We start from the raw sequence: 71,417 nt of genomic DNA on the forward strand, positions 1-71,417 counted from the left end.
TCATCATCCGCCCGGGTCGCGTCTATCCCCCACCGACCGCCATGAATCCGCGAGATCTTGATGCAGTGGTTTCTTCTATCTAAAGGACGTCTCCGACCCCGCGAGCGATAAGAAGCTACCGCCTTTCAAGAAGCGCCCCGCCACCGAGCTTCCGTCTTGGACGCATGCCCCCACTTCTCCGACTCGCCACGGTGACCCGCGGCTGTCGGGCGGATCTGCAAGCTCACGGAGGAGGGGCTTACGAGGGAAGGATTTAACCCTTTCCTGGTTCACGAAGCGGATCCGGCCGGCTGCGGCCACGAGGACCGCCTGATGTTTGAATACACAGGGCGCGACGATCCGATGCGCGCCACCAAGGATAATCTCTCCGCCGACGCCATCGACAAGAGGATCCGGGTCCTCATCAAAATCCCACGTGAACTCCACGTTCACGTATGCAACAAAGACATCCACACGGAGGGAACCGGAACTGCGGTACATTGTCTTGACTTTGGTTTATCGTTTTTCTTCAAACTTTTGCTAAGTGTAATTTTGAACTAGCTCGAGGCGCTTGAGGAAAATGAGCTCGGAACTCTCCTCCGAGTCCCATCCACCGGCCACGCGGATCCGGAGGCCACGTCAGAGGCGGAAGCTCCTGAAGCTCCACGTCCCGCGAAGAGGAAGAAACCAGCCCCTTCCAGCCCTTACGCGAAACGCCCCGCGCAGCTCAGCATCGCGGCTACCCGGAAAAGCTGAGGCGGAAAAGAAGCGCCTCGCGCTGATTAATACCAGCAACAAAGGGCAGCCTGCCATCCGGCACTTTTTCAAGCCTTCCGGGTAAGCGTCTTCTTAGAGACCCAAGTTCTGGTTTAACACTTGCTCTTATACTTGTATACTTTTCCTGAAGTTCCGGAAGCCAACCTCCCAAGGCCCCAAGGGTCATCAAGAAGAAAGTCAAACCATCTCCGGCTTCCTTCCCTATCACTCCTGAGGTGGAAGTTCCGCCTAAGGCTTCATCTGCCGACAAGCCAAATCCGAAGGACATCATTGACCTCGATGACCTTAGGAAGACCACGCCCACCATGGCGACTCCGCCCGGAGGACCTCCTCACCCGTGCCTCCACCAGATCAGCAAGTTCCGCTTTCGCGGGACCTACTGATGAGGAGCAAGAGCAAAAGGCCAAGCTCCTCCAAGTTACCAATGCGACCCGCGTCAACCTCGAGCCAACTCCATCCCTCCAAAAACTTACACTCGCAGAGCGTCACGCGGAAGTTTCCGCCATGCCGAACAAGGTATGGGGAAGCCGGAGGAAGAGGTGGGTTATCTCGCTGAATCGGAGGACGGCTTTGAAGGAATTTTTCGTCAAGCACAAGGAAGTGCGGCGGGTAATACTAGCCCCCAAGCATTGGGTGATATAGTTCCGTGTAACATGTATTAGCCGATGCTTCTCAAAATGTCTTGTTAGGCGGAAATTTGAAATCTTCGCCAAGTCTTCGAAATCTTTGCCAGCCCCCAGTTTTAATATCCGACTCTCTCTGCTTGCTTCTCGGTCCACGCGGAAGCGCACGAAGATTTGCGCATTCACGTGTTTGGAGCAAATCAAGGAGATCGAGGGACCGCGCGAACACGCGGAAAAATAGCCGAAAGGCTATCCAGCTGCTTGAGACCCGACTTCAAGGTACGAGATCCGGATCTTCACTTTTTGTTTTGCGGCGACAGCTTGTTCGGGGTGCATAACATGTTCAATTCTGCTTTCGAAGAAAGCGCCAAGCATTCCTCGCTTGATGAACTTTCCGCCAAGGTCAAGGTGCTTGAGGCGGAGAACGAGTCCCTCCAAAACTTCATGAAAGAATCTTCAAGCAAAGAGACTGAGGCGAGGAAGGAGCTCTCCGAGAAGCACGCCCGTGAGAAGGCGGAACCGATCGACAAGCCGGGAGAAAAGCCAAGGCCGCGCGCTCTCACGATTGCCAAGAACAAAGCCTGGAAGCGGAGGCGGAAGCCATTGACAAGCTTATCTTCCGTAAGCATTTTTCCGCGTCGTTGCTCCGACCACCTTGCATGTTTTCTTTTGACGGAACTGAACCTCTTTCTTTCACAGCAAGCCTTGGCTTTGAGTGGACAAAGGACTCAAACCTGACGAGGACGGAGGCGTACGATGAAGCGCGGATCTCAATTGATGCGCTGTTTGGAGCTTGTCGCGGGATTGCCACGGCTCTGCGGCTAAAGAAAGCCAAAACCACAGTTGTCGACACGATGACCAAACTTATGCGACAGTGCCGGAGTTCATGAAGGATGGCGAAGTCTTCAGCGCGCGGAGCCGCCTCCTTAGTCCTGGCCACCTGCAAGGCTTTCTTCCCTTCACTCAACCTGGCGCAAGTTGCACGCGGAGCCCCCGAGAGTTCCGACATGAGCGCCCTCCTCGCGGAAACTGAAGGCTATGAAGAGCTGTTTGTCAGGCGAGTGGATCACTCGTTCTGGTACAACAAGCACGATCTGCCCGAAGGTTTTTCCGATGCAGAGGAGGAAGCAGGCGAGCCAGAGTTTTATGGGGAAGGTTCCGGATCCAAAGCGAGCACTCGGAGAAAACTGGAGAAGACTACGAAGCCGGATTCGGTGGCGCGACGACGGCTCCGGCTACCCGACAAGCGAAGAGGAGGACTCCGAGTAGAGTTCTGTTTGAAACATTGAAACAAGTTGCATCATTTTGGCCGAGTGGGTTTGTAATAAGACTAAATTCTTAAGTAGCTAGGAACGAAACGATAATGCATGGGGCGGAAACACTTATCCTGCTATCCGTTAAATATTATGTGCATGTTTCGTTTTATGTCGGAAAGCAAGTGCTGACTTCGTTATTTTCCGGCTTGCTCGCTTGACCTTCCACGAGCCGGAAAACCTTAACCGGAAACGCTCGCCAGCGGCGACGAAGCCCAATGGCAGTCCGTCCATAACCGCGGAAACAAGCCCCCAGGCATAGGTGCCGGAAATCGCTACTAGGAATCCACGAGTTTGCGACAGATAACAACTTAATCGTAAAACTTAAACTTACGTCCTAAAGGACGATTTTGAAAATCACAACTTTCATACACGCCTAGGCGGAAATATCCAGCTCTGCGGTTTTAGTCGGAAAAAACATACACGATCTAAAATGAACAAGTAAAGGAGGTAAAAAGACTCAAAGAGTGAACCAGAAGCTTTATTTCATTGATCATGTATAACTATTACAGAGTTTATAACTCGGAAAATATATGCTAAGTGTAGAAAGGACGTAGCTGTGCGATATTCCAGGGGCGATCTGTTTCATCGTAGATGTCATCCGGATCCTCACGCTTGCGTTTCCGGTGCCCGATTAAGCGAGTCTATCCCTTAGCTCGCGGAAATCAACAAGGTAGTACGACCCGTTATGAAGCACTTTGCTAACGACGAAGGGTCCTTCCCATGGAGATTGCAGCTTATGGTCTTTCACTGTCGAAGGCGGAGGACCAGGTCTCCCGCCATGAAGGAGCGTTTCCGAACTCGACGATCGTGATAACGTCGGAGCTTTGCGGTAGATGGCGGATCTGCAGTCTCGCTAAGTTCCGAGCTTCCTCGATCAGGTCCACAGATAGTCTCGCCTCGTCATTGTTTCTTCATTGTAGGCGGAAACTTCGCGGTGAATCGTGGATGATGTCGGAGGGAAGCACGGCTTCGGATCCGTATACCAGAAAAAGGGGTAAACCCCGTTGATCTGTTAGGGGTAGTTCGTAAACTCCACAGAACAGCCTCCAACTCATCAGCCCAAGCTCCACTGCTCGTCGCAGCCGGTCCTTCAAGGCGTGGTTTAATTCCCGATAATATTAGGCCGTTAGCCCTTTCAACCTGACCATTGGACCGTGGATGAGCCACGGATGCGAGGTCCGATCGTATCCCCATTGTTTCACAATAATCCCTCAATTCTCCTTGAGCGAAGTTCGTGCCATTATACGTGATTATCTTTGTGAGGGATGCCGAATCTCATCACGAGGCTGCAGACGAATTTTAGTGCCGTAGCACCGTCGGCTTTTCTCACCGGCTTAGCCTCGATCCATTTCTTGAACTTGTCAACGGCGACCAGGAGGTACTCAAAACCGCCGGAGATGATCTTTTTAACTTACCAACCATATCAAGCCCCCGGACCGCAAATGGCCAGGTGATAGGTATGGTCTTCAGCTCTTGGGCTGGAGCGTTTGGTTGAGTAGCGTAATCTTGACAACCTCGGCGGGTCTTGACTATTTTATCAGCGTCTTCTTTAGCTGTAAGCCAATAGAAACCTAACCGAAAAGCTTTTGCAACGAGTGATCTGGGAGCGGCGTGATGCCCGCAGTCCCTGCGTGGATCTCTCGAGGATTTCAATGCCATCTTGATTGGAGACGCATTTAAGAAATACCCCTGCCGCACTTCGTTTGTAGAGCTGTCCATCAACTATTGTGTAGGTTCTTGCTCGTCGACGATACGTCGTGCGAGGACCTCGTCCTACGGCAACTTCGATCGATGAGGTAGTCCAGAAAGGCTGGGTCCAAGCCGGAATGATAGCCATCACTTCCCTAGCCGGAGACACCGCCACCTCTGGGTTTTCCGGGTTAGCGCCCTTAACCGAGGGTATCAGGAGATGCTCCAGGAAAATGCCGGGCGGAATTGGTTTACTGCCGGATCCGAGCTTGGATAGCATATCTGCCGCTGTGTTATCGTCTCTCCTGACGTACTTGACTTCGTATCCGAGGAAACTCTTGGCAATCTCATCAACTTCGTCTCTGTAGGCCGCCATGACGGAATTTCTGGCGTTCCAGGTTCCGGCTACGTGTTGTGCCACCAGGTCGGAATCTCCACGACATATGATGTGCTTGATCCCAATTTCCTTAGCGATGCGCAAACCGTGTAGTAGAGCCTCATATTCCGCCATGTTGTTGGTAGCTTCGAAGTGGATCTGCGTAACATACTGCAGCTTCTTCTCCGGTAGGGGATTTCAGGGTGACTCCGGCTCCCGAGCCTTGATGCTGCTTGGATCCGTCGAAGTGCTTGACCCATGTTTAGGTTCCGGCTCCGGACTTGCATCCGGAGCTTGTCCAATCTGCAACGAAATCTGCGAACACGAGATTTTACCGCAGTCCTTGGCTTGTAAGCGATGTCGAAGGCGGATAATTCGATGCCCCATTTAGCCGTACGTCCGGTTGCGTCGGCGTTGTTGAGAATTGTTGACAGCGGAGCCTTGCTCACGATTATTCTTGGATGCTCTTGGAAATAATGCCTCGGCTTCCGGCTGCCTAAGAACACGCCATAAGCTAGCTTCGAAAGTGAGGATATCTCTGTTTTGATTCCGTCGCACCTCGCTAATGTAGTAGACAGGTCTACGGACGTCATATTCATGACCTTCTTCCTTTCGCTCCACCACGATGACGAGGTGATGACCTTGTTGGTAGCTGCCAGGTAAAGGAGCATTGGCTCGACTCTGCTTGGAGCTGCCAAGATAGGAGGGGAGGTAAGTATTTCCTTCAACCCTCGAAGAGCTGCATCGGCCGCATCATCCCGGACAAACTTGTCTGTTTTCTTCAGCAGCTTGTACTGAGAGGTAGTGCCTTCTCGCCAAGACGGCTAACAAACCTATCGATTGCCGCAACACAACCGGTTAGTCGTTGCACATCTTTGAGACAAGTTGGCCTTTTGATGCACAGGATTGCCTTGATCTTTTCCGGGTTAACCTCAATGCCTACGTGAGAGACTATGAAGCCAAGGAGTTTTCCTACTGGCACGCCAAAGACGCACTTCAGCGGATTCAACATCATCTTGTACTGCGGAGGTTGTCGAAGGTTTCGTGAGATCGTGATCAAGTCGGATCCTTTCCGGGTCATGACCGCGATGTCGTCGACGTAAGCGTGCACGTTCCGGCCAATTTGGTCCTTCAGGCACCGCTGCATCGTACGTTGGTAAGTAGCACCTGCATTTTTCAAACCAAAAGGCATAGTAACATAGACATTGGAGATCCTTGATGGGATGGTTGGGGGTCAGATTGGCTGACTTGGTCTCCGGATCCAGTTTGTCCCAGCGCTGCTACCGTTGCGAGAACCTGCTTGGGCTGGGCGGAGTCGACTTCAGGCTGATCGCCGTATCCGTACTCCCTTATCTTGCGAACGAAGTCATCATATTCCGTGGACGGGGTGTCGCCGGAAATTGGGCTCAGTTTGCCAAAAATCGACTCTTCAACCGGAGCTTCGCTTTCTCCGACAAGCCGAGCACGATCCGGATCTGCGCCGTTTTCCGGTGCCTCTACTGCTCGGGACCAGCTCCGTCTTCTTGAGGGGCGGTTCCGGCGGTATGGGCCAAGAAGTGTACGAAGTGGCACCTACCTTTTTCTAACACGGGAAACCCAGGCGGATTCGCATTGGTCTTCCACCTTTGTTTCTGCTCGGGGGCGGATTGGGTGGGCTTTGAAATTTCCGGATCCGAGGCGGAATCTTCCTTGGGAAGCTCTGCATCTCAGATCGGATCTTCGCGACAGCGTCCAGCTCTGCGGCGGTCGCGTCTGCGTTACTTACCAGTGGGTTTCCGTCGGAATCGACGGTTTCCCCGATGAAGATGTGAATGCCGCCAATTGGGACGATGGAGAGCTTGACGGGGTTTGTCCTAGCCGGAATCCAGCACTCATCCGGAGGGACGATCGGCAGATTCCCGGCGTAAAGGACGCGCCCCACAGCGATGGTGTCGTCGTAGCTTCCCATGGCGGAACCCTCCCGGTTCCGGCCTCCGACGCCACAGCCCCACGGTGGGCGCCAACCGTCGTTGCCTAATCGACGGTACCCAGGAGGAGGGATCCTCACGAGGGGAGAAGAAGTAGGGGCCATAGGGCGGAGTGCTCTCGGGACGGTGGTACGCGATTTACCCAGGCTCGGAACACCCGCACGATGACAGGCCTACCGTCGCTTGTCTGGAATTATCTGGGCGCTTTCGCGTTGTTACAATGAGTTGTGGTTGTGCCCCTAGGGCTCCCGGGATCCGGCTTATAAAGGCGCACGGATCTAGGGTTTACATGGAGAGTCCTAGCCGGATTACAGACAGCCTAGCTACGGAACAATATCTTGCCGTGCACGTCACGGATCCGCCTTCCATACACGTCGTACTGGATCCGGGTTCCTCATGGGCCTCCCTGGATCCGGGTCACTCCTTGGTCGGTACGGATCCGGCCTGCTGATCCTGGGCTGGACTTCTTCCTGCATGATCAACAGCAACTGGGCCGCCCGATGGGCCACATGCCTCATCACCGTCTGTGGGCCACCCGGGCTTGCCGGATCTAGGCACTGTCGATGGTACACCCATGAAGTATACCCACAACACACACCTTTCTCCTCGGCATCTGTCCCATCATGAGAAACACTGCATAGTGCTTTAACCACATCATCCCACATTACTTGAATCCGAACTAGAGTTTTATGGTGTGATCCCCAACGAGTACCACCTGGTCTTGCTAAACTTGTCTCTTGATTTTGGCCTCTTCCCAATGAGATCTCCCCACTCTCTAGCTGTGCTACCAAACGGTCATGATGCAATTGCAACAATGCATCCTTTTTTCTACAAGAGGCACTCACCTACAAAAAATGTGCATGTAGAAATTAGAATTGATACATAGAAATAGATATGGAAGTAAAGATTTCCTACAAGAGGTACTCACATACTGACAATCTTGTTTAAGTAACCAAAGAACTGACCAACTAGAAGAACCCCTTTCACAACCGCCACAACCACCAATTGTAGTTGGTGGGCAAAACAATGCACATAAAAAGCATAAGGGTTGTCGGTCAATACCAATGTTTTTAAACCATGTAGCTCCCCACGCATATTAGAGGCACCATCATATCCTTGACCTCTTAAGCTAGACATGGACAAATCATGTTTCACAAACATAGCATCTAGATATCTTTTCAAAGAAGTCGATGTAGTATCAAGGACATGCTCAACACCAAGCAATCTTTCCATGATCTCTCCTTTTTGGTTCACAAACCTAAAGCAATAACATATGAGAATTGTGAGAGTATGATATTTGAGTTGTGGGAGTATGAGAAAGAATTGTGAGAGTATGATATTTGAGTTGTGGGAGTATGAGAAAGAATTGTGAGAGTATGACTAACCTCACCATCACAGCCATTTGCTCTTTAACTGATACATCACGAGACTCGTCAACAAGTAGAGAGAAACAAGCATTTCCGAGCTCACTCATAATGACATGTGTAATCTCTTTTGCACATGCTTGCACTATATCTTTTTGGATATCACGAGATGTTAATTGACAATTGCCAGGAGCATTCTCATTGACCACATCAGCTACATCCTTGCATCTTGCACCATACCAATCCAACATCTCACGGAAATTGCCCTTGTTCAAGGAAATGCTAGACTCGTCATGCCCACGAAAAGCTAGACCTTGGTCAAGTAGAAATCTGACAACACCCACAACAGCCCTCAAACGAATCTCATATTCAATATGCGATTTTTCTTCATGACAAACAAGAGCATATGCAACACTTTGCTTTTTATTTTTGAAATCTTCGCAATTATTTCTTGCATTGTTGTGAAAGCTCGTTGGTCCACCTACATGACCCCTGAAATTTTCCGATGCTTTCTTCCAATTTGTAAACCCCGACTTTGTGAAAACATCCGATCCAAAGTAGTTACCATTGTTTGAAGATTTGAAAAGAAAACAATGAAAACAAAGTGCAGCATTCTTCTCCACACTATACTCTAACCAATCATACTTGCTATACCATGCATATAGAAATGATCGCCTATCCGAATTTTTGGGATAACTATGACCAACTAAACGATTACGACCTCTCGACAAATGTGCCCATCAAATTTTATCTCTAATTTCAGGGGTACCAAATGACTTAATTGGTCTCCGAATTCCGGGATCGGGAACCACATTTGCTAGATCAAAGATTTCCGGAACATTTGCCTACAACAATGAAAATAAAACAAACTATGGGGAAACAAACTAGACAAATATGTATCAAAACTCAAGAAAAATGGGGGAGTTTGAACCTTTGTGCGTGCTCTCTTGCGTGCTTCTTCTTCTGCTGCCTCAGCGGCCTCCCCTTCTTCAATCAAGGCAGCCAGGTCAGCCTCGTCGCTGGAGTCCATCGAAGGCGGCCGCCCGATCAAGCAGAGATGAGGGAGAGCGCAGCGACGCCCAGTGATGCAGCGCCGTGGTGCCTGGAGAGGGGCGGGGGGTGAGCAGAGGATAACCGACCGTGCGTGGCGGCGGTCAGGGACGGCCGGACGGACGGCCGTGGGCTGCGGTCGGGAACGGGGCGTGCATGCGAGTGGCGGGATCGAGCGAGGGCGCCGGTGTGCGGGAGCGAGCGAGGGCGCCAGGATCGAGCGACGGCGGCGGCGTGCGGGAGCGAGCGAGGCGACAACGTTGGGGATTAGGTCGAGGACTCGGGGGATCGGGGCGTCTGTGCGGGGCAGGGAGAGAGCTATGCGATTTTTCCCCCCAAAAACTGAGCCGGGTCGGTTGCCCATGCTCGACCCGGCGTTGGCTCCGCCAATGCTTGGATATATGACAACCACATAAACTTGGCTTTTCAAAGAAAAATCACAGCTGAAATGGAAGTTCCAGAGTCACTACGGCGTCTAGTTCTAGTAGCACGATGGTAGCAACCGTGCCGTTAATCCCGGAATTATTTTGCTTGCATGAATGCCAATAGGCATGTCTTTTCCACGCTAAGATTGGCGGTGACATAGCCAAGTGCAGCGAACAAAGGAGTTACTGTAGAAAATGTCACTTTAATTAAGGAAAACGCTTTCCATCAGCCCACCGACAACCCTACAAAAATCGGTCGTTCCATCTCTGTGGAGAGAAGACACGCAACACGCACGTGGCTGGGTCCCACTGATCCTTATCCTAACGCAGCAAGCCCCCGCTCCTCCACCGGCCCGACGCCCCAGCTGCCCTCCCGGCCAGCCCGCCACCCCTGCTCCACCGCCGGCGAGCGCGCCGCGCCCTGCTCCTCCGCCGGCGAGCGCGCCGCGCCTGCTCCTCCGCCGGTAAGTGCGCCGCCCCTGCTCCTCCGTCGGCGAGCACCTCCTGCTCCTCTCTGCGATTGCCGCCTTGCTCTCCATCCAGATGCGCCCTACCGCTCCCCCGAGGAGCGCGCTCTACGCCTGTTCTTCGCCGGCAGCTCTTTGCAGCGCCCTGACCACCGGGAATCACTGTGGTGAGGTCGACGCCGATATGCTGTCTCCGGTGCCAGGTACCGGTGGAGATGGCCAAGGACGCGTGGGGCGCGGCAACTTTTTTTTGTTGTTTTTGTTGTTAATTATTGTTATAAATATATTAGTAATTTGTTGTAAATATATTATTGGCATGAGAGCTATTTTTGTTAAAATTGTTGCCCCTATTGTTGTAAACACCCAAATTAGTTGTTGTTCTTGTGAATTAATGTGGGAAATATATTGTCAATTTGTTGTAAACATGAGAATTGTTGTTTTTCAAAATTGTTGCCGGGTATTGTTGTAAACACCCAAATTAGTTGTTGTTTTTCTTGTAAATTAATGTGGGAAATATATTGTCAATTTGTTGTAAACATGAGAATTGTTGTTTTTAAAAATGTTGCTGCCTATTGTTGTAAACACCCAAATTAATTATTGTTTTTGTTGTTAATTAATATTGTAAATATGTTGCAGATTTGTTGTAAATATATGGCATGTGAACTGTTGTGAACACCCAAATAAAAAATAGTTTGTTGTTAATTTATTGTTGTAAATATATTGATGATTTGTTGTAAATATATATTTTGGCACAAAATATTATTGGTGCTGGAGCTCTTGCTTTTTGTTGGATTACTTTTGTTGTAAACATCCAACGATAGCACATGGTTTTTAGTTGATTTTTATCCACCGGGTGTGTTGGGTGTTCAGTGAGAGGAAAAAGGAGACTTTGGTTCTACACACAGGAAAGTGACAGTAACTTTCGTTCTGGCAAGAGGAAGAAAAGCGACGTGCCTGGACAGAAGCATCCTATAGCACGCGGGGCCCATCCAACGGCGGGCGGGGCAACCGATTTTTAGCCCCAAATCAGCCGCCCGACGCGTAGCGCGTCCCTTTAATTAAGGGAAACGCTTTGGATCCGGCGACCGATCGCGCACCAGCGATCGGTCGTCCGGCCTCGCTCCCGCGCCGGTTTAATGGGCCTTCTTTTTTTCGGCCCAACAATGGTTTCGGTGCAAAACACATAAGTGGGATGATGAACTATTTGTTGTAAACAATCCGTAATTTTTGTAGGATTTGTTGTTAACAATTGTTGTAAAGAGACAACTTTTTTTGATGCTAATAACAAAGTGATTTTTTATTTTGTTGTAACCATTTGTGACTTTGGATAAAATAGCAGGTGATTTTTGTTATAATTCTATCTGTAGCAAATTAAATAGTCTGTGGTTTTTGTGGATGATGTTTACGACTTTTGTTGTAAACACCCAAATTATTTGTGGCCTGTGTTGCTAATTATTTTTGTAAATATTTTACTGGTTTGTTCTAAAGATATTTATGGAATGAAAGCAGACTTTTATTGTAAACATCTAAATAAAATAATGTTGGTTTTTGTTATTAATTATTGTTGTAAGTATGTTTCCGATTTGTTGTAAGGATATTATTGCATGGAAACTGACTATTATTGTAAACACCCAAATAAAAAATATTGTTTTTGTTGTTAATTATTATTGTAAATATATTGATAATTTGTTGTACATATATGTGAAGATTTACTGTGAAAATTTTGTTGTAATACTTTTTATTTTTTGTACACAAAGCGGCGGGTTTTTGTTGCTATACTAAACAGCGGGTTTTGTTGTAAATATTTGAAAATTTGGGGGCAAAGGGAAACACATGTTCGGTTTACACTGATAGGCTTAGGACCGCGGGTTGATTTTCCAAAAACCAGGGGGCGAAATGCAAAAACGTTTGCTACTGCTATTTTTGGCCGGTAGATCGCGATCCAACGGCCGGGACAGCAACCGATTTCAGCAGGCTACGTCGGCCGACCGACGCTGAACGCTGCCCTTTAATTAATCTTCAGGCAGAACGTTGCAGATTGCAAACTTTGGCAGGCAATTGCGGATCAACAGGCCCATAACTGGCATAGCACAATGGGCCGATCATACGAAGGCCCAAGGTAGCCTGCCCATCCTCAAACCTACTACAGCTTACGAAAAGTTTCATCGGAGATCATAGTTCACAGAGCACCTGACCAATCCTTCCTGTAAAAAAAACAACGCTTCTGGACTTCTGGTCGGGCTCAACCCGCCGCCCAGCACACCGCACGGCGTCGTGAACAGCCTCCCACCTCGTCGGCGGCTCCCCCTGATCCCCCTCCCGATCGCCACTCCCCGCCCTCCGAGCTCGCGGGCCGCGGCAGCCATGTACCGCATCGCCGGCAGCCACCTCCGCCGCGCTCTCAAGGTACCCCGCGGCTAACCCTCAGCGTTCGCCAGACCAACCAGCCGATGCAGGCATGATGTTTGATGTGGGTGTTCTATTGGTTGTTCCTCGATTAGATAATAAGAGATACTTGAGTAACTTCGACTATCAGCCTATCAGTTGATTTCAACATGGATTTAGACAACTTCGTGAGGTGGTGTAAACACCCTGCTTATTTAATTCACAGCCGAATCAGAACAGCAATCTGCAGGATGTGATTTTTGGTGTTGGGGCTACAATTTGTGTCAGGCTAGGTTGCACTGATACGTGCTCTGGGTCCAGTCAAAATGCAAGAACGTGATCTGGTCTTTATGCTGTGAATATGTGATACACAAACACAAAAATAAAACTGGTGCATTCAATTTCACGAATCTGTGATACTATATAAAATGCCTAAAACACTCTCAATGATAAAACCACATATTATTTAATTGTATACAGCTGGGCTATTTTTTGGTAATTATATTTACTTCGTCATTGATAACCTAAGGTTAGTATGGTCAAGATATCTGACCAGTCCTCCCTCTTACATGAACCTCTGACTAATTTGGTGCGCCTCTCAGTTAATTGGGTCCAACAGATTTGCATTATTGACGCCTCCATCTGCCTCTCATAGAATCGCACATGTGCTTAACCATCTCACACAACCAAGTGTCAGAACTCAGAAGTCCTAACCACACATGAATGTGCGTAGACACTGGCAAAGAATTGCCACTCAGAGACATCATGATGGAATGACTGACGAGAAGGCAGTTGCTACCTGTGATTCGGCATGCATCTCTTCATGCAAGAAACTGCGCCCTCTTCAATGACTATATAATTAGTACCGATGAAAGACAATTCCCATCTCATCTCATTTCATAATCCATTCTGACATTACACAGCTGTTCACATTGTTCGCTCCAGTTGATGAACATCAATGTTTTGTAACACATCCAATATAAGAACACATGAGTAGGTTTATCCCTTTCTTAACAGGGCCCAAACCTGTCTAAACAACGTGGCCCTGTGTCTCTTCTTCTTTAGTGTACTTCCTCACACATCACACTGTAAGGTCGATACTTAGAACATCGACGGCTATACTTTAGTTGAGACTCAAGGGAAATACATATGTTACTGGGCACATTTTGTTCTTGTAAATTTACATATGGTGGATTTTGGTTTGCAATTTGGTCGTCTTCAGTTTCTAATGTATTTTGCACACAAGTTTGTTTCATGTTACCTGATGTTCTTGCCACCACACAATTTATTTTGTTTTTGTGTTTGCAGCAACATGGCTCTAGCAGGTTTGCTAGTACAAGTGTTGTGAAGCAGTCTTCTGGTGGTTTATTTGGTTGGCTTCTTGGGGGGAAGCCAACCCAGCTTCCTACTCTTGATGTCCCTCTCCCAGGCATCACCCTTCCTCCAGCACTTCCAGACTTTGTAGAGCCAGCTAAGACAAAAGTTACCACTCTCCCTAATGGCATCAAAATTGCTTCAGAAACATCAATGGTATTACTTTCTGCCTGCAGATGTTTCACCGTGTTCGCAATTTTTCACATTTGCATGGAAGTAACCTATATGGACTTAAGTGCAGAATCCAGCTACAACAGTGGGATTGTATATTGATTGTGGTTCTATGTATGAAACACCTGAGTCATCTGGAGCATCACATTTACTTGAGAGGATGGCATTCAAGAGCACCACGAATAGGAGTCATTTGCGGCTAGTACGTGAGGTAGAATCCATTGGAGGGAATGTCTCCGCGTCAGCTTGTCGCGAACAAATGTCCTATACCTATGATGCATTCAAGGCCTATGTACCCGAAATGGTTGAAGTGCTTATTGATAGTGTGAGGAATCCAGTATTTTTTGATTGGGAGATTAAAGAGCAGGTATGCTGTCAGCTAAAGCTAGCGCTCCAGGTTTACCTTTCATTGTATTAATGTTTTGTTCTCTTACAGCTGCAGAAGATCAAAGCTGAAATAGCCGAAGTTTCTAATAATCCTCAAGGTTTACTTGTAGAGGCACTCCATTCTGCTGCCTATTCTGGGGCACTGGCAAAGCCTCTGATGGCACCAGAATCTGCTATACATAGATTGGACAGTAGCATTCTTAAGGAATTCATTTTTGTAAGAATTATCAACCTGTTCTCTTATACTGTTATTTAGTTCAAAAGGCAATCCTTGACATTTGCATGTATTGAGTCATTTAGGAAAACTACACAGCGCCCAGGATGATCCTTGCGGCATCAGGAGTTGAGCATGACGTGTTAGTCTCAGTTGCTGAGCCACTTTTGTCCGACCTTCCTGGTGTGAAGCGTCCAGAAGAGCCAAAATCAGTTTACGTGGGAGGAGACTATCGATGTCAAGCGGACTCTCAAGTGAGCTATTGCTGTTTTTCTTTATTCCGTGCCATTTCTTAACGAGGATGTATATATGATTTACTTCAATAGTTCTAACTTCTTTTCTCTCGTGGATAGGACACACATGTTGCTCTTGCCTTTGAAGTGCCAGGTGGATGGTATGAAGAGAAAACAGCTGTAGTTGTTACTGTCCTTCAGGTATCGTTGCCGTTGGCAAACATTTAAGCGTTTTGTTATTTACCAACAAAACTCTAGAGTAGAGCAGTTTCCTTTCTTTATGGTTCTCTGGTTTACTGATTATTAGGATTGCATATTAGTTGCTAACTATGTCCAATTTCCATTGTAATAACAAGTTAATAACTACTGCACTATATGGACAATTTGATGCTTATCCAGATGCTCATGGGGGGAGGTGGTTCTTTCTCTGCTGGCGGTCCTGGGAAGGGCATGCATTCTCGACTATGTATGTTCTCCCTTCCAATTATGCATCCCTGCCAATGATTTGAAATTGATTGTACTCATGTTGCTTTATCAACAGATCTCAGGATATTGAACCACTACCATCAGATTGAATCATTCTCTGCGTTCAACAGTATATACAATCATTCTGGTCTTTTTGGAATTCTTGCGACAACTGTAAGCATCTTCAGCCATAAATCCCTTTCATTTTTATTTATGAAATTGAAGATGTAAAAAAAAAACTCCATGCTGTCTTGTATCCTTTGGAAATAATTATTTTTTGTGCATAGCTAAGTTGGTCTCTTTTACTGGGCTAACTGATATATCGGTAATTAGTCTTACTTGAAACAACACAAGGCAAAGAAACTTATTACTCATATCTCATATAGGAAAAATTGGTTCCAAGCAGTTAAAGCCATTTCTAGCCAACTTAGAGGCAAAAGTAACTTGAGTAGGGAAAGAGTGAAAACACTCGATGCTTTCGTAGCAATAACCAAAGCAAACTCTTGATGGTTTGTAATATATTCTCTGCATACAAAGAGGGCATGTAACCTGCCCTAATTTCAGCCGTTTGGCATGTCTGTGTCCATGTTACCTTCATTCCACCATATCACTATTTCATCTACCATTTTGTACCGCTATTTTCACTTTCTACTTTAACTAGGACACAAACCATGTAAAAAATGTGTAAATGTTCAGTAAAGACTTGCCTAGACTCCATTTTATATCCCTTCTTTAGTTTGCTTGTCCTCACAGTGCTGCGAAATGGACAAATGATTGGATGAACGCAATCTAGTTTCACACTTACGCACGGATTCCAGCATTTCATTACTTACATTTGCTGTTATATAGTTGTATCTAATATGCTTTTATGTCCTGCGATAATTGTCAGAACCCAGATTTTGCCTCAAAGGCTGTGGATTTGGCAGTAGGAGAACTTCTTGAAATTGCTACTCCTGGAAACGGTTTGCATCTTATTTTGCATCATGAGCCGTTAGGAATCATCCATCTAGAACTATGAATTGGCCACTCATTGATCTTTCCGCTTGGCTTTGTTTTTTTACTTAGTTACACAAGAAGAGCTTGATCGAGCTAAACAGGCGACGAAGTCTGCAGTTTTGATGAACTTGGAATCAAGAGTATGCATTCCTAACTCTTAACTGAATCTTTCATGCATACTTTTAATTCTGTATCCATCTTTGTCCCAAAAGAGGCCTTCAACTCTAGTACACCATTACTTTTTCTTCTTCTTCTAATTATGTGTATGGAAATTATATAAAATGTCATGTTAAGGGAATTCTGTTGTGATCTGCTAATATCATTTCAGGTGACAAGTCTTAAAAGTTTTGTGTTTATTAAGTCTAAAATTTTGACTGCACATTCTAAAATATGTCTAGTAGGATTGGAAGAAGTATTATATTTTTGATAAGTAGTCTTATTCATCTCAGGCTGTAGCATGTGAAGACATCGGGAGACAGATTTTGACTTATGGTGAAAGGTATGGCTACAGAAGCATTGGCAACTTCGCTATAGCTGTCATTCCCCACTGTTGATCTTCCCCATGCACTAGCCATATATTCAGTATTGCCTCTGTTCCAAAATTTAAGACGTTTTGGTAGCCTATTTTAGCCTACCAAAACATCTTATATTAAGGAATGGAGGTAGTATCATTTTTATCATATGGGAGATACTATAGTTTATCTTGACCAAACTAGTTAACTACTACTACCTCCATACCGGATTAATGGGCAATTACGCACTTCGAGAAACAAGTTTGACTACTAATTTGGTCAATAAAATATAAGATATACATCACAAAAATTATATTATTGAAAACATTTTTTGAATACGAATCCAACGGTATAATTTTTGTGGCATATATCTCATATTTTGTTGACCAAATTTATAGTTAAACTTGTTTCTCGAAATGCGTAATTGCCCATTAATCCGGTATGGAGGTAGTACTTATTACTGTGACTTGACCATTGCTTATGTGTGTTGCCTTGTCTTCTGTTTTAGCCTTTAATACTCCCTCCGTCCCAAAGTAGTATTCCCTCCGTCCCAAAATGTAAGGCGTCTAAGGATTAGTCACAATGTTTTTAAAGTTTGACCAAATTTATACACAAAAATATAAACGTTTTCAATACTGAATCAATATCAATATATTCACCACAAAGTAATTTTCTTAATATATTCATTTGATATTGTAACTGTAAATATTTTTTTCTAAATATTTGGTCAAAGTTAGTAAGATTTGACTTTTATCAAATTTTGGGATGGAGGGAGTATTTCATAACATCTTTGTACTTGTGTAAAAATTGCAGTCTCATTTTGGGGAAAGAGTTTTCCAAATTATATGTTTTTTTCATGGGAAGAGTGAACATGCTTATAATTTTTGGAACTCGGATATATGTGCTTACTTTGGTACATGAAATATATGTGAATTTTGAAAGTTGAATTTATAATTTTCCTATATATAGGCTCAATAGTTGATTGATTAGGCTCTCGGCTGAAATGAAACTAAAAAGTCATGTACTGCAGAATTGGGTGTGCCCTTATGGAATAAATCTACAATTAACCATGAATTGACAACAATTTTTTTAGTGCAAATTTGTTTGAATTAGTCCGGAATTGGGTGAAATTGGCTTTGGTGTACCAAGTTTGAGGTGGCCGTAGAGGCTGAATGAGCTGGAACCGTATGCAGTTTTCTTTGGCAGAGTTGGGATAAGTCTTATTGGACCATCTGGAACATTTTTAGATTTTTCATATTGTTAGTACCTACATACCATATCTTGTGAAGTTGTCCTGTAGTGTATACTGAGCTAAATGAGCCGCACATCACAATATTGAAATCATAATATCAGTCCTCGGGGTGTTGGTAAGTTAGTCTAGCTAGAAATCAAAAGACATTAATGCAAGCTATGGATCATTTTTTTTTTTACAAATAAACATGTCTACCATCTTCTAGTTGCTACATACATGGTTTTTGGGTTGCTGTATAGTCGTCGAGTCGTTTTCCAAAAATCACGGCGACTCGTGACTATACATCGACTTATGGCGGCTATACAGCGTGTTTCGTCGATTATACACTGAGTCGCAGCGTTGGCGACTCACTTTTGAGTCGCGATTCAAAAACCTTGGTTACATGTCGACTTTATTTGAGATTTTTTTTTGTCTGTTAACAAGTTGAGAATTCCCATTTCACTAAGGAGAACATAGAGGCAGCAAATAAAATTAATGATTCTGATTAGAAAAAAAAGAATGAACATCAAGCGTTATAGTACGACTTTGAATACTAAGAAAGCAAGTCTGCATTTACATATATGATTAAATATCACCGTCTTGCTATGGTAATCTTGATGCAAAAAACATTGCATGCGAGCATTGCCTGCAATTTTCTATTATCTAGCCAGCACTAGATCACTACTAGTGTGGCAATAAAGTACAGTTTCAGCCTTTTCCCCTTGGTTTTGAATCCGGTGATTCTACTTTCATGACACTACAGGAAACCCATCGAGCACTTCTTGAAGGATCTTGAAGCAATCACTTTGAATGACATTTCTTCAACCGCTAAGAGCATTATTTCTTCACCCCTGACAATGGCATCGTGGGGCGATGGTATGTTGTGTTACTAAGCATACTGTTTTTTGAATTTGTTTTTCCAATAAAATTGTGCAGTATTGTTTCAACTGTAATCCTGTGGCTTACTAAAAATATTTGTTTTGCAGTTATTCATGTCCCAAGCTACGAGTCTGTTAGTCGAAAATTTCACTCAAAGTGAGCAAAATTATATTGCGTAGTTTCCGCATGACATGTTCCTGCTGTATTAGATGTGTAGAACTGTACATGTGTAACTCTTCTGGCAATAGCCCTAACTACAGAATCTACCGAATAAATCTTCTTTCACTTAATTTTTCTTGGATATTTCTTACGGGGATAGCATTTTCACCGCTTCAAGTTTTAGTACATCAAATGAGCCACACCATTCACCCAAGACAATATTCAGCACCCACCCGTTACTGGATTCATCTAGTTGGATGCACATGAAGCTGAAAGTACATACATCTACTAAAAGTTGGTACATCAGCTCTTTATCCTAGTTTTTTTTTGGTTGCCTTGAACAATATGTAACACCTTAGATCAAATAGATAACAAGTTCTAGAATATATGTAGACATGTGCGTCTATTTACTAAAATCCTATATTTGAAGACAATGTTTTATTTCTTAAAGAAATCCTTATAAAATGGCTCGTCCGCTCATCTCAGTCTGGACGAGAAGAATATACCCCCGCTTTCAGTACCCTGTACCAACGTCTAGAAGGATGCTTCCGTGTCGTGTCTGACTCTGTTCTCGACTTCTTCACACAGTAACTTCCTGATTCCAGAAGCTGGACCCTCGTCCATACATCTTTCCGTTTCTGCCCCATGAATTAGACTCTGCGGTGTGAGCTGTACCCCCAGGTACAACGAATGGAGCCACACGACCGAATCTAGTCAAGCAATTTGCCATCGTCTCGCCACCTGTGCAACCTAAAGTCCAAATTACAAAATTTATGATCTGCTTGTTTCAGTCTACGGTCAGTTGGTCGCATAAAAACATGCGTCATGAATAGTCAGTTTTTGAGAAAATAGAACCTTTTTTCTTCCATTGAGAAAATAGAACCTTTTTTCTTCCATTAAAAATATAAGCAATTTTGGAAACCTGGTACTCCCTTCGCCCACAAATAAGCAGACGTTTGAACGTGACTTAAATCAAATTGTATTAAGTTTGACCAACTCCTTAGAAAAACTTACCTCCCCGGTTCAAAATAGTTGCACAAAAATAAATGTATCTAGACATGTTTAGTATGTGAATACGGACAGGGTGTTTCTACACCCGGGTGCATATGCACCCTTTATTTGAAATTCATATTAAACATATTTACAAACATCAAAAAATACGAATAAAAATGCCTCGTGTATACCTTCACATGTTACATGCTCACAAAGTTGTTTCAGCAAAAACCGATATGTTTTGTGCCCTGCGCAAAAAAGACAAATTTTTGGTGCTAAAATAGTCTATTTTGCGAGATGTTATTTGTCTTTTTTACACAGGGTACGATAATTATCGGGTTTATGTGAAACTTTACGTGCACACATAAAACATGTCGCTCTGCATGCTAATTTTTTCCCCTAAATTTTTATATTTTTGAAATATGGTTTGTACATACCGGGTGCATATGCACCCGGGATCAGTTTTGGTTTTCCGTTTTTGATACTTATTTTAAATCAAAGGGAGCAACAACATTTATGACACTAAATTAATATCACAAATTTCATCTTAACATGCACTCCAGTTATATAGTAATTTTATGTCATATATGTGTTATTTTTATATAAAAAATTAGTTAAATTTGAAATATTTGATATAAAAAATGTACACTTATTTTTTTTTGCTTTGAGGGAAAAAATGTACGCTTATTCATGGACACAATTATAGTTGAAAGGAGCATAACAAAACAGCGAGCAACCACCAATCGACGCGCCCACTCGTGAGCTCCAGCAACCGCGCCACCCCTGGTATGGTGATACCAATGCGGTCGGCATATACCACATCGCCGACGCTGCGCAAGCTATGCAGGAGTCCATATGCTGCGGACCGACGCGAGCGTATATTTGTTTGTTTAGGTTGCTCACCACATACACCATGTGGTACGCGAGTGTATATTTGACGCTTGCCCTTGATCTGTCTAATGAAGTGTAGTGCAGGATCACATCAAGGGAAAAAGAAAGATGTGCAGCAGCATCACTTCAATGCTTAAACAACAACAAAAAATTATCCAACTGATCATTTATCGAAAGAATCGATTGAAAATGCTCAACTAGGAATAAAAGAGGTGGGCGGTGCTCGCTTTATTCCAGGAGCAAACGGAAAGGAACTTCTCTACAGATGCCAGATATTATTGGGTTAAGTTAAACCCACTGTCAACCAGTGGTTGAATACAACCGTCAACTTGTAAAATAAAAAAGGAAAAGGAAAAAAGTTTAGCTACTCCCTCCGTCTCGGTTTAAGGGGTGCACGTAATTTAAGAAATTAGTTTGACCATTATTTTGGTCAAAAAATATGAAATATATGTCACAAAAATTGTATCACTGGAAATGATATAGATTTTGTAGACAAAAAGTTATATTTTGTTGACCAAATCAATGGTCAAAGTTTGTCTTAAACTGCGTGTGTGTCTGTTAAACTGAGACGGAGAGAGTACAAAACTCTGCAACAATGTAATACACACCTTGGAATAGACTAAGGCCCTCAAAGTTCCTATTTAGGAATAGACTAAATGCAAGGTCAAAAGTGGACACAACACCTTCTTCTGGCTCGACGGATGGATCCTACCTGAATTTCAAGTTGGGGTCCAAAACAGACTGAGGAATAGACTAACCGGGGCGACTACCGTCGAGCTTGCCTCTCTGTTGTCCCTCTTGCAGGTCATTCAACTATCCTAGGAAAATGACGATAGAACCATGATCGATGGGAAGAAGTTCACAAAAAAAGCAGCATATCTAGCCCTTCAAGACAATCATAGTGAGGACACCACCGCAACAATATGGAACTCCAGGGGGGTGTGTCAAGATCTTCGGCTGGCTTGTTCAGCTGGACAAAATCAATACCCGGAAGAATCTACACCGCAAGAGCATCCTGGACACACCATTCTTCCCTAGATGCCCACAGATCGTTGAGGATAGATATCATCTCTTCTTTGGCTGTCCAGCAGCACAGACAATCTGGCACAAAATTGGGATTCTACCCATCAGCAAGTTTGACAAGACATATGGCGATCACCACGCACGCCGAATCTACCACACTCTGCATGGCCAATAGTCGTCCTCACCATTCTTTGGAAAATTTGGGATGCAAGGAACGATCTCATCTTTCGAGACCAAGTAATGACCTATCTCTCTGGCTATACCATTTCAAAAACCCCTCCCTCAAAGAGGACGCCGCGTCATGGCGAGACCACCTCTCCGCATGTAATTTATGTGACCTAAAACAGATTTGAGTGCAATGAAATTCAGGTAGGGATTCTGTCTCTCCGAGGTGATTTTTAAAGAAAGGCCATCCCGGTTAAACATAGGGACTATTTCCTAGCACTTGACGCATGACACCCTATCACTCGGGCGGGGCCCAACCACATGCTTCCCCATTATACCATCGTTCCCATCATCTCTCTCATCCTCTCCACCTGTAACGGGTTGGAGACAACCTTCATACACTTATACTCGTGTAACGGGTTTCTCTTTTTTTCCTAACACAATCTACGTGCACTGTAGTTTGTGCTGGAAAATATCTAAAAAAGGTACAGATCTAGTAAGCGCTAATGCTTGTCGACTGAAACCGGCATAATTTGCCTATTTAGACAGGAATGCTTTACTTATTAGATCTGACTAATCTGGCATACTAAGATCATAATTTCATATGTATAAAAAATATGGTGGAAAATAGCATCCAAAAGAAATGTTGTATAAGGTGCATCTTTTCAAGTGATAAGGGACTACTCGACAAGAAATCGGCATACTTGTGGTTGGTTTTGGCAACAAAAAATAATGTTGTATGGTTTTCAATCAATACATACCAATTGTTAAATTTAGAGTGTGACAATTGGACTATATCCATCATAATGTTAAGTGATTATTTTTAGAGAGATCTTCAACTTGATATGTAGAGTCAAGTTTGCTTCTGTTGGAGTTCCGTTGGCCAAGTTTATAATGGTCTATTGGTTTCAAGCAAAATTTAGGGCACGTAAATTTATACTTTTAATTTTATTTTCTCACTCGATGCAACGCACGGGCAAATTTCCTAGTAAATTGTGAAAAAATTAATTTTCGACCGTCCCCACGGATAGCTGTAAAATAGCACCGCCGACATAAATAAGTGCCGCATAAGCTAAAAAAAACAACACAATTTATTTTATCGTCCCGGAGTTCACAGCCTGCGTAGCCGGAGCCTTCTTCTTTTCCTTCCTTGCCAGCCCAGTCTCTTTCCCCTTCTCCACGCTTCGCTTCCCTTCGCTCCTCTCCTCTCCTCGCCCAATTTTTTAAACCTCAATCTGACCACCTCCCTCGTCGGCTTCCGACTTCCGATCAGAGACCCACACCTGGGAGTTTCTCTAATGGCGTCCCACATCATCCTGCCCAAGGAGGAGGAGGAGGAGCAGCAGGAGGCGGGGCGGGGCGCGGCGGCGGAGGCGGACCGCGGCCCGCCGGAGACGCGCGGGTACCGGCACATGGAGACGGCGCCGAAGCCGCTCCCGTTCTCGGCCACGTGCGTGCGGATCTCCCGCGACTCCTACCCCAACCTCCGCGCGCTCCGCAACGCCTCCGCCATGAACCTCCCCGACGACGACGCCGCATACATCAAGCTCGACGAGGGCGACTACGGCTACGTCCTCGACGACGTCCAGCACCTCACCGACTACCTCCCCGAACTCCCCGTGAGCGCCGACACCACCCCTGCTCTCTCGTTTGCTCCGGTTACCGGATTCCGCCGAAATTTCTAGAAAATGCGTTGTTGCTTGTCCTGGGTAGGGGGTGATTTTCGTTTTGGATGCGCGAATCTCGAATCTCGGTTATCCTTTTTCTTTGGTTCTGCCATTTACGCTGAGTTTTTTTTATTATTGATTATGCTGAGCTTCACATTGACTAGTTACGGATTTAGGTGCTTCCTTTTATTTTCCAAGTTTTTGGGTACTATTTTGTCGGTAGCTTATGCTGTCAGCTGCGACTGCGTGAGATCCATTCTGTCGATTGCGTATGCGTGAGTTGTTACTGTGTGAGATCCATTCCCGGACACTTGCAAATTGGAGTATAGCTTTATTTTTCTAGGGGAAAATGGAGTAAAACTTCACTTTACAAATATTCGATTGCCCTTTCCCCTTCTCCTGTAGAACAGCTGCATATGCAAATTTTGGGGATCCAGCAATTTATTTATCTATTATTGGATTCAATGACGTGTTGAAATGAAGTGTCTGGTTTTTCAAGGTGAGATTCATGAGGATCATCCTGACGGTTTCCTTGTTTAATCTTCCTGCAGACTTTTCCTAACCCATTGCAAGATCACCCTGCCTATTCAACCGTCAAGTAAGGATTTTCCATCAGTTTTCCGTTGTTACCATCATCTACGCTGAACCTCTTTGTCATGCTCATTGAAAAATCTGTTTACCTGAATAAATGCTCCGTTCACCTATTTCCCAGGCAGTATTTCGTCAATGCGGATGACACTGTACCTGAAAAGGTAAGAAAAGTCAGAATTGCTGGTTCGGTACATTTATGTATTTAAGGTGGTAATTGGTGAAATGACATGTTATTTGTGCCACACCAGGTGGTTATTCAGAAGAACAGCCAACGTGGGGTTCATTTCCGCCGTGCTGGGCCTCGTCAGAGGGTATGATGCCTTAGATATGCGCCTATATCATTTGCTTGCAATTCATAATCTACATATGTCTTGACATACATTCCGTACCTTTTCAGGTCTACTTCGAGCCAGAAGATGTGAAAGCATGCATTGTAACGTGTGGAGGCCTTTGCCCTGGGCTTAATACTGTCATTAGAGAGTTGGTTTGTGGCTTATCACATATGTACAATGTCAGTGATATCTTCGCAATTCAGGTTTGTGCTGTTCTATGTGATGTAAAGTTGTAAACTGCAAATGTATGTTGACTTCTTTTCACTTCATCTGGTCCATGTCGTATTTTGTGTGTTCAAATTGTCACTTGCTCTTGATCCTTGACCTTTTAAACTCTTCCTGGAACTTAATAGACATTTTTATTTGAATTTCATGCCACTGTAGAAGCAAAGAAATCCCTGTAATTTTACTTTGCATTTGCTAAGAAATCATTTCTACTGTATTACACGTATAATAACTGCATGTTTTGCGATTTGTGAATTTCATCATATGATACGAGTACAGATTTTGTACGATTGCACTCGTAACTAGTGGGAACTTTGTGAGTAGTTTTCTCATGAAGATAAGTAAAGCATTATAGTGCATTGGTAAAACCAAATTTTGAATTGTAACTATCAAACCTATGCATGCTTCTTTAAATTCAAAACAATTCTATGCATGGTTCATTTCTATTATTTATAACATGTTTAACCGATCTCTTAGAATGGATACAAAGGCTTCTATTCGAGCAATTATCTTCCCATGACACCAAAAAGTGTTAATGATATCCACAAAAGGGGTGGTACAGTTCTTGGAAGTTCACGTGGTGGTCATGATACCAACAAGATTGTAGACAACATTCAAGATCGTGGAATTAATCAGGTATTTAATTGGTGTAAACTGTAAAGTGTTTTTATGTGACCCCCTTATTTTTCGAAGTTAAGAAAAATACCCGTGTTTAACTTATCTAGGTTTACATTATTGGAGGAGATGGAACTCAGAAGGGAGCATATGAGATATTCAAGGTAATCACTATCATGAGAATGTCCGCTACAATACTCTGCATCGGCACATACTACTTCAGCACCCTCTGTTCAAGTGTATTCTACAGGGACTCAGCAATACTGCTTCTTTTTATTTAATGACCAAATATATATAATTATAATTTTTTTGGGAAAATATCGTCAGATTTGTTGCTGGGATGTTTAAAATTTTGATTCAGTTTTGTAACTTCTGGAATTGTTGACAGGAAATTCGGAGACGTGGTCTAAAAGTTGCTGTTGCTGGTATCCCCAAGACAATTGATAATGATATAGCGGTAATATATGATTACTTGCTTTTCTACAGCAAAGATGCTTTTACTGTATATTGTTTATTTGGGAGATGAATTGATACTGATTATTGCCATACATTAATTTTAGGTTATAGACAAGTCCTTCGGTTTTGATACCGCTGTGGAAGAGGCCCAACGCGCCATTGATGCCGCTCATGTGGAAGCATCAAGTGCTGAGAACGGCATAGGCTTGGTGAAGCTGATGGGTCGCTATAGTGGTAAGTTCCTAGCTCATCCAATATGGATAGTTGCTGCTACTGACTACTGAGTTCTTGAATGATTTGCCCCCTTGTCCTTGGTGCTTATTCTTTGGGGGGTAAAATGCACGCCAAAAAGGAGTCACCTTATCTTTCACTTATCTGCTCTGATTAATTGAAATAACTTCTACAAATTGTTCATTTCTTGTGTACTGACTGAAAATCACTTATCCTTTCTTTCAAATCATAATGAATTTGTCCTATCGCAAAGAAAAAGCATAATGAATTTTTCCTGTTTTTTTTTGCGGGAGATTTTTATTTTTATTTTTTAGCTATTGCCTTGTGCAGTCCTTAGTCCTCACTGTGGTGATTCCTTGCTATGCAGGGTTTATTGCAATGTATGCTACTCTGGCAAGCAGAGATGTGGTAAGTTACTGCCTTCTATGCGTGTCTGAACTATTTGAATCAGCATTCAGTAGTTTCTTTTCTTTAATCTTTATATTCTTCATTATTTCCTACTTCTTAGTTACATGCATCACCAATGTTCGGATTTTTCACTCTTGTCCATAATTATTGTGATTATTTGTTGGATAATGATGATTTCTTTATATGTTCTGCAGGACTGCTGCTTAATTCCAGAATCCCCATTTTATTTGGAAGGCAAGGGTGGACTTTTCGAGTATATAGAGAAGAGGCTGAAGGAGAACAACCACATGGTCATTGTTGTGGCTGAGGGAGCAGGACAGGATCTCATTGCCAAAAGTATACCTGTAGCAGATCAGCTAGATGCATCTGGAAATAAGCTGCTTCTTGATGTTGGTCTTTGGTTAACTCACAAGATTAAGGTGCCCATCAATTCTTTGCTAACACGAGTTTACATGAGATCGTTATTAATCTTCGGTTTCACCTTTCGTTGATATGCTACTTTGCCTGTACTCTTTGCATTCATATTTTCGAATGACACTGGAACTGCTAGAATGTGCACTAATGGATGTGTCGTTCAAAGATGGCTATGTGAAATATGAAGTATTTTTTGAGGTTACGCAACACCCGCACTTTCTAAAAGCAGTGTTGTATGTTTGTACTTCACTACTAGTTAAGTAACATAAATTAGTGCATCTAAATATATACGTCTAATTTCAATTTAATATGGTCTTAATATCTCGGCGAACCTTCATGTTTACCATTGTTGTTCCCATTCATATGATTACTAGGATGCTGATAGCAAAGTATCTCGGTGAACTTTTATATTTGTCATTGTTGGTCTCAGTCTATAGATTACTAGGATAGTGATATCAATATAGTCATTTTTTTCAGGATCTCACTTGGTAATTCTGTAATACATCATTCATTATTTTGTGTAGGATTATTGCAAGAGCAAAAAGATGGAGATGACTATTAAATACATAGGTAACAATCTTATGTCCTTCTCTTCATGGAATTGTACTCTGGTATATTGTTTTGTGCAATGTGACAACGGCAGCCTGTTATTTCTACTGACAGATCCAACCTACATGATCCGTGCCATTCCAAGCAATGCTTCGGACAATGTCTACTGCACTCTGCTGGCACACAGTGCTATTCATGGTGCAATGGCAGGATATAGCTTCACAGTGGGAATGGTCAACGGCAGGCATGCCTACATACCATTTCATGTAAGTGTAACTTTTGTATGCCTTTTTTTTAGAGCAATCAGCAGGAGCACTGCCTTCTCGGGGGATATGCCCTTACACCCTTACTTTGAGAATGGGAGTAGTATGAGACTTCCGCTTCGCGGTGGAAAATTGGGGTATTTGCTTTCAGGCCACCAGCATTTGCCATGGAAGTCGTATTTTGCGTCACGTTTTTCTTTTGACATACCCAGATTGTCAACTTGAGCGAGAGCTAGGCAGCAGAAGTGACCTTGAACCATGCAATTGTCATAGTTGGTAGCGTAGTCCAAACGAATAGTATAATTTAGTCGCAGTGCCTTCCATTTAGCTGAGATCTGCAACTCAAAAAGGACTAGTCAAAACTCACAATGCCTTGCCATTGTTTCAACTTTGCTTGCACGTAGCTGCATTAAGTTGGCAGACCTTGGATTGAAGCTCACTTCAGAATTCCTCATCTTTGTTCTCTCTAAGAGCGTCAGGGTGGATGATACAAGTGGAAAGAATTTTTTGGGAGATTCTCAATTTAAGATTATTTTGCCAGGAACATAATGTTCAGATGATTCTTCACCTCTGATGCACACTGAATATTTCCTTTTAACATTAGAGTGACTTTGAGTTTCTTTGGACAACAGAGGGTAACATCAACGCGGAACAAGGTTAAGATAACCGACAGGATGTGGGCAAGGCTGCTGTCTTCAACAAACCAGCCAAGCTTCCTGAGCGAGGAGGATATCGAGGAGGCCAGAGAGGCCGATAGGCTGGCCAACAGGCCACCTTTGCCGGCGGGCACCAGCGAGCATACGAAGAAGCACTCCACGTCACTATTGGCAAATGGTGAGAAATAGTACGATCATAATTTGGGCATTTTTCCGATGATTCTTGTTGTGTACAGTGGTAACTGTGGTCTGAGCCCGTCATTTACTGAGTTTTGTTCTCCTTAGCATCTCCATGTTGACACGAATATTGTTGATGTAGAAGTAATAAACATACGGTACTATGGTATTTGCATCAGACGTGTGTAGGGTGAAGTTGCTTGTGGTGGACATCAATCTGCCACAGTTGTCACTTTCTTAAAGCAACGTTTTTCCCAATTCTTCAAATACAGTCGTTTTGAGAGATGGTGCCGCGGAAACGCCTGCATGTTGTGCGGCAGCTACAAGTCTTTGCATATATATTCCTGCTTCTATGATTTAATAAAGCTGGCTGTTTCCCTCAAAAAAAGAAAAGAAAAAGAGAAGCAACCATCGACGTACATTACGTTTATGCATCTCTGACCTGTGATGGCGATGTCACGGGACGTAGCTCGATCGTGTGGACATGCTATTTTTTCTCTTTCAAACTCAGGCGCGGGAGTGTGAGATCAGCCTCGAGTTTGAGACACCAAACTGCAATCTCCTAGTAGTATCTTTTTTATTCTGTTGAAGATCGGGCGCTTCGCGAGTTCACTGTCATTGTTGGCTGCCAACTGTTTCTACAATCTCATACCTGTACGTTTTCATGCAAGAAGGCTCCGGCGACGCCCGTCACGCCCCCGCGTTTCTGCTGCTACACCAGCCTGTCACCGTCTTCACCGCCGTTACGCTTCCTGCACCACCGTCATCCTTGACAAATGGCATGGAGAGCGTGATAACACTCGACTCCGACGACGATAGTGACGCAACTGGACCTCCGGAAGAAACGCCGGAACGGGAGACCGAATCACGGCAGGAGGCCGACGAAACCGAGCTAACACGGCAGGAGGCCGACAGGGCTGACCTAACACGGCAGGAGGAGAAGCCTGAGCAGCCGGAGACGCCAGAGCACGGCGCACATGCAGACGAGACGGCGACACAGGCGGCGCAGGATGTCGACGCGTTCAAGCCTGACGACGGCTGCGCTACGCCGCCGCCGCCGCCGGCGCACGACTCAGAGGTCTCCGACGATAACAGGAGCAGCCCACACAGGGAGAAACCGAAGCCGCCGGCGGGCGCGAGCGACAAGCGGCCGGACGTGGCAGCTGCCAAGTCGATGCTGCTCGCATTCCGGTCGTTCTCTCGGGACAAGAAGGGCAAGAGGTCTGGGGACGCCGGCGCGCCGTCGCCAGGCGAGCACCGGCCGGCGGACGGCAAGACGTGGGAGGAGGCTGCCGCGGAGCACAAGGACAAGGGCAAGGCGAGGTGGAAAAGTTTATGGAAGTGATCAAGTGAACGTGCCGTGCTGTCCGCCGTTGTGCCGTGCGACTGGCGCGGTTCCATTGATTTTTCTCCCATGCAAATAATGGTTTGTGGCACGTATTCTTGGTTCATTCTTTCATGAACCACATACACCTTGCAAACCTTTTCAGTTGGCGACGTGGTTCGTGTAATAAACAAATGCCACTATTTTGCTTTGGCCCTTCGGGCTCAATGGGTGTCTTAAGGGTCATGAATGACGTTTTTGAGGTTAGTTATCTCCGACATTGCATACGTCCATCCGATTTGTTACAGACGCAGAAACGATATGCTGTGAAAGTAGACACAAGATGTTGCAAGATTTATGGACATTTGCTACAAGTTTATGTTTTCCCCGGTGTTTTCGATATTGTATACATGTTCCCAAATTGTAACAAACACTATATGAGGCTATGAAGGGAACATTCCTCCAGCAACCCCACGCAACATATTAGTTTCTAACAATCAGGCCTTGCACGGTTCTGATTATCACGTCAGTTTATTCACTCACTCACACAATATATACTTAATAATATACACAAAACTGCAGCACGTTGTTGTGACATCATCGCATAGGACCGAGTGTTCACATGTTAGGGCAGGTGCTACCAGCATCGCAGGAACCATGGATCACAAGACATGCCCACTCAAGGTAAGGTAGGGGATAATGTATCCTGAACAAGGATCACCTGAAGTTTCCGAGATCCTGCTGCTGCTGCTGCTGCCAGAAAAAGCTGGTTCCACCAGCTGTTCCTATCGATGATGGGAAATCAGGCCTGCCAAGGTCGGGTCCGGTGCCCGTTGCCGCCTCCATGTACCACGGAACAGCTGGGCCTTTCTCCTCAGAACCGCCGCTCAGCCTCCCAACAGCCCCAGCATCTGAAAGATCAACCTTCTTCGCTGCACGTAACAATAGTAGAGTAATCATAATCTACAATAAAAAAAAGCATGAACATTCCTTTTGCACATCTAGAGTATGTCGCACATGATTCCAGCAGGCACCTTTCCTACATGATGTAAAAGCAGAAGACACGGTGCTCTTGTCTTGAACTATCTTACATTGTTTTTCTACAACAGGCTAAGAAATCATGGGTTGTGGGTAACTGGAATTACAACCCATTTTCTATTAAATTGTAACCAGGGCACAAGTTATGGTATTATTAATAATTTTGCAACAGGGATGCAGAAATTTGAACGGCAACCACGTGGTCATGGAAAATTTTAAAAAGACAAATAAATCAATATTGGCAGAGTGATGAAAAATTTGAAAATACAAATAAATCAATATTGGCAGAGTGAAGATACTTACGTGCAGCTATATTCAAATCAATCAACCCACGGCTCAAAGAGTCAGCCCATATGCCAGATTTGACCTGAAAACTTTCTTTCTTCACAGCTGGTTTTGATGCTGACATGGAGGCCTGCTTCAGATTTGCGAGTGACTTGTTCATGGATTCAGTGGCACTTGTGTGTAATTCCTTGTGTGACGTAAAGGCACCAAAATCTAGTTTCTCCAAAGGACTATAATCAGAACTCTTTTTGATCCCAGGAGAGTCATGTGTTGGCTCAGCAACAGATGATCCTGTACTTGAAGAGAATGCACCAAAAGAGTCTGATGCACCAGAATTCCTCAGTGCAATTGCAGCAAAGGGATCGAAAGCTGTGTTACTTGCATTTTCAGGTGTGGGAGGCTTTCCTTGTGAAGATTTGCTTGGGGAGTCTGAAGGAAATAATGTGGCAAAGGATGGCTGGAAGGGATCAAAAGCAGATGCAGAAGGATGTGCAAGGGAAGATGGTTTTTGCTCTGGATGTTTTCCAGGTGTACCACGCACTGAGAACTCAGTGTCTGATGTAGCGGAGCCACCAAAAGATGGCCTGCCAGCAAATAGATCGACCTTGTCCTGCAATGACATTTGAATAGAGATAATGTGTTAGAAAAAATATAAATTATGAACTTGTTGAAATTTACCCAGTGTTTTGTCATAAAATTTATGTACATAAATACAGAACAAATGAAGTGTGAGTGTCAGCTATACAGCCCAACAGTCCAGTCAGAATTGTTGCATTCTTTTTTGAGAAACACAAAAGCTTTGCGTTTCATTGTATAGATAGATAGAGTTGATAAAAGCCAAGAATGGGTACACCCTGATACAACAGAACACCGTACAGCTCAGCCGAAGGAAGGATATTAAATCACATATTATGAGAAGATAGTATATCACTTTTTATGAAATTAGTATATCATATTTGTGCAGGATCATATCACAAACTACTGTAAGAAATGGAAAATGACTTGTGGTAAAAATATATTGCTAGGTCAGGAAAACAAACCTGAGCATGAGAACCACTTGCTGTTGCTGCCTCCGATGGAACATTAGCTGACTGGAAATCTGCATCCGCAAATAAATCAATTTCTGGCACAGCAACACTGCCAACATTTAGCATTGCTGTTGAAGGAGATTCAGCTGTGTCAACAAGGTCATCCATTAAGTTTGGCCCAAAGAGATCCAAATGATTAGAGCTCACGTTAGCTGTTCCAGCTGCATCCCAAGAATAAAGCTAAGTGAGGAAAATAGCGGACAATACTATGATGATTGGTGAGAGTATGTCAAATGAAAGAAAATACATAGAAGAACGATGTGTCCTAGCAAACTAGTCTGGTAGGTGCTACAGTGTGTATGTATGATATGTCTAAGTAAGAAAAACATCCGAAAACACTACGGTGAGTATGCCAAATAAACAAAAATCTATCGAAGGCTCTTAGCTATCTTCTCTGATAAGCAGAATTATAGTGATGCCAGCATAATAAGTGCATTGGATATTAAACAAACCTATCTTGTCCGGTAAGCAGAATGATAGAGATGCCAGCATAATAAGTGTATAGCATGTTAAACACAGTGTATAACAATGGCTACTGAGACAGGGAAACCATGGTTATCATACAACGTAACCAAATTGTTAAGTGATGTAGTGAGGAAATACCGACCAGATGTGGAAGATCCTCGTGGATTGAAGTCATCGCCCTCATCCTCATTCTTTCCTTTCAGTGAACTTGGAACTCCAGATGTGGCAGGTGGATTTGACAATGATTTGGAGCCTCCTATTTCAGATTTAGAGCGACTTGCTCTCTTAGTAGTTTCTTTCGACCGGTGCCTAGTGCTTCTGTGACTTGACATTGTGTCTTTACTGCTCTTGCTCCTTTCCGTGCCAGTGTAGCTATCCCTGAATGAGGCAGTTTCCCTTGAACCACCTGTGCGACCACCAGAGGAGTAGCTGCGATTGCCAAATGATGCTGCGCTTGACTTGTGTGACATTCCAGTTGATGACACACCCAAGTACCTAAACAAACATACGAACCATGTAAGTAGCTAAGCATCAAATCAAATGTACAAACAATGGAAATAATTCTGTTCACGGAATGAAGGATAAGTCGGGGCATGAGTGGCTTACTTGTCCCTGGTAGCAGCAGCCTTCTCCCTGACCTGCTGAAGCTTCTCCCTGTCGTCCACAATTGCTAGAACAGTTTCGGCCTTCTTGCGCACATTGAGCCCCACATCTTTTCCATTCGGCTCCATAAACTCGAATTTTGTGAGTGTCTTATACACCAAATAAAATCCGCATCAGGCAATGAAAAATCATATAGACAAGGAAACATCTGCTAAAATGAGACATAGAGGCGCGTACCGCGATTTGTGAGCTGTTTTCAATAAGTTCCTCGGCTACGCGCTCAGTGCCATTGGCCAGAAGATACTCGACCACGGCCAATGCCTGTTAAGTGAAGTAAACAACCTGTCACTGAGAAACAATCCAGACAGACAAACAGTGTACTCTTCCAATTCGAGAGTATATATTATCACCTTATAGAGGTGACGCCAGTTCGCATCAGTGTTCCCCAATCGTTGCCATAGCACATCCATGATTATTTGGCATTCCCCACTGCAAGCAGAAGGATGGGGATAAAAATTGCACTCAACTCAATAAATACCCTCAATTTACAGAAGAAAAGAGCGAGGAAAAAAAAAGTGAGGTTGTGCACTCACAGTTTGCTGGTTGCCCGGGCGATGTGCGCCAAGTCTGAACCGTGAGGCCCCCACGGCTCATCGCTGGTCGTGTCAAGAACCTGCCGCACATAAAAAAAATCCAGGAAGCTGGTAAATTAACACGGATACACCATGGACAGAAGTAAAAATCAAAACATGATCAAACCTTCTGCTCGATTTCGGGCACCTTGAGCACCCTGAGATTGACCTCTCTCTTTCTGCACAGGAAGATTTTGGAGGTCAGCGCGCGCAAGGGGGGAAATTGAAACCGAAACGGGAATGGGAATGGGGAATTTCAGCTCTTACATCTCCCGGACGGTGTGATCGAGCACCTTCATGATTTCGTCCATGGCTGGGAGTAGGACGGGGTGGAGCCGAAACCGAAATAAAAATGGAGCTGCCGCAGCGGTCCGCCGACTTGTATTCGGGTGGAGTTTTCTTCTCTCCCCGCTAGGGTTCCGTGGAGAGGAGGATGACGAGAGCGGAGTGGGTGTTGAAAACTTCCGATTCTGGTTTCTGGAGAGACGACGAGATGAGCGCCGCGGAACGGAACCAGTCTCGGCCTTGGCTCGCTCGCGGTCGCGGGTGTCAGCAACCGGACCGGCGGCGCGCTGCCATGTGGGGCGTGGCCACGCCACTTCTCCTACTGGGCTGACTGGTCGTCCCCTCAACCGCGTCTTGGGCCTTTTCACTTGTGCGGCCTGAAAGCCCAATAAATAAAAACGTTAACAGGTCAAATCTCGAACTCGGCCGGTAACGCCGGAAGTCGGATTGCGTTGCTGCTGACAGCACCATCGCGGCCTCGCAGTCGCCAGCTACGGCCGGGAGAACATAATGTACTCAGCAGTCAGCATGGAGCAGATGTGGAGCTCTATGTACAGGGCCGACCAGATGCAAGCTGGGGCTGGGGTGCTGTTTCTGCCAGACGTGCTGCAAGATGACATGGTTCATCAAAGCAAGTTCGCAAAGCTGGACCCAAGTTTCGACAGTAATAATAGAAAGAAGCAAACATCATCACCACAAGCTGTTACTCCAACGTGCAACAACCATCAAGTTTTCCTCTACACACTAGTGGAATCAACCTGAGACGCTATTTGCTAGCAAAGGGATATGCAGAGGCTGCTAGTACATGCTTATTAACAACTACTCCATACTAACTACTAATAAAACCAAGGTGTCGACTGGAATAGATAACCATGGCACCCACCACGAATCAGGCTTCGCATAACGAACCCAACATCTGCAACAGTAAATCACAATGAACCTACAAAAAAATGGCATCTAAGTTCAGATCACTACGTACATGACACCGAAGTTGATCAGTGCCTCGGCGGGGACGGAATCGATGCCACCTATTTCCTTTGCATAATGGACGAACTAAGGGTCGGACGAAGAAACACCATTACAGCCGTTGCTGTCGTTCGCATCCGTGTGTTCCGCCACTGTAACATCTTTATCTTCCAGTTTGGCATCGTCACTCTGCTGTGCGCCTGGCCTGTCCAAGCCGCCATTTTCCGTTGCCGAGTCGCACACTGCTGCCAGTGCTGGAGACGAAGGCCCAGGAGAAGGTGCAGCGTCGAAACTGCTGTTTTCCTCACAGGCAGCCATATGTTCCAACAGCACTAAACTATGCTCCATATCGGCAGGATGTCCAGCTTGATCAGCATCCTCATTGTGTTGTGGAATGACATACTCTTCTGCCGCGCAGTTCTCAATGGCTAATGAATCCGAGACATAATTCTCCTCCACACCAAGTAGCATGTTGTCAGAACTGTGGTTTTCCTCGTCCATTGGTTCGAGGGACAGCGTATCCTGCTCAACTGTGTGAAGGTCCTCATTTTCCTGGTACTGAACTTCTTGATCATCACTTATGATGTTCTGTTCAGCTTCAACAAAATGTAGGGGATCATCATGGGTGGCAGCTGAGTCAACATATGAGCCAGTGCCTGAACCAAACGGTGGAGCCTCTGGGCCACTCTTTTCCTTCATCTCACCAAGATCATGGAGGACATCTTCAAAACCGTGCAGGAATTCAAAAACTAAGGCTTGTGTGGCCGTATCAGCTGTGGATGACATGGCCGTCTTGGCCTTCTTCATCATACCATGCAGCTTGTCAACCTACAGGAAAGAATTCATGTTCAGTACTAATTCAGTATGCATGAACTACTTGGATAAGCCTCAATTCAAACTTTATCATTATATCTAGAGATAAATAGTAGTTCAGTTAATTGCAGAATATAATCATATGGACATAATGCATAATTTAGGTTTTACCGCTTTGCGGATCATGGGAGACTTGGCTTTGTATTGAAGATCAGATGAATCATCAGGTGGAGATAAAAGTCCTGCTTCAGCATCATCACTGGTTGATGGCACAAGATACCGCCGTGTAGCTCCAGAGTACCACTGTAGATACTCGTCATAAGATGACAAATCATATTGTTCAGCCTCCCGAAATATGCGATGTCGCCGTGCTTCCCATTCCTGAATATACTCATGATGTGTCTCTTCCCAGTCTTCACGCTCTCTACCACGCCGACTAATACGATGTAATGTCTGTAGTGTAGGCCGAAAAGGTGGTGGAATGCATTGGCGGAGTCCAAATTGCCTCATCACTCTCTCAGGCAGATACATCTCAACTATAGGAAAATTTATCAACGGTGCTTGAGTAATCCACAGGTCGGCATCTTTTGTGCAGAGTGGTGGTAAGCTCGACGACTCAATGAGCATGTATGGTTCCCATTTCAACTGATCTGCTCGCTGCAGGTTTAGCTCATCTCTGTACTGCTTAAGACAGCGAGTAGCATTCTCGCTTTGTGCGCGAGCACCCACCCAACGAAAGCCAATTGGGGGCAGGTCTTGTGGGATGTCCGTCTCCATGCATAGGGGAGACCGAGCCAATGGTCTGCCAACATGGGAGTGCTCCCAGCTCCAAAGCTGCAAGAGAAGCAAGGAACCACCAATGTTCTTGATATTGTGGGAGGAGGCAACAGAGCAAAGAGCTCGGTATAGGAAGGCGACAGCTGCAGAGCCCCAGCTGTATGTTCCAACAAGGGAAAGATCAGCAATCAGTGGAAGATATATCAGACTCATCCTTCCTGTCCCGTCTGGAAAAAGCACCCCACATAAGAGGCTCAGGATATATGCTCGAACATGCCTCTGTACTGTCTGCTCATCAGCCTCTTCTGGTAACTCATAGAAGTGCTTCTTCAGCCATTTGTAATGCAAGAAGGACTTTCCAGGCATTGATGGACCTCTTGGATCATGACCCAGACAATCAACGACCATCTGCCCATAATCATGATCCGTAGTAGAACAAACCGGGCGGCCGTCAATAGGAAGAGCAAACAACATTGCAACATCTTGAAGTGTAACTGTCATCTCCCCTGAAGCCAAGTGGAAGCTGTGGGTCTCTGGCCTCCAACGCTCAACGAGAGCAGTAATCAAGGCTTTGTCCAACTGAGGCATTTTCTGGCAAATTTGTGAGAGCCCAAGAAGTCCAGCATCCCTCAAATAGGGACGATATCTCTCATGAAATTTTAGTGGTTTGTGGTGACGCAGTTTCAACTGATCCACAGCCTGCGACAATATAGAATTCCGTATTATACTCACTTCTACTGCAAAATTTTATTCTCATTCTACTAACTTGTTATCCATGAAATAAGACAAAAATTTATGTGCTTAGATTAACCTGATCACCAAAAATTGCATCGGAACGGTGGTTAATCTTAGGATTGAGTAGTGTGCTGGATGCAGATTCCACATGTCCTGCATAACAAGGCACAGGGTCTTGTTCCGGAGTGAACTCAACATTGTCCTCTCTATCAGAAATGGTACTCGGAGAAGAAGGTGCAGATGTTTCATGGTGATCCATGTAATTTTCTGCCACAGCAGCCCTCCCTCGGCCTTGGCCTCGGCCACGGCGCACACCTCCCCTAGCCCTTGAAGACATGATTTACTCTTCCCTGTTCCAACAAAACTCATGAAATTAGTTGAGAAAATGCCATAGATGATCGCAGCAAAAAAAGCGGATGCAAGGCAGAAACGCTTCCCATTTTATTAAAAGAACTTCCAGGAGAAAGCAACTGTAAAAAATCAACCGATGCATAGTATATATTATCAAACAAGACATCTTTATGCTTACTCTTTATCGAAAAGAAAAAAACTTTAAGATAGGACATTCGTCTGTTTTTAGTTTTTTTTTTTGACACAGAATAATCTGTCAGTTGTGAATCATTTTCTTCTCCACATGAACTACTAGCTATTTGTGCTTGTTAATTGCTACGACCAACCGAAACACTGAACCCTTACTTAATTAAATGTATCTACTATGGAAAGAGTAACCCCTAAACAGGTATCTCGTCTGACTAAGAACAATCGCCTTCGTCCTTTTACAACGAATGAGCAAATGATTTTGAACGCCGAGTAGTGTCGCATTAGTAGCAATTTCAGAACTAAACCACCATTCCTTTCTATAATTTTGCACAATAACCAATAAGGCACACACAAGGCACAATAGTGTAGACCAAGATCCAAGCGAGACGAGATAAATCCACCCATGATCTGCAAGAGCTGGCTTACCAAATCGAGCTGGCGGAGAGTATGGCGCCGGAAGAGATGGGGGAGAAGCGCCTTGATCCCCCGAAGATTTTTGCTTCCTGTGAGAGGAGAAGGGAACCCTAGAAATTTGCTTTCCAGGGGTGGAGGCGGCGACGAGGAAACCGTGACCGGACGTGGAGGTACGCACGCACAGATGTAGCCGTAACCTATCCGGGTTCCACTTTTGTGCTTTGCCAACTTTACCCTTGCCTCGTCTCTCCTAAGAGCATCTCCAGTCGCGTCTCTCAAAGCACCCCCTAAAACGCGCCGGATTTAGCTTTTGGGAGACGCTGTTGCTTCATGCCACGTGGGGCACGTCACTCCCTAGTCCCGTCCCCAAACAAAAAATTAATTCTTTTAGTTTAACCGAAAATAGTTGAATTCATTCAAATTTGTTATATATTACATCGATTTGAACAAAATTTGATAGAATTTAAACCTAAAACTAAACTAGTAGTACTTGCGGCGCTCGGAGAGATCATAGTACTGCTGAAAGTTGTATACGCTGTCATCGACGACGTCCTGCTTGCCGTGCTCGACAGCGGGCTCGTCCTTCACCGAGTCGTTGGCGTTCTCGTCAACGGGCTCGTCCTTCACCGCGGCGCTAGGTCTAGCTTCATCGTCGTGGATGAGATCGACGAGCGGCATGATGACATCGCAGATGGACATGGCGATCGCCTCGTCGATGTCGCCCCTATAGGCGTCTATGTCGTTCAGCGAGTCATGAACGCCGTGTTGTACCCCGGGCAGTCCTCGGGGTCGTTGCTGCTGGCGATGAGGCGCTGCCCATGGAGGTACTCCGCCACCTTCGTGGCCTCCTCGTCGTCCTCCTCCTCCTTCACCTTCAGCCTCGGGACGAGAAGGGTCCTGCTGCCGGAACCAGCGTGCCTATGTTGCTGCCACGCCGGTTCGCGGATTGTGATTCCACCGTCGTTGCCGCACCTCCGATTTGTGGGCGGCGGCGCGTACTCCTCCTTAACCTCGTGCTTCGGCACGGTGTACGGGGAAGCGCGGTGAGGGGACGGCGTCGACCGCGCCGGTCTCAATGAAGACGAATGGGAGGAGGACGAGCTCGTCCTCCTCGGCTGCCAGCGCGATAGAGCCCTAGGCGATGGTGGCAGCGACTCTGGCATTGATAGCGTTGGGTCGCCGTTGCGAATGTCGTCGATGAAGGCAGGGAAGGTGCACCCGGGAAATCCCCAGAAGCGAACACACCCCTCCCTGTTCCAGTTGTTTGACCTCCCGATGAGGTCAACGGTGTTGCACATGTCGGCGTCGTAGCGCGCTTGGAAGAAGTCCCACCACCATGCGTCATTGCCGGTGGGGGCCTAGGTGGGATCAGTGTGCTCCTCAGCGGTGAGGCGTAGGTGGTGGTCCCTGATCTCGTCCCTCCACCTCTGCGTGTCCGGCGACGGCGGGACACCGATCCCGTTGTCCGCCACAGTTGCCGCTGTGTGGCAGGCGCATGTCCGACGGGACTAGGTACCGCGCGTGGTGCAGCGTCCACTCCTCCACCATGGTGAGGCTGCCACGCCCGAAGCCATTTGCGGCTGTAGGGTTCGTAGCATAGAAGACAAAAAAATCTACCGCAAGAACGAATAAAACCAAGATACAATCTATGGAAAAGCCAAGATCCAATCTATGAGATCTATGCAATGAGATAGATGAGAACTAACCCTCGTAGATCCAAAGTATTAATGAGATCAGATCTCGTGGTTGATGTAGATGTACACTCGACGAACTCCAGTTCGTGTTGGAGTCCTTTCCAGTGCTGCAATCGGGCAACACTTCCGTACTCGGTCACACGTACGGTGTCGATGATGACGCCCTCTCCCCCTTCCAGCGGGGCAGCGGATGTAGTAGATCCCCTCGGAATCCCAGCAGCATGCGGCGTGGTGGTGGTGGTGGAGGAGAAAATCCTACAGGGCTTCGCCAAGCCGGCGCAGGAAATATGTGGAGGAGGAGAGGTGGCGGCTAGGGTTGGAGGAAGGAGTGGGCTACACCCCTGCCCCCTCCCCTCTTTATATAGGGGAAGGGTGCGACTAGGGTTTCCATGGCCCCTCCTCCACCTCCTAGGGCCGGCGCACAAGGGGGGAAACTTGCCCCCCCCCCCCCCCCCAAGTCCCCCCTTTGATTTTAGGGATCCCCCTTATCCATTGGGGGTTTTGGCTGGCTGGGCCTTCAGGGCATGGTGTGCCTGGCCCATTAGGGCTAGGCTGCACCCCCTCGGCTCATGTGGCCCCTCCCGGGGTTGTGGGCCCACTGGTGGCCCCTCCGGAACCTTCTAGAAAGCCTCCGGTCCTTCACCGGAAAATTCCCAAACTTTTCGGAACCCCGGAAAATGACTTTCCTTATATGAATCTTATTCTCCGGACCATTCCGGACCTCCTCATGATGTCCTAGATCCCATCCGAAACTCCGAACAATATTTGGTCTCCATCTCATATTCCATATCTACTTAAACAACATCGAACCTTAAGTGTGTCACCCTACGGTTCGCGAACTATGCAGACATGATCGAGACTCTTCTCCGATCAATAACCAATAGCGGGACCTGGAGATCCATAATGGATGCCACATATTCAATGATGACTTCGTGATCGAATGAACCATTTACATACGATACCGATTCCCTTTGTCACGCGATATTTTACTTATCTGAGGTTCGATCATCGGTATTTCTATACCTAGTTCAACCTTGTTACCGATAAGTACTCTTTACTCGTACCATGATATGTCATATCTTGTGACCTAGTCACATGCTTGCAAGCTAATTAGATGACATTCCACCGAGAGGCCTAGAGTATATCTATCCGTCATCAGGATGGACAAATCCCACTCTTGATCCATGTGCTTCAATTTATACTTTCAGAATACTTAATGCCACCTTTATAACCACCCATTTATAAAGTGGCGTTTGATGGTATCAAAGCATCCATCTGGTGTAAGTGATTAACACGATCTCATGGTCGAATGATTAGGTTACTATGTATCGAAAGCTTATAGCAAGACGAACTTTAATGACTTGATCTTATGCTATGCTTACTATGGGTGTGTGTCTATCACATCATTCACCTAATGATATGATCTTGTTATTAATAACATCCAATGTTCATGATCAGGAAACCATGATCATCCATTAATCAACAAGCTAGTTTAACAACAGGCTTACTAGGGACTCTTTTATGTTTACAACACACAAAAGTATTAATGTTTCCGGTTAATACAATTATAGCATGGGATGTAAAAAATTATCATGAATACTAAGATATAAAAATAAACAATTTTATTATTGCCACTTGGGCATATCTCCAACAGTCTCCCACTTGCACTAGAGTCAATAATATAGTCAACATTTGTAAAGATCTAACACCGTGGCCTTCTGGTGCTTATCATGTTTTGGTCATGGGAGAGGTTTCAGTCAACGAATCTGACACGCTCAGAAACACATGTATTTTGCAATTCATTTGCGTCTCCACGCATCACTCATTTTTCAAAATGAGTCAGCGTTAATCGTATATGTTTGGTCTTCTGGTGGAAGCTTAATTCCGTGGTCTGAAATATGTTACCAAAATTGTCACATACAATATAGCTTCATAGTTCTGACACTATCGGAATTACACCAAGTTCTAAGAGAACTCCTCGACTCAAACACCCTCAGTCATTATCAAAACAATGACATACTCTGCCTTCGTTTGTAGAATCGGTCACAATATTTAGAACTGATCTAAATCTAGCATATACTTCTTCTAGCCCATTGCTCTACCTTCTTAATGAACACTTAGCCTAATTGAGATTGAAATTCATTTTTATATGTGATCAAACTACTATCGGTGCAACACCTTATAGCGATTTGTTTGTCATTACCACATACAAAACTATATAAATATCCTTGGCTTTTCCAAAGCTATCAGGGATATTCTTACTGTCGTCCAATGATCATCATATGAATCATTCTGATATGTGCTCGTAACACTTTAGAGAACATGACATCTGATTGTGTACATATTATTCGTGATCTAAAATCACTCATGTGTTTTTACTCATTGAGTATCAAATACACTCATGTCGGGGGGATGACCCTCGGTAGGTGAAGACTATGGCAAATATGTTGGAGATATGCCCAAGAGGCAATAATAAAATGGTTATTATAATATATCTTTGTGTTTATGATAAATTTTTGCATACCATGCTATAATTGTATTAACCGAAACATTGATACATGTGTGTTATGTAAACAACAAGGAGTCCCTAGTAAGCCTCTTGTATAACTAGCTTGTTGATTAATAGATGATCATGGTTTCGTGATCATGAACATTGGATGTTATTAATAACAAGGTTATGTCATTAGGTGAATGATATAATGGACACACACCCAAATAAGCGTAGCATAAGATCATGTCATTAAGTTCAGTTTGCTATTCGCTTTCGATACATAGTTACCTAGTCCTTCGACCATGAGATCATGTAAATCACTTATACCGGAAGGATACTTTGATTACATCAAACGCCACTGCGTAAATGGGTGGTTATAAAGGTGGGATTAGGTATTCGGAAAGTATGAGTTGAGGCATATGGATCAAGAGTGGGATATTGTCCATCCCGATGATGGATAGATATACTCTGGGCCCTCTCGGTGGAATGTCGTCTGATTAGCTTGCAAGCATATGAATGGTTCATAAGAGATTACATACCACGGTACGAGTAAAGAGTACTTGTAGAAGACGAGGTTGAACGAGGTGTAGAGATACCGATGATCAAACCTCGGACAAGTAAAATATCGCGAGACAAAGGGAATCGGTATCGTATGTAAATGGTTCAATCGATCACTGATACGTCTCCGACGTATCGATAATTTCTTATGTTCCATGCCACATTATTGATGTTATCTACATGTTTTATGCACACTTTATGTCATATTCGTGCATTTTCTGGAACTAACCTATTAACAAGATGCCGAAGTGCCGATTCTTTGTTTCTGCTGTTTTTGGTTTCAGAAATCCTAGTAACGAAATATTCTCGGAATTGGACGAAATCAACGCCCAGGGTCCTATTTTGCCACGAAGCTTCCAGAAGTCCGAAGAGGAGACGAAGTGGGGCCACGAGGTGCCCAGACCATAGGGCGGCGCGGCCCCCCCTTGGCCGCGCGGCCCTGTGGTGTGGGGCCCTCGTGCCGCCTCCTGACCTGCCCTTCCGCCTACTTAAAGCCTCCGTGGCGAAACCCCCAGTACCGAGAGCCACGATACGGAAAACCTTCCAGAGACGCCGCCGCCGCCGATCCCATCTCGGGGGATCCAGGAGATCGCCTCCGGCACCCTGCCGGAGAGGGGAATCATCTCCCGGAGGACTCTACGCCGCCATGGTCGCCTCCGGAGTGATGTGTGAGTAGTCTACCCCTGGACTATGGGTCCATAGCAGTAGCTAGATGGTTGTCTTCTCCCCATTGTGCTATCATTGTCGGATCTTGTGAGCTGCCTAACATGATCAAGATCATCTATCTGTAATTCTATATGTTGCGTTTGTTGGGATCCGATGAATAGAGAATACTTGTTATGTTGATTATCAAAGTTATATCTATGTGTTGTTTATGATCTTGCATGCTCTCCGTTACTAGTAGATGCTCTGGCCAAGTAGATGCTTGTAACTCCAAGAGGGAGTATTTATGCTCGATAGTGGGTTCATGCCTGCATTGACACCGGGACAAAGGATGAAAGTTCTAAGGTTGTGTTGTCTGTTGCCACTAGGGATAAAATATTGATGCTATGTCTAAGGATGTAGTTGTTGATTACATTACGCACCATACTTAATGCAATTGTCTGTTGCTTTGCAACTTAATATCGGAGGGGTTCGGATGATAACCTTGAAGGTGGACTTTTTAGGCATAGATGCGGTTGGATGGCGGTCTATGTACTTTGTCGTAATGCCCAATTAAATCTCACTATACTCATCATGATATGTATGTGCATGGTCATGCCCTCTTTATTTGTCAATTGCCCAACTGTAATTTGTTCACCCAACATCTTGTTTATCTTATGGGAGAGACACCTCTAGTGAACTGTGGACCCCGGTCCAATTCTCTATCTTGAAATACAATCTACTGCAATACTTGTTCTACTGTTTTCTGCAAACAATCATCTTCCACACAATACGGTTAATCCTTTGTTACAGCAAGCCGGTGAGATTGACAACCTCACTGTTTCGTTGGGGCAAAGTACTTTGGTTGTGTTGTGCAGGTTCCACGTTGGCGCCGGAATCCCTGGTGTTGCGCCGCACTACATCCCGCCGCCATCAACCTTCAACGTGCTTCTTGGCTCCTCCTGGTTCGATAAACCTTGGTTTCTTTACGAGGGAAAACTTGCTGCTGTGCGCATCATACCTTCCTCTTGGGGTTCCCAACGAACGTGTGAGTTACACGCCATCAAGCTCTTTTTAAGGCGCCGTTGCCGGGAGATCAAGACACGCTGCAAGGGGAGTCTCCACTTCTCAATCTCTTTACTTTGTTTTTGTCTTGCTTAGTTTTATTTACTACTTTGTTTGCTGCACTAAATCAAAATACAAAAAAATTAGTTGCTAGTTTTATTTTATTTGCTATCTTGTTTGCTATATCAAAAACACAAAAAAATTAGTTACTTGCATTTACTTTATCTAGTTTGCTTTATTTACTGTTGCTAAAATGGCCAACCCTGAAAATACTAAGTTGTGTGACTTCACAACCACAAATAATAATGATTTCTTATGCACACCTATTGCTCCACCTGCTACTACAGCAGAATTCTTTGAAATTAAACCTGCTTTCTTGAATCTTGTTATGCGAGAGCAATTTTCTCAGTGTTAGTTCTGATGATGCTGCTGCCCATCTTAATAATTTTGTTGAATTATGTGAAATGCAAAAGTATAAGGATGTAGATGGTGACATTATAAAATTAAAATTGTTCCCTTTCTCATTAAGAGGAAGAGCTAAAGATTGGTTGCTATCTCTGCCTAAGAATAGTATTGATTCATGGACTAAATGCAAGGATGCTTTTATTGGTAGATATTATCCCCCTGCTAAAATTATATCTTTGAGGAGTAGCATAATAAATTTTAAACAATTAGATACTGAACATGTTGCTCAAGCTTGGGAAAGAATGAAATCTCTGGTTAAAAATTGCCCAACCCATGGACTGACTACTTGGATGATCATCCAAACCTTCTATGCAGGACTAAATTTTTCTTCGCGGAATTTATTGGATTCAGCTGCTGGAGGTACCTTTATGTCCATCACTCTTGGTGAAGCAACAAAGCTTCTTGATAATATGATGATCAATTACTCTGAATGGCACACGGAAAGAGCTCCACAAGGTAAGAAGGTAAATTCTGTCGAAGAAACCTCTTCCTTGAGTGATAAGATTGATGCTATTATGACTATGCTTATGAATGGTAGGCCTAATGTTAATCCTAATAATGTTCCGTTAGCGTCATTGGTTGCTCAAAAAGAATATGTTGATGTGAACTTCATTAAAAATAACAATCACAATGATTCTAGGCCATATCATGCTAATGGTAATTCTTATGGTAGATATGTCTCTCCTAATGAAGAAAAGATGCTAGAAATTGAAAGATCCACCAAGAGCTTTATGCAATCACAATATGAGCAAAATAAGTTGTTTACTAAAACTATGAATGAGCAATCTACCTTGTTGAAAAATATAGGGAATCAACTTGAAAATCTGAATAGGGAGATCTCGGGGTTGCAAACTAAACTTGCTAATGCTGAAAACCGAATCTCATACATGTCTGCATCACAATCTTCTTTAATTAATAAAATGGCTGCTAAACCTGAGGATTTAGATGACAAAATTACTACTACAGCAAATGCCATCCAAGTTAGAATTAATGAGAATATAAGATTAATGGCTGAACTGCGTGCTAGGTGGGATAGAGAAGAAAATGAAAAACTAGCTAAAGAGAAGAATGTAGCTAAAGTTTGGACTATTACCACCACTTGTAATGCTAATGCTACACATGTTTCTGCACCTCCTACTATCAATAATAAAAGAATTGGTGTTAGCAATGTTTCCACTTCTAATGCAAAGCGCGAGAAACTGCCTGAAACTGCTAAAACTGCTGAAACTGTCTGTGATAAAACTGCTGAATTTTTTTCCAACATTGGGGATGATGATCCCATTGCTTTAGATTATAATGGTTTGAATTTTGATGATTGCCACATCTCTGAAGTTATAAAGTTCTTGCAAAAACTTGTTAAAAGTCCTAATGCTAGTGCTATAAATTTGGCTTTCACACAACATATTACAAATGCTCTCATAAAAGCTAGAGAAGAGAAACTAGAGCGCGAAGCCTCTATTCCTAAAAAGCTAGAGGATGGTTGGGAGCCCATCATTAAGATGAAGGTTAAAGATTTTGATTGTAATGCTTTATGTGATCTTGGTGCAAGTATTTCTGTTATGCCTAAGAAAATTTATGATATGCTTGACTTGCCACCGCTGAAAAATTGTTATTTGGATGTTAATCTTGCTGATCATTCTACAAAGAAACCTTTGGGGAAAGTTGATAATGTTCGCATTACCGTTAATAATAACCTTGTCCCCGTTGATTTTGTTGTTTTGGATATTGAATGCAATGCATCTTGTCCCATTATATTGGGAAGACCTTTTCTTCGAACTGTTGGTGCTATCATTGATATGAAGGAAGGTAATATAAAATATCAATTTCCTCTCAAGAAAGGTATGGAACACTTCCCTAGAAAGAGAATGAAGTTACCTTTTGATTCTATTATTAGAACAAATTATGATGTTGATACTTCGTCTCTTGATAATACTTGATACACACTTTCTGCGCCTAGCTGAAAGGCGTTAAAGAAAAGCGCTTATGGGAGACAACCCATGTTTTTACCTACAGTACTTTGTTTTTATTTTGTGTCTTGGAAGTTCTTTACTACTGTAGCAACCTCTCCTTATCTTAGTTTAGTGTTTTGTTGTGCCAAGTAAAGTCTTTGATAGTAAAGTAAGTACTAGATTTGGATTACTGCGCAGTTCCAGATTTCTTTGCTGTCACGAATCTGGGTCTACCTCCCTGTAGGTAGCTCAGAAAATTAAGCCAATTTACGTGCATGATCCTCAGATATGTACGCAACTTTCATTCAATTTGAGCATTTTCATTTGAGTAAGTCTGGTGGCCTAATAAAATTCGTCAATACGAACTGTTCTGTTTTGACAGATTCTGCATTTTATTTCGCATTGCCTCTTTTGCTATGTTGGATGAATTTCTTTGATCCATTAATGTCCAGTAGCTTTATACAATGTCCAGAAGTGTTAAGAATGATTGTGTCACCTCTGAATATGTTAATTTTTATTGTCACTAACCCTCTAATGAGTTGTTCTAAGTTTGGTGTGGATGAAGTTTTCAAGGATCAAGAGAGGAGTATGATGCAACATGATCAAGGAGAGTGAAAGCTCTAAGCTTGGGGATGCCCCGGTGGTTCACCCTTGCATATATCAAGAAGACTCAAGCATCTAAGCTTGGGGATGCCCAAGGCATCCCCTTCTTCATCGACAACATTATCAGGTTCCTCCCCTGAAACTATATTTTATTCCATCACATATTATGTGCTTTGCTTGGAGCGTCGGTTTGTTTTTGTTTTTGTTTTGTTTGAATAAAATGGATCCTAGCATTCACTTTATGGGAGAGAGACACGCTCCGCTGTAGCATATGGACAAGTATGTCCTTAGTTTCTACTCATAGTATTCATGGCGAAGTTTCTTCTTCGTTAAATTGTTATATGGTTGGAATTGGAAAATGATACATGTAGTAATTGCTATAAATGTTTTGGGTAATGTGATACTTGGCAATTGTTGTGCTCATGTTTAAGCTCTTGCATCATATGCTTTGCACCCATTAATGAAGAAATACATAGAGCATGCTAAAATTTGGTTTGCATATTTGGTTTCTCTAAGGTCTAGATAATTTCTAGTATTGAGTTTGAACAACAAGGAAGACGGTGTAGAGTCTTATAATGTTTACAATATGTCTTTTATGTGAGTTTTGCTGCACCGGTTCATCCTCGTGTTTGTTTCAAATAAGCCTTGCTAGCCCAAACCTTGTATCGAGAGGGAATACTTCTCATGCATCCAAAATACTTGAGCCAACCACTATGCCATTTGTGTCCACCATACCTACCTACTACATGGTATTTTCCGCCATTCCAAAGTAAATTGCTTGAGTGCTACCTTTAAAATTCCATCATTCACCTTTGCAATATATAGCTCATGGGACAAATAGCTTAAAAACTATTGTGGTATTGAATATGTAATTATGCACCTTATCTCTTATTAAGTTGCTTGTTGTGCGATAACCATGTTCACTGGGGACGCCATCAACTACTCTTTGTTGAATTTCATGTGAGTTGCTATGCATGTTCGTCTTGTCTGAAGTAAGAGCGATCTACCACCTTATGGTTAAGCATGCATATTGTTAGAGAAGAACATTGGGCCGCTAACTAAAGCCATGATCCATGGTGGAAGTTTCAGTTTTGGACATATATCCTCAATCTCATATGAGAAAATTATTAATTGTTGTTACATGCTTATGCATAAAAGAGGAGTCCATTATCTGTTGTCTATGTTGTCCCGGTATGGATGTCTAAGTTGAGAATAATCAATAGCGAGAAATCCAATGCGAGCTTTCTCCTTAGACCTTTGTACAGGCGGCATAGAGGTACCCCTTTGTGACACTTGGTTAAAACATGTGCATTGTGATGATCCGGTAGTCCAAGCTAATTAGGACAAGGTGCGGGCACTATTAGTATACTATGCATGAGGCTTGCAACTTGTAAGATATAATTTACATGATACATATGCTTTATTACTACCGTTGACAAAATTGTTTCATGTTTTCAAAATCAAAGCTCTAGCACAAATATAGCAATCGATGCGTTTCCTCTATGGAGGACAATTCTTTTACTTTCAATGTTGAGTCAGTTCACCTATTTCTCTCCACCTCAAGAAGCAAACACTTGTGTGAACTGTGCATTGATTCCTACATATTTGCTTATTGCACTTATTATATTACTCTATGTTGACAATATCCATGAGATATACATGTTATGAGTTGAAAGCAACCGCTGAAACTTAATCTTCCTTTGTGTTGCTTCAATGCTTTTACTTTGAATTATTGCTTTATGAGTTAACTCTTATGCAAGACTTATTGATGCTTGTCTTGAAGTGCTATTCATGAAAAGTCTTTGCTTTATGATTCACTTGTTTACTCATGTCATTACCATTGTTTTGATCGCTGCATTCACTACATATGCTTTACAAATAATATGATCAAGGTTATGATGGCATGTCACTCCAGAAATTATCTGTGTTATCGTTTTACCTGCTCGGGACGAGCAGAACTAAGCTTGGGGATGCTGATACGTCTCCGACGTATCGATAATTTCTTATGTTCCATGCCACATTATTGATGTTATCTACATGTTTTATGCACACTTTATGTCATATTCGTGCATTTTCTGGAACTAACCTATTAACAAGATGCCGAAGTGCCGATTCTTTGTTTCTGCTGTTTTTGGTTTCAGAAATCCTAGTAACGAAATATTCTCGGAATTGGACGAAATCAACACCCAGGGTCCTATTTTGCCACGAAGCTTCCAGAAGTCCGAAGAGGAGACGAAGTGGGGCCACAAGGTGCCCAGACCATAGGGCGGCACGCCCCCCCCCCTTGGCCGCGCGGCCCTGTGGTGTGGGGCCCTCGTGCCGCCTCCTGACCTGCCCTTCCGCCTACTTAAAGCCTCCGTGGCGAAACCCCCAGTACCGAGAGCCACGATACGGAAAACCTTCCAGAGACGCCGCCGCCGCCGATCCCATCTCGGGGGATCCAGGAGATCGCCTCCGGCACCCTGCCGGAGAGGGGAATCGTCTCCCGGAGGACTCTACGCCGCCATGGTCGCCTCCGGAGTGATGTGTGAGTAGTCTACCCCTGGACTATGGGTCCATAGCAGTAGCTAGATGGTTGTCTTCTCCCCATTGTGCTATCATTGTCGGATCTTGTGAGCTGCCTAACATGATCAAGATCATCTATCTGTAATTCTATATGTTGCGTTTGTTGGGATCCGATGAATAGAGAATACTTGTTATGTTGATTATCAAAGTTATATCTATGTGTTGTTTATGATCTTGCATGCTTTCCGTTACTAGTAGATGCTCTGGCCAAGTAGATGCTTGTAACTCCAAGAGGGAGTATTTATGCTCGATAGTGGGTTCATGCCTGCATTGACACAGGGACGATGTGAGAAAGTTCTAAGGTTGTGTTGTTCTGTTGCCACTAGGGATAAAACATTGATGCTATGTCTAAGGATGTAGTTGTTGATTACATTACGCACCATACTTAATGCAATTGTCTGTTGCTTTGCAACTTAATACTGGAGGGGGTTCGGATGATAACCTGAAGGTGGACTTTTTAGGCATAGATGCAGTTGGATGGCGGTCTATGTACTTTGTCGTAATGCCCAATTAAATCTCACTATACTCATCATGATATGTATGTGCATGGTCATGCCCTCTTTATTTGTCAATTGCCCAACTGTAATTTGTTCACCCAACATGGTGTTTATCTTATGGGAGAGACACCTCTAGTGAACTGTGGACCCCGGTCCAATTCTCTATACTGAAATACAATCTACTGCAATACTTGTTCTACTGTTTTCTGCAAACAATCATCTTCCACACAATACGGTTAATCCTTTGTTACAGCAAGCCGGTGAGATTGACAACCTCACTGTTTCGTTGGGGCAAAGTACTTTGGTTGTGTTGTGCAGGTTCCACGTTGGCGCCGGAATCCCTGGTGTTGCGCCGCACTACATCCCGCCGCCATCAACCTTCAACGTGCTTCTTGGCTCCTCCTGGTTCGATAAACCTTGGTTTCTTTCTGAGGGAAAACTTGCTGCTGTGCGCATCATACCTTCCTCTTGGGGTTCCCAACGAACGTGTGAGTTACACGCCATCAATCACTAAGTTATCGTTGAATGTGTGGGAGCCATTATGGATCTCCAGATCCCGCTATTGGTTATTGGTCGGAGAGAAGTCTCAACCATGTCTGCATAGTTCACGAACCGTAGGGTGACACACTTAAGGTTTGATGTCGTTTTAAGTAGATATGGAATATGGAATGGAGTTCGAAGTTTTGTTCGGAGTCTCGGATGGGATCCAGGACATCACGAGGAGGTCCGGAATGGTCCGGAAAATAAGATTCATATATAGGAAGTCACTTTCCAAGTTTGGAAATGATCCAGTGCATTTATGGAAGGCGCTAGAATGTTCTAGAACCTTCCGGATGAAATCACCATGGAAGGTGGAGTCCCGGTTGGACTCCACCAAACCCAACCAGCCAACCAAGTGGGAGGGTGGAGTCCATGGAGGACTCCACCTCCTTGGCCGGCCAACAAGGGGGGAAGGGGAGAGCCCCTGTCCCTCTAGGTTTCGTCCATAAGGCAGTTTTTGAATTGGGGTCTTATTCGAAGACTTTGGGCAAACCCTTGGGGTTCCACCTATATAATGAGGAGGAGAGGGAGGGGGCTGTCTCATGACTTGGCCGCACCACCTAGGGATCCCCTGGCTGGCGCCCTAGCCCCCTTTCTCTCCCAAACCCTAGCACACATCCCTCCTCATACACCTCCCACAACGCTTACGGCGAAGCCCTGCCGGAGATCTCCACTACCACCATCACGACACCGTCATGCTGGCGGGATTCCGAAGAGGATCTACTACTTCCGCTGCCCGCTGGAACAGGGAGAAGGAGGTCGTCATCAACACCATACGTGTGACCGAGTACGAAGGTGCTGCCCGACTGTGGCACCATCAAGATCTTCTACGCGCTTTCGAAAGCGGCAAGTGATCGACTACAGCAACAATGAGATCTAATCTCGTAGGCTTTGGAAATCTTCGAGGGTTAGTCTCATGATCTTCTCGTTGCTACCATCTTCTATATTTCATCTTGGCTTGTTATTCGTTCTTGCGGTAGGAAATTTTTTGTTTTCTATGCTACGAATCCCATCAGTGGTATCAGAGCCGTGTCTATGCATAGATTGGTTGCACGAGTAGAACACAATGGTTTTGTGGGCGTTGATACTTTTGTTGCTTTTAGTTAGAGTACTTTGCATCTTGCGGGATGGTGGGATGAAGCGGCCCGGGCTAACTTTACATGACCGCGTTCATGAGACTTGCTCCACGCTCGACATGCAACTTGTATTGCATAAGTGGCTTTGCGGGTGTCTGTCTCTCTCACCATAGTGAAGATTCAATTTACTCTTTCTATTGACAACACTAGTATCACCGTTGTGGTTCATGTTTGTAGGTAGATTGGATCTTGCCCGAAAACCCTAAACCACGTAAAATATGCAAACCAAATTAGAGACGTCTAACTTGTTTTTGCAGGGTTTGGTGATGTGATATGGCCATGATGTGATGATGAATATGTATGAGATGATCATTATTGTATTGTGGCAACCGGCAGGAGCCTTATGGTTGTCTTTATATTTCATGTTGTAGTATTATTTCAAAGTAGTTGTAATAGTTGCTACATGAGGTGAACAACCATGAAGACGGCGCCATGAACCTTGACGCTACACCGACGATGATGGAGATCATGCCCGTTGATGATGGAGATCATGTTCGTGCTTTGGAGATGAAGATCAAAGGCGCAAAGACTAAAGGACCATATCATATCACATATGAATTGCATGTGATGTTAATCCTTTATGCATCTTATCTTGCTTAGATCGCGATGGTAGCATTATAAGATGATCCCTCACATTAATATCAAGATAATAAAGTGTTCTCCCCTCGTATGCACCGTTGCTACAGTTCGTCGTTTTGAAGCATCTCGTGATGATCGAATGTGATAGATTCTACGTTCACATACAACGGGTGTAAGCCATGTTTGCACATGCGAAATACTTGGGTTTGCTTGACGAGCCTAGCATGTACAGACATGGCCTCGGAACACAGGAAACCGAAAGGTTGAACACGAGTCATATGGATGATATGATCAACATGTTGATGTTCACCATTGAAGCTACATCATCTCACGTGATGATCGGTTTTGGTGTAGTGGATATGGATCGTGTACCACTAAAAAACTATGAGGGATGTTGTATTAAGTGGGAGTTCATTAGTAATTAGATTAAAACATGAACTAATTATCATGAATATAGTATGAATAGTATTTTGAATTAATTTGTAGAATTGGCATCCGTTTTCTACCATGCGCTAGTCTTGTAATTGAGATAGAAATACTGGTAAGTCTGACAAGTAACTTTACGGACTGGTACCGTATTGTTAAAGAATCAAGAAATGATTAAGTCCTATTGCAAACTTTTAGTAAACCTCACATTTCTGATTCAAAGAACAATGGTTTCAATTAGTACCTAAAATTATCTTGTCTCCATGAAACTTGATGTTCAAATCCGTTTGAAAAGTAAGGAGCTGAAAAGTTTGTTTTCAGAAATAAGCGAAGTATGAGATATATGCGATATCTAAGACCTTATTGCAAGATGATAGAATATAATCTAGTGAGACTACATAAACTCATAAGTTTTATGGGAATGTACGAAGATTGAAGAAGCCAGGCGTCCCAATCCTCCAACTAAGTTGTGCACTAACGATATTCGCATATCCATGAAGTGATCGTCCTTAGTATGCACCGTTGCTAAGACTCGTCGTTTCGAAGCATCTCGTGATGATCGGGTGTTATAGATTCTACGTGTGCATACAACGGGTGCAAGCCAGATTTGCACATGCGAATACTGAGGTTAAACTTTATGAGCCTAGCATGTACAGACATGGTCTCGAAAAGTCGTCATGATATGATGGATAAAATTATGAGTGAAATTGTTCATCATATTACAAAGTTACTAATAGTGAAATCTGGAACACTTGTCATATGATGATCAACTTCAAAGTAAGAACCTCAAGGTTATTGGTATTTGACCAATGGACCTAGAAGTTATTGAAGGTGAAGTGTTTTCTGAGAATGAGGAAAGCTAAAAGAGAAACTACAAAAGATATTTTGGTAGAAAGAAAGAAAAAGACTAGAAAGTCTAGCTCAGGTGTATATAGATGATATACATGTTATGGATGTATTCCTTGTTTGGTCACATAATGAAATTCTTGGGTATTTGTACCAGATTGGTTGGTATGCATACAATACAATGCAATACAAGAATACGATGGCCTAAGTGACTAACAAGGAATATGATAGGAATGCACGTCTGGAACAAAAATAAAGTGTTATTATGTTCGTCGTTAGCATTCTATCTAGCCCTTCATATTTATAATAAAGAACTTCATAATTGTTGTTTTGTTCTAGTCAAATGAAAACAATGAGTTGTTCAAATTTTGACAGTATTCCACGTACGATGGATAAGTTATTATAAATCTTTATGGTGAAACATACATGCATAACACTGACGCTAAAATGCCATAAGGCAAATTATTTGAATTTCACTTATTTGTGGAACCGCCATTTAGGTCATGTTAGAAAGGAACGCATGAAGGAACTCCATGCAAATGGATTTTTGGAGTCATTTGATTTTTGAATCGTTTGGCGCTTGCAAATCTCTTCTAAAGAGAATGACTGAAATACCGTTCATAGGCCTAGAGTTGAACGGGCAACTAACTTAGTAGAAACATACATGATGATGTATGTGGTTCACTGGGCATAGTTGTGTGCGGGAGATTCTTCTACTTCATGAAAACTTCCAACAATGAATTGAGTATATATATATGGATATATTCGATAAGGAAGAAGTTTGAAACATTTGAATGGATTCAAATAAATTTTAGTATGAAGTGGAAATCATCGTAATAGAAAAGTCAAATATATATGATTGGATCATGGAGGAAATATTTGAATTACGAGTTTTAGCGAACATCTAAGAGAGTTATGAAATTGTTCTACAACTCACATTTCTTGGAGTATCATAGTGATGGTGTAGTATACGAGAGATGTATCCAAACCTTGTTGGGTTAATGATGAGATAAAATAAAATGATGCCATTATATTTTTGTGGATTTTGCTTTAGAGACTACCGCTTTTACACTGAATAGAGCATCATCATGATCCGTTGAAATGACACCATACAAGTTATGGCATGGGTATAAACCCTAATAGTCCTTTCTTAAAATTTTGGTATAAGTAAATAAGTTTACAACCAAAATCGGATGAATGTCTTTGTTGGTTATCCCAGAGAACAAATTGGGAATTCTTTCCACTATGAAGTAAAAGACAAAAGTGTTGTTAATGTTACTTGCTTATTTCCAAGAAATTGTTTTCTAGCGAAGTATTTGAGTGGGAGGACAATAGAACTTGATAAAGTTGATGAACCTGAGCATGATGATCAGAGTAGCGCAGCATCAGAAATAGGTTCTGGAAGCGGCCAAGATGATCATGGCTCCCATGTCTACAAAGTGTTATAGTCATGAAGATCGAAGTACATATTGAACCTTGTAGGTATGGTTTACTTTGTGATCAAATAAATGATTTGTGGACAAAGGATTGATTTTGAACAATGATAAACCAACTACAAACAAAGAAGTTATGATGGGCCCTCTGACTCCGTTAAAATGGCTATGCATCATGAAATCCAAGATAGGTGATTACTTTTGAAAGTAAATGGATCTATAAAATTGATGGACTTGAATGAAATATCCTTGAAGAAGCTCGACTTGTCGAAAAGTAGTTTACGACAAAGCTCAAAGAGTTGACTACGATAAGATTAGATCTTTCGTAGCGATGCTTATAGTCTATGTGGATTATTCTAGTAATTGCTACATATTTCTTTTATGAGATATTCTAGTAGGATGGCAAAATACATTACTTAACAGAAGTGTGTATTAAAGGTGTATACAAGATACAACCAAGAGTTTTGCTGGTCCGTGGAATACTAGATAGGTATACAAACTTCAATTGGATGAAGTGAGTATCACGGAGTTGGAATCTTCACCGGATGAAATAGTCAAAGAGTTTTTGATTTCATCAGAAACGATGAAGAAGCTTGCATTTGCAAGAAATTAAGTGGGAGCGCTGAGACATATTTATAATATTTTATGTAGATGACATATAGTTGGTTATAAATAATGTAATTATATACTTGATTATAAAAGGTTTCATTGAGGATTAACTTCAATGAAAGCATATGGAGTGAAACATATTTAGTGTCAAGATCTATGAAGATAGATTGAAACACATAATAAGTTTAAGTCAAAGTACATAGAATGGATATTGAAGTAGTTCAATATAGGAATATTTAAGAAGGTGTTCTTTTCATGTGAAGGTTTAACAAGACTTGAGTGTATTTGACACTCGATGAGTACAAACATATGAGTGATTTTAGATAACGAATAATATCTACAAAATCAGATGTCCTGTGCTCTAAAAGGTTATGAGCATATACCAGAATGATTCATGTGATGGTGATTGGACAACAGTAAGAATATCCCTGAGTGCTTTAGAAGAACCAAGGATATATATAGTTTTGTATGGGGTAATGACAAACAAATCGCTGTAAGGTGTTGCACCGATATTAGTTTGGTCACATATAAAAATGAATTTCAAATCTCAATTAGGCTAAGAGTTGTTTAAAAGGTTGCACAATGCTAGATTTAGAAAAGTTCTAAATATTGTGACGGATTCTACAAACGAAGGCAGAGTATGTTATTGTTTTGACAATGCCTGAGGATGTTAAGTCGAAAAGTTCTTTAAGAACTTGGTGTAGTTCCGATAGTGTCAGAACTTTGAAGCTATATTGTGTGTGAGAATATTAGTGACATATTTCAGACCGTGGAATTAAGGTTCTACCAGAAGACTGATACGTCTCAAACGTATCTATAATTTTTTATGTTCCATGCTAGTTATATGACTATACTCACATGTTTTATATACACTTTATATCATTTTGATGCATTTTCCGGCACTAACTGATACGTCTCCGACGTATCGATAATTTCTTATGTTCCATGCCACATTATTGATGTTATCTACATGTTTTATGCACACTTTATGTCATATTCGTGCATTTTCTGGAACTAACCTATTAACAAGATGCCGAAGTGCAGTTCTGTTTCTGCTGTTTTTGGTTTCAGAAATCCTAGTAACGAAATATTCTCGGAATCGGACGAAATCAACGCCTGTGTTCCTATTTTGCCCGGAAGCATCCGTAACACACGAGAACCGCCAGAGGGGGCACAGGGCCACCGGACCCTAGGCCGGCGCGGCCAAGGGGGCCGCGCCCCTATAGTGTGGGCCCCCGAAGTCCACCGACCTTGCCCTTCCGCCTATTTAAAGCCTCCGTCGCGAAAACCCTGATACGTTCGACGAAACCAGAGAAAACCTTCCAGAGCCGCCGCCATCGCGAAGCCAAGATCTGGGGGACAGGAGTCTCTGTTCCGGCACGCCGCCGGGACGGGGAAGTGCCCCCGGAAGGCTTCTCCATCGACACCGCTGCCATCTCCACTGCCATCTTCATCACCGCTGCTGCTCCCATGAGGAGGGAGTAGTTCTCCATCGAGGCTCGGGGCTGTACCGGTAGCTATGTGGTTCATCTCTCTCCTATGTACTTCAATACAATAATCTCATGAGCTGCCTTACATGATTGAGATTCATATGATGATGCTTGTAATCTAGATGTCATTATGCTAGTCAAGTGAGTTTTACTTATGTGATCTCCGGAGACTCCTTGTCCCACGTGTGTAAAGGTGACAGTGTGTGCACCGTGTGGGTCTCTTAGGCTATATTTCACAGAATACTTATTCGCTGTTATGAATGGCATAGTGAAGTGCTTATTTATATCTCTTTATGATTGCAATGTGTTTTGTATCACAATTTATCTATGTGCTACTCTAGTGATGTTATTAAAGTAGTTTTATTCCTCCTACACGGTGTAATGGTGACAGTGTGTGCATCCGTGTTAGTACTTGGCGTAGGCTATGATTATGATCTCTTGTAGATTATGAAGTTAACTATTGCTATGATGGTATTGATGTGATCTATTCCTCCTACATAGTGTGAAGGTGACAGTGTGCGTACTATGTTAGTACTTGGTTTAGTCGAATTGATCTTTCATGCACTCTAAGGTTATTTAAATATGAACATTGAATTGTGGAGCTTGTTAACTCCGGCATTGAGGGTTCGTGTAATCCTACGCAATGTGTTCATCATCCAACAAGAGTGTAGAGTATGCATTTATCTATTCTGTTATGTGATCAATGTTGAGAGTGTCCACTAGTGAAAGTCCGATCCCTAGGCCTTGTTCCTAAACATCGCTATCGCTGCTTGTTTATTGTTTTACTGCGTTACTACTGCTGCGTTACTACGCTTGTTTCTTGTCTGGGCAAAGCACTTTTCTGGTGCCGTTGCCACTGCTCATATATATTCATACCACCTGTATTTCACTATCTCTTCGCCGAACTAGTGCACCTATTAGGTGTGTTGGGGACACAAGAGACTTCTTGCTTTGTGGTTGCAGGGTTGCATGAGAGGGATATCTTTGACCTCTTCCTCCCTGAGTTCGATAAACCTTGGGTGATCCACTTAAGGGAAAACTTGCTGCTGTTCTACAAACCTCTGCTCTTGGAGGCCCAACACTGTCTACAGGAAAAGGAGGGGGGCGTAGACATCAAGCTATTTTCTCGGCGCTGCTGTCGGACGAATCAAGACACTCCACCAAGCCCGTCAACCGCCATTAAACCTCCCACGTCAACTACGCGCCAGTTGTGGACAGCAAGCTATTTTCTGGCGCCGTTGCCGGGGAGGAAAGGTAAAAGGTACTCACACTCTGGATCTCGGCTACTAAGCTATTTTCCGGCGCCGTAAGTACTCGAAGCTATTTCCTTTAGATCCTGCAATTGCAACTTTTTGTTTCTTGTTTACACTAGTTAGGCATAATGGAAAACAACAAAAATATGAGAGATCTTTATGAAATTTATCTTGAATTAGGACATGATGTGTTTGAAGAGAAAATTAAAAAACCCATGGAACTTTATATGCATGCTAATGGGAATGTTATTGATATAAATGCTTTGAACACTATTGTTGCTAATGCTATGGAAAATTCTAAGCTTGGGGAAGCTGGTTTTGATGAGCATGATCTTTTTAGTCCCCCAAGCAATGAGGAGGAAATTTACTTTGATGATACTTTGCCTCCTATTTATGATGATTATAATGATAGTAGTCTTTTGTTGCCGCATGTTATGGAGGATAAATTTGATTATGATTACAATATGCCTCCTATATTTGATGATGAGAATAATAATGATAGCTACTTTGTTGAATTTGCTCCCACTAGTACTAATAAAATTGATTATGCTTATGTGGAGAGTAATAATTTTATGCATGAGACTCATGATAAGAATGCTTTATGTGATAGTTACATTGTTGAGTTTGTTCATGATGCCTCTGAAAGTTATTATGAGAGAGGGAAACATGGTTATATGCATCTTAATAATATTAAGTTTCCCCTCTTTATGTTGAGAATCTTGAAGTTACTCGTGTTTTATCCTCTTATGCTTGTCACTTTGTTCTTCATGAATTCATTTGTGTACAAGATTCCTTTTCATAGGAAGCATGTTAGACTTAAATGTGTTTTGAATTTGCCTCTTGATGCTCTCTTTTGCTTCAAATATTATTTCTTGCGAGTGCATCATTAAAACTGCTGAGCCCATCTTAATGGCTATAAAGAAAGAACTTCTTGGGAGATAACCCATGTGTTATTTTGCTACAGTACATTGTTTTATTTTTGTGTCTTGGAAGTTGTTACTACTGTAGCAACCTCTCCTTATCTTAGTTTTGTGTTTTGTTGTGCCAAGTAAAGTCGTTGATAGAAAAGTTCATACTAGATTTGGATTACTGCGCAGTTACAGATTTCTTTGCTGTCACAAATCTGGGCCTAATTCTCTGTAGGTAACTCAGAAAATTATGCAAATTTACGTGAGTGATTCTCAGATATGTACGCAACTTTCATTCAATTTGAGCATTTTCATCTGAGCAAGTCTGGTGCCATTTTAAAATTCGTCTTTACGGACTGTTCTGTTTTGACAGATTCTGCCTTTTATTTCGCATTGCTTCTTTCGCTGTGTTGGGTGGATTTCTTTGTTCCATTACCTTCCAGTAGCTTTGAGCAATGTCCAGAAGTGTTAAGAATGATTGTGTCACCTCTGAACATGTGAGTTTTTGATTATGCACTAACCCTCTAATGAGTTTGTTTCGAGTTTGGTGTGGAGGAAGTTTTCAAGGGTCAAGAGAGGAGGATGATATACTATGATCAAGAAGAGTGAAAAGTCTAAGCTTGGGGATGCCCCGGTGGTTCATCCCTGCATATTTTAAGAAGACCCAAGCGTCTAAGCTTGGGGATGCCCAAGGCATCCCCTTCTTCATCGACAACTTATCAGGTTTCTTTTCTTGAAACTATATTTTTATTCAGTCACATCTTATGTACTTTACTTGGAGCGTCTGTGTGCTTTTATTTTTGTTTTGTTATTTTCATTCTCTGAATAAAATGCTTGTGAGGGAGAGATACTCGCTCCGCTGGTTCATATGAACACATGTGTTCTTAGCTTTATCTTTAATGTTCATGGCGAAGGTTGAAACTGCTTCGTTCATTGTTATATGGTTGGAAACGGAAAATGCTACATGTAGTAATTGGTAAAATGTCTGGGATAATGTGATACTTGGCAATTGTTGTGCTCATGTTTAAGCTCTTGCATCATATACTTTGCACCTATTAATGAAGAAATACATAGAGCTTGCTAAAATTTGGTTTGCATAATTGGTCTCTCTAAGGTCTAGATAATTTCTAGTATTGAGTTTGAACAACAAGGAAGACGGTGTAGAGTCTTATAATGTTTACAATATGTCTTTTATGTGAGTTTTGCTGCACCGGTTCATCCTTGTGTTTGTTTCAAATAACCTTGCTAGCCTAAACCCTGTATCGAGAGGGAATACTTCTCATGCATCCAAAATACTTGAGCCAACCACTATGCCAATTGTGTCCACCATACCTACCTACTACATGGTATTTCTCCGCCATTCCAAAGTAAATTGCTTGAGTGCTACCTTTAAATTTCCATTCTTCACCTTTACAATATATAGCTCATGGGACAAATAGCTTAAAAACTATTGTGGTATTGAATATGTACTTATGCACTTTATCTCCTATTAAGTTGCTTGTTGTGCGATAACCATGTTTCTGGGGACGCCATCAACTATTCTTTGTTGAATATCATGTGAGTTGCTATGCATGTTCGTCTTGTCTGAAGTAAGAGAGATCTACCACCTTATGGTTAAGCATGCATATTGTTAGAGAAGAACATTGGGCCGCTAACTAAAGCCATGATCCATGGTGGAAGTTTCAGTTTTGGACAATATCCTCAATCTCATATGAGAATAATAATTGTTGCCACATGCTTATGCATAAAAGAGGAGTCCATTATCTGTTGTCTATGTTGTCCCGGTATGGATGTCTAAGTTGAGAATAATCAATAGCGAGAAATCCAATGCGAGCTTTCTCCTTAGACCTTTGTACAGGCGGCATAGAGGTACCCCTTTGTGACACTTGGTTAAAACATGTGCATTGCGATGATCCGGTAGTCCAAGCTAATTAGGACAAGGTGCGGGCACTATTAGTATACTATGCATGAGGCTTGCAACTTGTAAGATATAATTTACATGATACATATGCTTTATTACTACCGTTGACAAAATTGTTTCATGTTTTCAAAATCAAAGCTCTAGCACAAATATAGCAATCGATGCTTTTCCTCTATGGAGGACCATTCTTTTACTTTCATTGTTGAGTCAGTTCACCTATTTCTCTCCACCTCAAGAAGCAAACACTTGTGTGAACTGTGCATTGATTCCTACATACTTGCATATTGCACTTATTATATTACTCTATGTTGACAATATCCATGAGATATACATGTTACAAGTTGAAAGCAACCGCTGAAACTTAATCTTCCTTTGTGTTGCTTCAATACCTTTACTATGAATTATTGCTTTATGAGTTAACTCTTATGCAAGACTTATTGATGCTTGTCTTGAAGTGCTATTCATGAAAAGTCTTTGCTATATGATTCACTTGTTTACTCATGTCATATACATTGTTTTGATCGCTGCATTCACTACATATGCTTTACAAATAGTATGATCAAGGTTATGATGGCATGTCACTCCAGAAATTATCTTTGTTATCGTTTTACCTGCTCGGGACGAGCAGAACTAAGCTCTAACCTATTAACAAGATGCCGAAGCGCTGATGTCTACTTCCCCCTCCTTTTCCTGTAGACAGTGTTGGGCCTCCAAGAGCAGAGGTTTGTAGAACAGCAGCAAGTTTTCCCTTAAGTGGATCACCCAAGGTTTATCGAACTCAGGGAGGAAGAGGTCAAAGATATCCCTCTCATGCAACCCTGCAACCACAAAGCAAGAAGTCTCTTGTGTCCCCAACACACCTAATAGGTGCACTAGTTCGGCGAAGAGATAGTGAAATACAGGTGGTATGAATATATATGAGCGTAGTAACGGTGCCGAGAAAATAGCGTCTTTGGCGTGTTGTTGATGGTGGTAGTATTGCAGCAGTAGTAACACAGTAAAACAGTAAACAAGCAGCGATAGCAGTATTTAGGAACAAGGCCTAGGGATTACACTTTCACTAGTGGACACTCTCAACATTGATCACATAACAGAACAGATAAATGCATACTCTACACTCTTGTTGGATGATGAACGCATTGCGTAGGATTACACGAACCCTCAATGCCGGTGTTAACAAGCTCCACAATTTGTTCATATTTAAGTAACCTTATAGTGTAAGATAGATCAACAGACTAAACCGAGTACTAACATAGCATGCACACTGTCACCTTCATGCATATGTAGGAGGAATAGATCACATCAATATTATCATAGCAATAGTTAACTTCGCAATCTACAAGAGATCATGATCATAGCATAAACCAAGTACTAACACGGTGCACACACTGTCACCTTTACACACGTGCAGGAGGAATAGAACTACTTTAATAACTTTGCTAGAGTAGCACATAGATAAATTGTGATACAAACTCATATGAATCTCAATCATGTAAAGCAGCTCATGAGATCATTGTATTGAGGTACATAGGAGAGAGATGAACCACATAGCTACCGGTACAGCCCCGAGCCTCGATGGAGAACTACTCCCTCCTCATGGGAGCAGCAGCGGTGATGAAGATGGCGGTGGAGATGGCAGCGGTGTCGATGGAGAAGCCTTCCGGGGGCACTTCCCCGTTCCGGCGGCGTGCCGGAACAGAGACTCCTGTCCCCCAGATCTTGGCCTCGCGATGGCGGTGGCTCTGGAAGGTTTCTGTGGTTTTCGTCGAACGTCTCAGGGTTTTCGATCCAGGGGCTTTATATAGGCGAAGAGGCGGCGCAGGAGGGTCGAAGGGGTGCCCACACCATAGGGTGGCGCGGGCCCCCCTGGTTGCGCCGCCATGTGGTTTGGTGGGCCTGTGCCCCCTCCCTGGTGGCTCTCGGGTGTTCTGGATGCTTCCGATGAAAATAGGAACCTGGGCGTTGATTTCGTCCGATTCTGAGAATATTTCTTTACTAGGATTTCTGAAACCAAAAACAGCAGAAAACAGGAACTGGCACTTCGGCATCTTGTTAATAGGTTAGTTCCAGAAAATGCACGAATATGACATAAAGTGTGCATAAAACATGTAGATAACATCAATAATGTGGCATAGAACATAAGAAATTATCGATACGTCGGAGACGTATCAAGCGCCAGTTCCTGTTTTCTGCTGTTTTTGGTTTCAGAAATCCTACACAGGAAATATTCTCGGAATTGGACGAAACAAAAGCCCACGGTCTTATTTTGCACGGAGCCTTCCAGAAGTCCGAAGAGGAAACGAAGAAGAGCCGAGGTGGCCCCACACCACCTGGCGGCGCGGCCAAGGAGGGGGGCGCGCCGCCCTAGGGTGTGGGCCCCTCGAGCCTCTCCCGATTCTGCCCCTTCGCCTATATATTCTCTCTGTCGCAAAAACCCTATTACCGAGAGCCACGATACGAGAAAAGTTCCAGAGACGCCGCCGCCGCCAATCCCATCTCGGGGGATTCAGGAGATCGCCTCCGGCACCCTGCCGGAGAGGGGAATCATCACCGGAGGGCTCTACATCACCATGCCCGCCTCCGGACTGATGCGTGAGTAGTTCATCCTTGGACTATGGGTCCATAGCAGTAGCTAGATGGTTGTCTTCTCCTCTTGTGCTATCATGTTTAGATCTTGTGAGCTTCCTATCATGATCAAGATCATCTATTTGTAATGCTACATGTTGCGTTTGTTGGGATCCGATGAATATTGAATACTATGTCAAGTTGATTATCAATCTATCATATATGTGTTGTTTATGTTCTTGCATGCTCTCCGTTGCTAGTAGAGGCTCTGGCCAAGTTGATACCTGTAACTCCAAGAGGGAGTATTTATGCTCGATAGTGGGTTCATGCCTCCATTGAATCTGGGACAGTGACAGAAAGTTCTAAGGTTGTGGATGTGCTGTTGCCACTAGGGATAAAACATCGATGCTTTGTCTAAGGATATTTGTGTTGATTACATTACGCGCAGTACTTAATGCAATTGTCTGTTGTTTGCAACTTAATACTGGAAGGGGTGCGGATGCTAACCCGAAGGTGGACTTTTTAGGCATAGATGCATGCTGGATGGCGGTCTATGTTCTTTGTCGTAATGCCCTAATTAAATCTCATAGTAGTCATCATGATATATGTATGTGCATCTCTATTTGTCAATTGCCTAACTGTAATTTGTTCACCCAACATGCTATTTATCTTATTGGAGAGACACCACTAGTGAACTGTGGACCCTGGTCCATTCTTTTACATCTGAAATACAATCTACTGCAATCTCTGTTCTTTGTTGTTCTTTGCAAACAAAGATCATTCTCCACACCATACGTTTAATCCTTTGTTTTCAGCAAGCCGGTGAGATTGACAACCTCACTGTTAAGTTGGGGCAAAATATTGTGATTGTGTTGTGCAGGTTCCACGTTGGCGCCGGAATCCCTGGTGTTGCGCCACACTACACTCCTCCACCAACAACCTTCACGTGGCCTTCATCTCCTACTGGTTCGATAACCTTGGTTTCTTACTGAGGGAAACTTGCTGCTGTACGCATCACACCTTCCTCTTGGGGTTCCCAACGGACGTGTGCTTCACGCGCCATCAAAGACCAAACATATTTAATGCCGACTCATTTGGAAAATGAGTAATGCGTGAAGACACAAATGAATTGCAAAATACATACGTTTCTGAGCATGTCAGATCTGTTGACTAAAACCTCTCTCGTGAGCAAAACATGATAAAGCACCAGAAGGCCAAGGTGTTATATCTTTACAAATGTAAACTAGATTATTGACTCTAGTGCAAGTGGGAGACTGTTGGAGATATGCCCAAGAGGCAATAATAAAATGGTTATTATAATATATCTTTGTGTTTATGATAAATGTTTGCATACCATGCTATAATTGTATTAACCGAAACATTGATACATGTGTGTTATGTAAACAACAAGGAGTCCCTAGTAAGCCTCTTGTATAACTAGCTTGTTGATTAATAGATGATCACTATTTCGTGATCATGAACATTGGATGTTATTAATAACAAGGTTATGTCATTAGGTGAATGATATAATGGACACACACCCAAATAAGTGTAGCATAAGATCATGTCATTAAGTTCAGTTTGCTATTCGCTTTCGATACATAGTTACCTAGTCCTTCGACCATGAGATCATGTAAATCACTTATACCGAAAGGATACTTTGATTACATCAAACGCCACTGCGTAAATGGGTGGTTATAAAGGTCGGATTAGGTATTCGGTAAGTATGAGTTGAGGCATATGGATCAAGAGTGGGATATTGTCCATCCTGATGGTGGATAGATATACTATGGGCCCTCTTGGTGGAATGTCGTCTGATTAGCTTGCAAGCATATGAATTGTTCATAAGAGATGACATACCACGGTACGAGTAAAGAGTACTTGTCGAAGACGAGGTTGAACGAGGTATAGAGATACCGATGATCAAACCTCGGACAAGTAAAATATCGCGAGACAAAGGGAATCGGTACCGTATGTAAATGGTTTAATCGATCACTAAGTTATCGTTGAATGTGTGGGAGCCATTATGGATCTCCAGATCCCGCTATTGGTTATTGGTCGGAGAGAAGTCTCAACCATGTCTGCATAGTTCACGAACCGTAGGGTGACACACTTAAGGTTTGATGTCGTTTTAAGTAGATATGGAATATGGAATGGAGTTCGAAGTTTTGTTCGGAGTCTCGGATGGGATCCAGGACATCACGACGAGGTCCAGAATGGTCCGGAGAATAAGATTCATATATAGGAAGTCACTTTCCAAGTTTGGAAATGATCCGGTGCATTTATGGAAGGCGCTAGAATGTTCTAGAACCTTCCGGATGAAATCACCATGGAAGGAGGAGTCCCGGTTGGACTCCACCAAACCCATCCAGCCAACCAAGTGGGAGGGTGGAGTCCATGGTGGACTCCACCTCCTTGACCGGCCAACAAGGGGGGAAGGGGAGAGTCCCTGTCCCTCTAGGTTTCGTCCATAAGGCAGTTTTTGAATTGGGGTCTGATACGTCTCCGACGTATCGATAATTTCTTATGTTCCATGCCACATTATTGATGATATCTACATGTTTTATGCATACTTTATGTCATATTTATGCATTTTCCGGCACTAACCTATTAACGAGATGCCGAAGAGCCAGTTGTTGTTTTCTGCTGTTTTTGGTTTCAGAAATCCTACAAAGGAAATATTCTCGGAATTGGACGAAATCAACGCCCAGGGGCCTATTTTTACACGAAGCTTCCAGAAGACCGGAGGGGAGACGAAGTGGGGCCACGGGGCGCCGCCACACTAGGGCGGCGCGGCCAGCAAGGGGCCCACGCGGCCCTGTTGTGTGGGGCCCCCGTGACGCCCTTTGACCTGCCCTTCCGCCTACTTAAAGCCTCCGTCGCGAAACCCCCAGTACCGAGAGACACGATACGAAAAACCTTACTGAGACGCCGCCGCCGCCAATCCCATCTCGGGGGATTCAGGAGATCGCCTCCGGCACCCTGCCGGAGAGGGGAATCATCTCCCGGAGGACTCTTCACCGCCATGGTCGCCTCCGGAGTGATGAGTGAGTAGTTCACCCCTGGACTATGGGTCCATAGCAGTAGCTAGATGGTCGTCTTCTCCTTATGTGCTTCATTGTTGGATCTTGTGAGTTGCCTAACATGATCAAGATCATCTATCTGTAATGCTATATGTTGTGTTTGTCGGGATCCGATGGATAGAGAATACTATGTTATGTTGATTATCAATCTATTACCTATGTGTTGTTTATGATCTGGCAAGATCTCCGTTATTAGTAGAGGCTCTGGCCAAGTTTTTGCTCTTAACTCCAAGAGGGAGTATTTATGCTCGATAGTGGGTTCATGCCTCCATTAAATCTGGGACAGTGACAGAAAGTTCTAAGGTTGTGGATGTGCTGTTGCCACTAGGGATAAAACATTGATGCTGTGTCCGAGGATGTAGTTATTGATTACATTACGCACCATACTTAATGCAATTGTCTGTTGTTTGCAACTTAATACTGGAAGGGGTTCGGATGATAACCTGAAGGTGGACTTTTTAGGCATAGATGCATGCTGGATAGCGGTCTATGTACTTTGTCGTAATGCCCAATTAAATCTCACTATACTTATCATATCATGTATGTGCATTGTCATGCCCTCTCTATTTGTCAATTGCCCGACTGTAATTTGTTCACCCAACATGCTATTTATCTTATGGGAGAGACACCTCTAGTGAACTGTGGACCCCGGTCCATTCTTTTACATTAAATACAATCTACTGCAATACTTGTTCTACTGTTTTCTGCAAACAATCATCATCCACACTATACATCTAATCCTTTGTTACAGCAAGCCGGTGAGATTGACAACCTCACTGTTTCGTTGGGGCAAAGTACTTTGGTTGTGTTGTGCAGGTTCCACGTTGGCGCCGGAATCCCTGGTGTTTGATACGTCTCCGACGTATCGATAATTTCTTATGTTCCATGCCACATTATTGATGTTATCTACATGTTTTATGCACACTTTATGTCATATTCGTGCATTTTCTGGAACTAACCTATTAACAAGATGCCGAAGTGCGATTCTTGTTTTCTGCTGTTTTTGGTTTCAGAAATCCTAGTAACGAAATATTCTCGGAATCGGACGAAATCAACGCCCAGGTTCCTATTTTGCCCGGAAGCATCCAGAACACCCGAGAACCGCCAGAGAGGGGGCACAGGCCCACCAAACCCTAGGCCGGCGCGGCCAAGGGGGGGCCCGCGCCCCCCTATAGTGTCGTCGCCCTGTTGACCTTCTGACGCCGCCTCTTCGCCTATATAAAGGTCCCAGACCTAAAACCTCGACACGGAAAAGCCACGGTACGAGAAACCTTCCAGAACCGCCGCCATCGCGAAGCCAAGATCTGGGGGACAGGAGTCTTTGTTCCGGCACGCCGCCGGGACGGGGAAGTGCCCCCGGAAGGCTCCTCCATCAACACCACCGCCATCTTCATCAACGCTGCTGTCTCCCATGAGGAGGGAGTAGTTCTCCATCGAGGCTCGGGGCTGTACCGGTAGCTATGTGGTTCATCTCTCTCCTATGTACTTCAATACAATAATCTCATGAGCTGCCTTACATGATTGAGATTCATATGATGATGCTTGTAATCTAGATGTCATTATGCTAGTCAAGTGGGTTTTACTTATGTGATCTCCGGAGACTCCTTGTCCCACGTGTGTAAAGGTGACAGTGTGTGCACCGTGTGGGTCTCTTAGGCTATATTTCACAGAATACTTATTCACTGTTATGAATGGCATAGTGAAGTGCTTATTTATATCTCTTTATGATTGCAATGTGTTTTGTATCACAATTTATCTATGTGCTACTCTAGTGATGTTATTAAAGTAGTTTTATTCCTCCTGCACGGTGTAATGGTGACAGTGTGTGCATCCGTGTTAGTACTTGGCGTAGGCTATGATTGTGATCTCTTGTAGATTACGAAGTTAACTATTGCTATGATGGTATTGATGTGATCTATTCCTCCTACATAGTGTGAAGGTGACAGTGTGCATGCTATGTTAGTACTTGGTTTAGTCGTGTTTATCTGTCATGCACTCTAAGGTTATTTAAATATGAACATTGAATTGTGGAGCTTGTTAACTCCGGCATTGAGGGTTCGTGTAATCCTACGCAATGGTGTTCATCATCCAACAAGAGAGTGTAGAGTATGCATTTATCTATTCTGTTATGTGATCAATGTTGAGAGTGTCCACTAGTGAAAGTATAATCCCTAGGCCTTGTTCCTAAATACTGCTATCGCTGCTTGTTTACTGTTTTACTGCGTTACTACTGCTGCGTTGCTACTGCTTATTCATACCACCTGTATTTCACTATCTCTTCGCCGAACTAGTGCACCTCTTAGGTGTGTTGGGGACACAAGAGACTTCTTGCTTTGTGGTTGCAGGGTTGCATGAGAGGGATATCTTTGACCTCTTCCTCCCTGAGTTTGATAAACCTTGGGTGATCCACTTAAGGGAAAACTTGCTGCTGTTCTACAAACCTTTGCTCTTGGAGGCCCAACACTGTCTACAGGAAAAGGAGGGGGGCGTAGACATAAAGCACTTTTCTGGCGCCGTTGCCGGGGAGGAAAGGTAAAAGGTACTCACACTCCGGATCTCGGCTACTAAGCTATTTTCGCCGTTGTAAGTACTCGAAGCTATTTCCTTTAGATCCTGCAATTGCATCTTTTTGTTTCTTGTTTACACTAGTTAGGCATAATGGACAACAATGAGCTTCTTATTCTATTTCCTGATTTAAGACATGGATGGTTTGATGCGAAAATTAAAAAACCTATGGAACATATTAGTATGAATGCTTTGAACACTATTGTTGCTAATGCTATGGAAAATTCTAAGCTTGGGGAAGCTGGCTTTGATGAGCATGATCTTTTTAGTCCCCCAAGCATTGAGGAGAAAATTTACTTTGATGATACTTTGCCTCCTATTTATGACGATTATAATGATAGTAGTCTTTTGGTACCACCTGTTATGGAGGATAAATTTGATTATGATTACAATATGCCTCCTATATTTGATGATGAGAATAATAATGATAGCTATTTTGTTGAATTTGCTCCCACTACAACTAATAAAATTGATTATGCTTATGGGAGTAGCAATAATTTTATGCATGAGACTCATGATAAGAATGCTTTATGTGATAGTTATATTGTTGAGTTTGCTCATGATGCTACTGAAAGTTATTATGAGAGAGGAAAATATGGTTGTAGAAATTTTCATGTTACTAAAACACCTCTCTATATGCTGAAATTTTTGAAACTACACTTGTTCTATCTTCCTATGCTTGTTACTTTGCTCTTCATGAACTTGTTTATTTACAAGATCCTTTTTCATAGGAAGCATGTTAGACTTAAATGTGTTTTGAATTTGCCTCTTGATGCTCTCTTTTGCTTCAAATACTATTTCTTGCGAGTGCATCATTAAAACTGCTGAGCCCATCTTAATGGCTATAAAGAAAGAACTTCTTGGGAGATAACCC

At 43.4% G+C, this 71,417-nt stretch overlaps 4 protein-coding genes across 4 annotated transcripts; 2 read left to right on the top strand and 2 right to left on the bottom strand.

Moving 5' to 3' along the window:
* Positions 1–12,230: 12,230 nt before the first annotated feature.
* On the top strand, positions 12,231–19,170 carry LOC127343785 (mitochondrial-processing peptidase subunit alpha). The gene is made up of 13 exons (XM_051369970.2): positions 12,231–12,439; positions 13,727–13,948; positions 14,034–14,330; positions 14,400–14,567; positions 14,651–14,818; positions 14,918–14,998; positions 15,197–15,263; positions 15,339–15,436; positions 16,152–16,224; positions 16,328–16,398; positions 16,708–16,757; positions 18,765–18,877; positions 18,988–19,170. Exons 1-13 carry the CDS (start codon positions 12,398–12,400, stop codon positions 19,038–19,040), a joined length of 1,503 nt encoding a protein of 500 aa, XP_051225930.1. The 5' UTR covers positions 12,231–12,397; the 3' UTR covers positions 19,041–19,170.
* Positions 19,171–23,248: 4,078 nt separating this feature from the next.
* Positions 23,249–28,873, top strand: LOC127343784 (ATP-dependent 6-phosphofructokinase 6-like). The gene is made up of 14 exons (XM_071828423.1): positions 23,249–23,730; positions 24,330–24,376; positions 24,491–24,530; positions 24,618–24,680; positions 24,767–24,904; positions 25,404–25,562; positions 25,652–25,705; positions 25,930–25,998; positions 26,102–26,231; positions 26,596–26,636; positions 26,831–27,055; positions 27,575–27,620; positions 27,714–27,865; positions 28,495–28,873. Exons 1-14 carry the CDS (start codon positions 23,410–23,412, stop codon positions 28,705–28,707), a joined length of 1,698 nt encoding a protein of 565 aa, XP_071684524.1. The 5' UTR covers positions 23,249–23,409; the 3' UTR covers positions 28,708–28,873.
* A 1,481-nt stretch (positions 28,874–30,354) lies between these two features.
* On the bottom strand, positions 30,355–34,729 carry LOC127343783 (clathrin interactor EPSIN 1). The gene is made up of 10 exons (XM_051369967.2): positions 34,398–34,729; positions 34,258–34,309; positions 34,092–34,171; positions 33,909–33,987; positions 33,736–33,819; positions 33,502–33,647; positions 33,038–33,390; positions 32,383–32,591; positions 31,361–31,952; positions 30,355–30,951 (listed from the first exon to the last, which is right to left on the bottom strand). Exons 1-10 carry the CDS (start codon positions 34,439–34,441, stop codon positions 30,737–30,739), a joined length of 1,854 nt encoding a protein of 617 aa, XP_051225927.1. The 5' UTR covers positions 34,442–34,729; the 3' UTR covers positions 30,355–30,736.
* A 359-nt stretch (positions 34,730–35,088) lies between these two features.
* LOC127343782 (serine/threonine-protein phosphatase 7 long form homolog) lies at positions 35,089–38,830 on the bottom strand. The gene is made up of 4 exons (XM_051369966.2): positions 38,673–38,830; positions 37,783–38,056; positions 36,366–37,670; positions 35,089–36,209 (listed from the first exon to the last, which is right to left on the bottom strand). The coding sequence occupies exons 2-4, from the start codon at positions 38,041–38,043 to the stop codon at positions 35,469–35,471; spliced, it is 2,307 nt and encodes a 768-aa protein (XP_051225926.1). The 5' UTR covers positions 38,044–38,056; positions 38,673–38,830; the 3' UTR covers positions 35,089–35,468.
* Positions 38,831–71,417: the final 32,587 nt, after the last annotated feature.

The sequence above is a fragment of the Lolium perenne genome, chromosome 3 (assembly GCF_019359855.2).
Source record: "Lolium perenne isolate Kyuss_39 chromosome 3, Kyuss_2.0, whole genome shotgun sequence".
Taxonomy (NCBI): domain Eukaryota; kingdom Viridiplantae; phylum Streptophyta; class Magnoliopsida; order Poales; family Poaceae; genus Lolium; species Lolium perenne.

Excerpts from the sequence above, each read along its gene's own strand:
- LOC127343783 (XM_051369967.2), bottom strand. The coding sequence starts at position 34,441 with ATGGACGAAATCATGAAGGTGCTCGATCACACCGTCCGGGAGAT. Across the intron at positions 34,172-34,257 it reads TGCCCGAAATCGAGCAGAAG|GTTCTTGACACGACCAGCGA; the intron begins GTTTGATCATGT and ends TATGTGCGGCAG. Across the intron at positions 31,953-32,382 it reads CAAGTGGTTCTCATGCTCAG|GACAAGGTCGATCTATTTGC; the intron begins GTTTGTTTTCCT and ends ATGTCATTGCAG.
- LOC127343784 (XM_071828423.1), top strand. The coding sequence starts at position 23,410 with ATGGCGTCCCACATCATCCTGCCCAAGGAGGAGGAGGAGGAGCAGCAG. Across the intron at positions 24,905-25,403 it reads GTGATATCTTCGCAATTCAG|AATGGATACAAAGGCTTCTA; the intron begins GTTTGTGCTGTT and ends CCGATCTCTTAG. Across the intron at positions 26,637-26,830 it reads CTCTGGCAAGCAGAGATGTG|GACTGCTGCTTAATTCCAGA; the intron begins GTAAGTTACTGC and ends TATGTTCTGCAG.
- LOC127343782 (XM_051369966.2), bottom strand. The coding sequence starts at position 38,043 with ATGTCTTCAAGGGCTAGGGGAGGTGTGCGCCGTGGCCGAGGCCAAGGC. Across the intron at positions 37,671-37,782 it reads ATGCAATTTTTGGTGATCAG|GCTGTGGATCAGTTGAAACT; the intron begins GTTAATCTAAGC and ends ATATTGTCGCAG. Across the intron at positions 36,210-36,365 it reads CTCCCATGATCCGCAAAGCG|GTTGACAAGCTGCATGGTAT; the intron begins GTAAAACCTAAA and ends TCTTTCCTGTAG.
- LOC127343785 (XM_051369970.2), top strand. The coding sequence starts at position 12,398 with ATGTACCGCATCGCCGGCAGCCACCTCCGCCGCGCTCTCAAG. Across the intron at positions 14,819-14,917 it reads GATGTCAAGCGGACTCTCAA|GACACACATGTTGCTCTTGC; the intron begins GTGAGCTATTGC and ends TCTCGTGGATAG. Across the intron at positions 16,399-16,707 it reads TGATGAACTTGGAATCAAGA|GCTGTAGCATGTGAAGACAT; the intron begins GTATGCATTCCT and ends TATTCATCTCAG.